Source organism: Hibiscus syriacus, unplaced genomic scaffold, assembly GCF_006381635.1.
Source record: "Hibiscus syriacus cultivar Baekdansim isolate YM2019G1 unplaced genomic scaffold, ASM638163v2 tig00111542_pilon, whole genome shotgun sequence".
Classification (NCBI taxonomy): domain Eukaryota; kingdom Viridiplantae; phylum Streptophyta; class Magnoliopsida; order Malvales; family Malvaceae; genus Hibiscus; species Hibiscus syriacus.
In genome coordinates this window covers 307059-368006 of record NW_024063115.1, presented here as the reverse complement: position 1 = coordinate 368006, position 60948 = coordinate 307059, and the positions used below count along the sequence as shown (strand labels likewise).

At 32.8% G+C, this 60948-nt stretch overlaps 6 protein-coding genes and 2 pseudogenes across 7 annotated transcripts in view; 6 read left to right on the top strand and 2 right to left on the bottom strand.

Moving 5' to 3' along the window:
- Window positions 1–2928: 2928 nt before the first annotated feature.
- LOC120164707 (palmitoyl-acyl carrier protein thioesterase, chloroplastic-like) lies at window positions 2929–5852 on the bottom strand. Its single transcript, XM_039174374.1, has 7 exons — window positions 5811–5852; window positions 4462–5036; window positions 4231–4364; window positions 3909–4022; window positions 3544–3715; window positions 3386–3454; window positions 2929–3232 (listed from the first exon to the last, which is right to left on the bottom strand). Exons 2-7 carry the CDS (start codon window positions 4960–4962, stop codon window positions 2963–2965), a joined length of 1260 nt encoding a protein of 419 aa, XP_039030305.1. The 5' UTR covers window positions 4963–5036; window positions 5811–5852; the 3' UTR covers window positions 2929–2962.
- An 11685-nt stretch (window positions 5853–17537) lies between these two features.
- On the top strand, window positions 17538–23469 carry LOC120164719 (annotated as a pseudogene).
- A 1875-nt stretch (window positions 23470–25344) lies between these two features.
- On the top strand, window positions 25345–29888 carry LOC120164696 (annotated as a pseudogene).
- An 8899-nt stretch (window positions 29889–38787) lies between these two features.
- Window positions 38788–41468, top strand: LOC120164703 (protein phosphatase 1 regulatory inhibitor subunit PPP1R7 homolog). Of its 2 annotated transcripts, none has more exons than XR_005519757.1 (7): window positions 38788–39194; window positions 39659–39889; window positions 40045–40191; window positions 40281–40423; window positions 40496–40610; window positions 40996–41135; window positions 41202–41468. XR_005519757.1 is itself a non-coding variant. In XM_039174364.1 (7 exons), the coding sequence occupies exons 1-6, from the start codon at window positions 38898–38900 to the stop codon at window positions 41074–41076; spliced, it is 1014 nt and encodes a 337-aa protein (XP_039030295.1). In that variant the 5' UTR covers window positions 38788–38897; the 3' UTR covers window positions 41077–41116; window positions 41202–41468. The 2 variants fall into 2 exon arrangements, 1 of the variants encoding a protein (XP_039030295.1); XM_039174364.1 differs by having other exon boundaries at window positions 40996–41116.
- A 1387-nt stretch (window positions 41469–42855) lies between these two features.
- On the top strand, window positions 42856–50280 carry LOC120164672 (dolichyl-diphosphooligosaccharide--protein glycosyltransferase subunit STT3A). Its single transcript, XM_039174335.1, has 23 exons — window positions 42856–43093; window positions 43403–43465; window positions 43581–43636; window positions 43743–43814; window positions 43934–44039; window positions 44128–44178; window positions 44421–44516; window positions 44708–44767; window positions 44851–44964; window positions 45399–45485; window positions 45885–45988; window positions 46203–46298; window positions 46663–46783; window positions 46878–46958; window positions 47051–47182; window positions 47278–47523; window positions 48034–48177; window positions 48458–48644; window positions 48723–48820; window positions 49027–49106; window positions 49209–49296; window positions 49646–49735; window positions 49865–50280. The coding sequence occupies exons 1-23, from the start codon at window positions 42953–42955 to the stop codon at window positions 49925–49927; spliced, it is 2376 nt and encodes a 791-aa protein (XP_039030266.1). The 5' UTR covers window positions 42856–42952; the 3' UTR covers window positions 49928–50280.
- A 3003-nt stretch (window positions 50281–53283) lies between these two features.
- LOC120164681 lies at window positions 53284–54018 on the bottom strand. Its single transcript, XM_039174345.1, has 3 exons — window positions 53905–54018; window positions 53670–53782; window positions 53284–53526 (listed from the first exon to the last, which is right to left on the bottom strand). Exons 1-3 carry the CDS (start codon window positions 53992–53994, stop codon window positions 53373–53375), a joined length of 357 nt encoding a protein of 118 aa, XP_039030276.1. The 5' UTR covers window positions 53995–54018; the 3' UTR covers window positions 53284–53372.
- A 1856-nt stretch (window positions 54019–55874) lies between these two features.
- On the top strand, window positions 55875–59505 carry LOC120164771 (ATP-dependent 6-phosphofructokinase 3-like). Its single transcript, XM_039174436.1, has 14 exons — window positions 55875–55994; window positions 56195–56241; window positions 56355–56394; window positions 56484–56546; window positions 56665–56802; window positions 57004–57051; window positions 57242–57400; window positions 57521–57574; window positions 57666–57734; window positions 57840–57969; window positions 58087–58346; window positions 58954–59002; window positions 59075–59229; window positions 59374–59505. The coding sequence occupies exons 1-14, from the start codon at window positions 55890–55892 to the stop codon at window positions 59503–59505; spliced, it is 1449 nt and encodes a 482-aa protein (XP_039030367.1). The 5' UTR covers window positions 55875–55889.
- A 1245-nt stretch (window positions 59506–60750) lies between these two features.
- The window catches only part of LOC120164679 (AP-4 complex subunit sigma-like), a 1257-nt gene continuing 1059 nt past the window's right edge, over window positions 60751–60948 (top strand). Inside the window, exon 1 of the mRNA XM_039174343.1 lies at window positions 60751–60948. This exon is cut by the window's right edge and continues 8 nt beyond it. Coding sequence (XP_039030274.1) covers window positions 60816–60948 — 133 coding nt within the window. The 5' untranslated portion in view covers window positions 60751–60815.

Here is a 60948-nt window from a genome sequence, read left to right as displayed (position 1 = left end):
ACTGATCAAGATGTCGCTAATTTGTAACCATGTTGATCTTCCCTGCTATGGACTCTCAAATTAAATTTAGATACGTGATTTTGTGTTTGTAGATAGTTTTCATGACATTCGACCCTAATTTGCGATTCATGGTAAAATCCTTATACGATCTAAAGTGATTAATTTTAATATTATAGAAAATATCTAAAATATATTTAATTTACGATGATAATTACAAACCGTAATTTTAAATATGTTTATTTTTTAATAATACTAATCACTTATATTAAAAAATACAAATACAATTATATGCATATACAATGATTCATTTGCTCATGATTTTCAGAATCGAACCGGTTAATGAATCGGTCATGCTATCGGTTCACTGGTTCAACTGGTCGAACCGATCTGACCGGTCGGAAGAATCGGACGACGTCATAATTATTTAAAAAATTAAATAAAAATACCAAAATATTTAATAAAATAATTTTTATATCACAAGTCATAACATATAAGTTAAAAACCATAAAATTAAATGAAACAAAATGATTTAAATTAACTACAACATAATATTTAAGGTAAAACATATTAAATAATAAATATAATTATATAATTATAATTAAAAAATAAATTTGGGGTTAAAAAATCATAACAAAATGATATTGTTTGGTTTAATTTTTTTTAAAAAACAATCACACATAGCTAAAAAACATAGAAGAGCATCCCAAAAGTCTAAAGAGTAAAAATATGAGAACAAAACAATCTCACATTGCTAAGAAACATAGAAGCGCATCACAACTAACTTCTATAAATAATAGAGGTAATTTGGCATTCAAAATCATGGAGCCTTTTGGTGAGCATTGAGTGAACTATTCTTTCACTTCAATCAAGCTCGAATTTTAGGCTTCAATCGAGCTTCTAATTTTTTTTTGAGTTCAAGCATTTTTAAGTTCAAGTTTCAATATTATATTTCGAGTTTGAGTTGAACTTGATAATTTTTACCTTGTGAGTTTGAGTTGAGTGGAACTTACTTTTAAAGTTTTCAAGTTCCAGTCGAGCTCAGCAATACTCGAGTTCGACTTGGCTCGTTTAACAAACGACGTTGTTTGGTTTAATTTTTTTTTTTTAAACAAAAATCCCGGTTTTTAGCCAGTCCAGTTCGAATAGTTCAACGTTTCTGGTCGGTTCACTAATAACGGTTTAACCGATTTAGATTAAACCGGACTAAACAATGATTTCCGATTGAATCATTAAACCGACCGATTCGATTCGATTTTTAAATAGAGCATTTGCTCCATAATTCACAATTATACGGTAAAATGCTTTACCCGCGGAGTGTAAAACCTAAAAGAAGGTAGAGAAAAGTCAAATGGAAGATAAAAGTGGACCAAAATGTCATAAACTTTAAAGTCAATGCCAGAAATGAATCTCCGACACGTGGCGCCAATTGCTGGCTACGTGTCCCTTTTGTATTCGTAGAATATATATTTTAGGTAAATTACGTATTTAATAATTAAATTATAAGTTTTAATTTATTTTAGTATCTAAATTTTTAATTTTTAAAATCATTAAAATTTAGTTTTTTTGTTTTATTTTAATACACGCCGTTAAAAATTTTAGTTTTTATTTCATTATAGTATCTTCGTTCAAAATTTAACGTTACGTTTCGGGAAAAATTAAAAGTTTATTCACTAAAACTTATCAAAACTAATAGTTTAGATACTAAATGCGTTAAATTTTTAATAGATGGTACTAAAATGAAATGAAAATTAAATATTATGTATGATTTTAAAAAAATTATAAGTTTAGATGCTAAAAGAAATCAGAACTTATAGTTTAAGTACTAAGTACGTAGTTTACTTTTTTTTCTCTTTCTTTTTCATCGACGAAATCCTCAAGTACGGTTGCAGGCGGTAGAGGTTTCAGCCGGTAAGGTTCTCTCGGTCGAGACTCAAGGCTGATTTTTCTAATATTTAAACAAAAAAATAAAGTAAATCTAGCTAGTTTCATTGAACTTTATATTACTAAATTTTCACTTAAAAAAATCCGATTTTAGGCATTCAATTTTTTAGCCGTCGCCAGTAGATAACCAATAATCGCTCGTCACTAGTTGATATTCATAATAAGGTCAATATCAAAATGTTCGCATTGAGCTCATATTTTTTACGATCTTATTGATTTTTTAAGAAATTCATTCAAAATCAACGAAAAATGATCTAAAGGTTAAACATGCTAATACTAGAATCTCCTATTATAATTATATGATAAAGCTAATTATGAGGTATGTTTTTTGTCTTTTCAAAATAATACTTGTCCCCATTTATATTTTGGAATAAACAATTTGAACCCTCAAATTTGAGAAAGATCCCAAACTTCCAAAAATAGTGGACTTTTTGTTTAGTTCCTTTAATTTTGGATAGGTTTCATGGATTATCAATCATATAATAAGAAATTAATGAAATGTGATCATTTTGATATTAATCTTATCGCAAATGAAAATCGGTGATAGGCTACGGTTTTACCATCAGCATGAAAAAAAATAACATCACATGTATTTTATTAACATATTTTAGGAGTATATATATAATAAATCAATAAAGAATAACTAAATCTCCTCCTAGGCATGTTGGTCTTTCCTATTTTCCTTGTACATTTCTTGATTCAATTAAGAGCTAACTACAAAGAAGCTTATACATATATACATACATATGTATGTATGTATGTATGTATGTATGTATATATTTACTATACATATATATATAGAATAAATCAATAAAGAATAACTAAATCTCCTCCTCAGGCATGTTGGTCTTTCCTACTTTCCTTGTACACTTCTTGATTCAATTAAGAGCTAACTACAAAGAAGCTTATACATACATACATACATACATACATACATATGTATGTATGTATATTCTACATAGCAATGTGAATCAAAGTAATGAGACCACTGCACATCCTGCATTGGTACAGACTTGGATTCCTAGGCACTTTCGGTTGGAATTCGACCCTCATTGCCGGAACTTTCCGATTTCTTAGGCCTCCACTGAGTCCTTCCTCTTACGACCTCGGGCCCATCTTCAAGACGGAGCAAGTGCTGGCACTCGATTTCGCCGAGACTCACCGAGTTCCCGTCACCATGGTCGGAGACGGCGGTTAGTGACTGCAGCACGCTGTCCCTCCCACACTCCCTCCTGTACTCCAGTGTCATGGAAGATAGCTCGTGAGATTCCAACATTGGCAATGGGCCACTCTGCAACAAGTATTAGTTAAAATGCATGCAAAATTGGCGAAAGTCGCGAAAAATACTGATTCCGAAATGGATTCGAGCAATATCGTGGTTCCGAGGAACCACCAGCCAATGTACCTAAAGGAATGTACAGAAATGATAAGGGAGTGAATCTACCTCAAGGATCCAGCCAATGTATTTCACATTATTGACATGCTGGTTCACATCCAAGTCACTCCGTCTGGGCTGCAAATTAGAAGGAAACTTTCAATAAGAATGCAGCAATTGAATAGAAATAGACGCTGAAGAAAAACGATCGAGAATCGGAGACTTACTGTTAAACCTTTACGAACAAGTTCCGCACTGCTGTCGTCGAGTTTCATCAATTTCCGGCTATCCTCGGCGACAACAGGATCAGAATTCATAAAATAAGGTTCTATCTCCCTTCGGACCTCTTCTGGTATTTTAGATAACCTTCTAGTCAGTTTGTTCATCATAACCCAAATACTGCACATCACCAAAATCAAAAACAGAGGGAACCCAGATGAGTCACTCATGAAAATACCATTCAATAATGTAGAAGATCATGGCAAAGAAAAGATTATATCATATGATAATATACTATGAACATGAGATCCTTTCGCATGCATCATTTGTTTGAAGGTAAGAACAAAAACCAGCCAAACAAATTAAGCCTCACCTTGAAGCTCTGGCTAAAATTTCACCAGTTTTAATATCTCGAATAACCCAATCCCTTCTTGTGCAATTCTTTCCTGATGCACTGACCCAAGTATCTACTTGAACAACATCACCCCTGCAAGAGAAACAAAATAAGTCAATGTAAGAGTTCAACTTGACCATGAAATTTAAGTTTTTTCTTTATATTTTATATCAATAATTGATTTCTTACTCCCTAAAATTTTGTAATCTCGCACCCCTAAATTTCTAATATAACTTGTTGAAAACTTGTACCTCCTACTATACAATTTTGCGTTCATGCAAAAAAAAAAAGTACATCTTACCAAGTAGGATAGCGATCAACCACAATCTGCATCCGAGTGACTACCCATATTAGATTCTTCTTGCACATCTCTGGGGTTGAACCAAAACCATCTCCTAGCATTCCAACACTTCTAACATGATTAAGTGCTGTTTCCTGCAAAAAGAATTAGTCTCAGCCAAATCTCAACATGAAAATCAGTAAATATAAGTTTAGTTCCTTGACGTCCTAGCCGAATAACAATAACCCGAACCTGCAAATGATTCATTACTGTCTCTATGGATGCTGTACGATCAGCACCTATCTCGTAAGACCTAATCGAGAAGCTCTGTCTGAAAACAAGACCATCCCGAACAATCCTTCCTATACCAAATGGATCAACGAGCGTATCCGGTCGCTTAAGCTTCCAATCGAGCATCATCCACTGCTTCTCGGCAGCCAAGAAAACGGTCGTGATAGCAGTAAGAAGCACTCTCCAATCTGTTAACTGATTGATAAACGTCCTCGGAGGAGGAGAATTGACCCCATCCTCATTCTTGAAAACTTCCACTGTAGGTGTGACGACCTTGGTTCTATTTATTTTCGGAGGGGCTTGAGCATTTGCCTTGACTTGCAAGCTTCGAGAAGACGACGATTTTGATGTGATACCTCCGATGTTAATGGATCCATTTCCATGCTTCTTCTTTTTCGAGTCGGAGTATTCCGGCGATGAAGTGACCGGAAAGAATGCGGATGTAACAGCAGTGACAACCATGCTATAAAGTAAAAAAGAATTCCCTCTTTTGCAAAATGCAAGCCTTCTAGAAAAGCATCTGTTGCATTCTTCAACTGTATCACGTATTAAAATATAATAAAGAATCAGATCATTTTAAAAGAAGCGTTAAAAAACCAGATAATTACAAGTCCAAGACAACCTCAAATTATGGCTATAATGAAGCTTACAGATTCCATAGTTCAACCCACATCCCAATTTATCAATTGAGTTTTATCCAAAATCTAACATAAGAACTTCTATTTTAAAAATCAAATAAGCTATTCTTGATTTCTACAGAGAAACTATTACGTTGAATCTTCTAAAACGACACGGTAATTTAGCAGAGCATCACTGTAAATATGCCGCAAAGGAAGTAGAAGAATCGCTAAAGAAAAGAGAAACAGCAGATCTGAGAAGTAAAAAGTTTCAAATAACTAAGTTCTGAGATAGTTTAACAAAAAGGATGGAGAAAATGATAGCAAACAAACAACAAACACATACTCCGCTTCCCTGTCTGTTATAATACGAAAGTAACAAAACAGATCATTCTTTTCGATAATCGTTTACGTTTGATAATATTACAAGAAACAGCAACCGGAAAATTGACATTCTAAAAGTAAAAAAAAAAACGTAACGATTTTGAGGGGAAAAGAATATTAACTCTCCTATGGCCCCCTACCAACACTCAAAAGTCAAAACCTCTTTTCAAGCAACATCCAGAATTTTCCTTTCGTTTCTTGCCAACCAAACAGAGCAACAACATTTCAACCAGCAAACGCAGATCAAAGCAAACCAAAAGAACAACAATAACAAAAAGATAACTGAAATCTGAACGTTCATAATCATACCTCGAACAAAATTAAACTGAATCAATAGAGGAGAAAATTTTCTCGAGAAAAAAATTGCAAAGACGAGAATATTATATAATTTAGAATCTTCAAGTCTTTACCTTTAGTTATAGCGTATGCAATCTAGCTGTTTGGTACGTGGTGGGGAGATGGCGCCCAACGACTCTATTTATAGCGTACCACCCTGTCTCTCCCGCCTTTCACCTTTTTGTATTGTTGAGAATTTTCCTATTTTGTAACTTTATCTTCTCTTATTTGCGCTGGTGCCCTTACCCCTGATTATGTTCGAACTTTTAAATTAATCTCAAAAGTTTAAAATATTATAATTAAATCAATAAAGAATTAATATCATATTTTTAATAACGCTACTAGGGTTTGCCCTTTTTTTTTAGTGCTCGTTATTCTCTTTTCTTCTTCATCTTTATGATTGATGGTGGCACTAGTTTTGATTTTGATCACCGATCGTCTATATTCATTGTTTTTCCTTTTTTTTTATTATACAGTATCTTTGTTTTTTCTTGTCTTTTATTTTCAATAACTCTGCCTTTATGACACGTATTCTTTTGCTTGTATGACACATTTTTCTCTGTCTTTATGACATGTTTTCGGTCGTTTGAACATTGTTTTCGTTTATCATTTTTTCAAGGTTAGATTCGACATCGTCACGACTGATCAAGATGCCACATTTTCACTGTTGATCCTCCCTACTTTGGGCCATGGAATTAGATTTAGATGCACGATTTGCGTTTGTAGATAAAATTTTCATGTCGTTCGATTATGATTTGTGAGTTATCGGTGGTCTTTCAATAGCTTCATTTCCTTTTGTGGTTCGTTTACCAATGCATTTAAATATGTTCATATCTACCTTTTGTTCGAGTTTATTTGATTATATTTTTTAACGTTTTCCTTATGCGGTTCTTGTGTGATCTTAAGTGACTAATTCTTTTATGATTAGGAAAATATCCTTATTACATGTTCAATTTACGGTTATAATTGTAACCCTTAGTTAATATTCGAATATTTTTTATTTCTAATAAAATTAAACGTTACTGTAAAAAAGATAATATTGTAAATAACATTTCATCGTCCTAATCATCGGATTAAAAGTTAAATGTCAGTTTGGATATAGCATTGAATGTGTATTAAAAATATGTTGATTCTCTATGCAGAATGTTCATTGTATCTTAATTTTTAGTTTTTGACTCTTTCAAATTAAAAATAATAATAGGATGATCAAATTTTAATAATGTTTGCACTAATCACATGGGCAACATGGATCACACATGCTATAACAAACAGAAATAATCATTGTGTTTTTTAATAGTGTATATCTAATAAGTTAGATCCATGTTATTTTAAATATAGTACTTGGTTAATAAAAATACCTAACCAATGCAAAGTTGATACTTTCAGGACTAAATTAAAATATTTTAAAAGTTAATGATTAATTTAATATTTAGCTTGTAGTCTAGAGGCATCTTACTGGAATTAATTCTTTTTTTTCATGACTTGAATGGAATTTTAACCCATTGGCCATTAGGACGAAGTTGGGTATAACCAAAAATGGAAGTTCGTTTCTCTTTCAAGTTATTTAGATGGATTTGGCTTTGTATGTCTAATTTGACTATAAATATAATTTTTTAATTAGAAAATAATATATATAATTTGGGGGAAGGGAAGTTTGACTATGAGGTCAAATTCTTCTATCTTATTCTTCTCTATTTTTTGTCATTATTTTTTCCGATTTTTCAAGCTTTTATTCTGATTATTCTAGATAAATCGATGTTACACATTTGATCTTGGTGGATAAACTGCCCAACAAGAATTTTGATGAAGTGGTATAAGATGATAATACGAGTTTATCAATCTCATGATGGTCTAAAAATACGCTGAAAAAGATATTTTTTTGAAGATGGCTGAAAATAGATAAAAATAATAATAATTTTGATGAAAAAGGTGACCAAGTGGAACAAATTAATTTTTTTACTTCGTTGTGAACACCAAACTATCACATCACCTAATTAGGGTGGTAAGTGAGACGAGATAGATCGTGAACTACTTTAGATCGATTCGATTAAGGCTCGATAAATACTCGGATCGAATGGATTCGACTCGAGCTCGAGCTCGACTCGAGTTCTTAACGAGCTGAAACGAGCTACTCGATATTCGACTCGAAAAGCTCGTGAGCAGCTCGAAAATATAATATATTAAGATTTTATTTTTTTAGAGAATAAATTATTAATAATATTAATACTTATGTATTGATTTTTTTTAAATACAGTAAGATTTTTATATATTTAAGGTTCATGTTCGAGTTTGAGTTTGAAGCTTCAATCGAGTTAAGTTTAAGATTTTTTTTTTCATTTCGAGCCTTTTAGAGCTGCTCACGAGCTTTAGTTTAGGATTTCGAGTTCGAGTCGAGCTTGAAAATTTTAAGCTCGCGAGTTTTCGAGTCGAGTCGAGCTCTATTTCAGAGTTTTCGAGTCGAGTCGAGCTCAGCAATACTCGAGCTCGACTCGGCTCGTTTACACCCTTACACCTAATTGCTAGTGGTTTAACAATCTAATATCTTAATTGAAATGTAAACTAAAATTTAATGGTTAAAATTGAAATATTTTAAAATTCCACATTAAAGTTTATACATATAATAAAGTTAGTGATTAATGGTGTAGTTTAATTTATTTATTTATTTGATTAATCTGAGGTAATTATAAGACGGTATCTATTTAAACACAATTTAACTATTTTATATTGAATGCTCATATTCTAATATTCCTGATAATTGAATCTTAAAAAATAATAATAATTTATTTATTACTGAAATCACTTAATTAGTGATAATATGGGCTTTTCATTTGACCACCTCATTGGGTCGTCGATACCATGGCTGGCTGCCAACATGGGACAAAATCAATATTTGGACCAAAAGATAGTTACACGTGTTTCATAGTCCAACCAGATTGATTATTAATTAGAATATCTTCGCTGGTACAATTTAAATCATTTTTTTAAAATTTAATAAGAATCGAATATAAAATTTTAAATTATATTTAATTTATTTAAATAGTACTATAACATAAAATATAATATAAAGAAATATATATTATATGATTAGAAAACTATTAAATTAGATCAATTCGTATGATAATAGATATTTATAATTAGCATTATGTTTTATCTTTTTAAGAAATGATCATCCAGCTCAGTTGGTAGAGCACAAGGTTCGTAATCTTGAGGTCGTGAGATTAAGTCCCACGGAGGGCATTTTATAATTTGGAGGTCTCCCACGAAAGCTGTTTTCAACCTGACTTGGAGGCAACTTATTATCTTACCTCTCCCTTATCTCATTACATATGGGCATTTCTTAATCTTTGGCCATAGATAGAAATTTTTTTTCATCTTTATAATCGGCTACAACGTTAACCTGGGTATTTTTCATTGACCGCCGGTATTTGTTGTTTTTCCTTTATTTTATTATAGCATATCATTATTATTTTTTATTTCTTACTCCAAATAAGTTTACCTTTATGTCACGTTTTTCTAAGTCTTTATGGTACATTTTCGGTTGTTTAACCGTTATTTTTATTCATCTTTTTTTAGGATTATATTTGACACTGCCACGACTGATCAAGATGTCACTTTATTTGTTATCATGCTGATCTACTTTGGATTCTCGGATTCTATTTGGATATGCGAATGACGTTTGTGAATAGTATTTTCACGTCGCTTAATTCTGTTTTGCAATTTATCGGTTATCTTTTAATAGTTTCATTCCCTTTTGTGGTTCGTTTGTCTATGTGGTCAGATGTGTTCGTATCTATATTTTATTTGAGTTTATTTTGTTAAGGTTTTTAACCTTTTTTTCTTTATATGATCCTTGTGATCTTAAATGACAAGTTTTCTCATGGTTAAGAAAATATTTTTTATTTTGTGTTTAATTTACTATTACGATTATAAACATTTATCGTAATTTGAATTTGTTTAATTTTTAATAAAATTAATGAATTTTATAAAAAAATATAATTAAATTTAAATACAAATTTAAAAAATTAATTTAATTTAAAAAATTAAATAAAATCTGAATTTTAAAATAAAAGTAATCAACTCATCTATCAATTTCTTTTGACGTATTCAATTTGATCAATATTTCATCCTTATATCAAAGTTACTAAGCGATCGCGAAAAGCATTAATAAAAAAAAACAGCATATAAAACCATTTGCTTCGGGAGCTTGAATACGGACAATTTTCCACTACAAGAGAAACAGAACCAGACAAAACTTTTTTATTTACATGGGTAAATTATACATTTAGTATCTAAATTGTTAATTTTAATTCGTTTTAATAATTAAACTTATAAGTTTTTAAAATCTACTTAATGTTTAGGTTTTTTTCGTTATTGTACCCACCATTACAAATTTAATCAAATTTTTGCTTAAAACTTTGCACACGTGAAATTTTTATGGGTAAATTACATCATTCATCCCTTAAGTATATTCTCACTTCTATTTTGGTCATTAAAATTTTAAAAAAATTCAATTTAAAAACTCAACTATCAAATTGTTCATGTTGTAATCACTCTAATTAATTTTATTAATAATATTTTGTAGCATGATATTTTTATTATTTATCGATGCATAATTAAAATAAAAAAATTAATCTTGAACGTTATAGTGATTAAATTAAGAGTAATTTGAATGTTAAAAAATTGAATTAAAAACCTTAAACTTTAATGACCAAAATATGAGTAAAAAGATAGTTAAGGGATGAATGATATAATTTAACTCATAGAAAGTATCAAGTTGTTAGTTAAGTTTTTAAATGCGGATATGATTAAGATTAAACAAAATCTAAACGTTTGTTGTAGTTTTAATAAATTAAAATTTTAGTATTAAAATAAATTAAAATTAATATTTTAAGTATTAAATAGTTTACCCTTTTTTATTTTTTCTCTTAGATCAGAAGTAGTGTCGCATTTCGGTTGAACAGTTTTAGACCATTTATGTATATGTTCATCCGCTTGTCTCTCGTCCTGTTCCGTCGACATTATTTCCCGTATTAAGATCAATATGTGAACGTAAGTCCTTAAATTACATGTAAAATTCAAGAATACACACTTTCGATTTGTCAAAGGCGAATTCATCCCTTAGCAAAACTTTTATTGTTAAAAAAGTAAGGGTAAAATACATAAATAACCCTTAATTATAAGATGTTATTTTGATAAGATCATTAATTATTAAAAATTATAAAATAATCACATAATTTTTTATATATTTCAAAATGACCATTTTTCGTTAAAAGAATTAACGATCATCTAAGTTATAGGTTAACATGTCAATTAAAGTATAATAAAAATTATATTTTAATAATGTCTACGAATGTTACTGTTACTTTCATACACCGATTCGATAACATATTATTTTAAGAATTAATTTGACTACATAATATAAATTGAGAGTTAATCAATAAATATAACCCAACTGTTATGAAATCAGATTTTATCATGTCATAATCAAAAAATTAACATTCAAATCACATAACCTCTAATTTAAAAAAAATTAGAACATATGAATAATTGAATAATCATTTTGTAAATTTTAATAGTCAAGAGTATGAATTAATGTCTTATAATCAATTAATCATTTAATAACTTTTAATACATGAAAACTTAAAAAAATGTCTATAATCAGAACCATTTGTGTACTTTTATCAAAAAAAACAAATTTAGAGAAGCGAAAGAAAATTATTCACAATTTGGTCCTTTTGGTTTTGACGTACAAACGAATCCCCCTCGAAAGACTTGTTTCGATCCCATCCCAATCCCACGACCTTCCCGTGATATGGAGACGAAGGAAACGTAGCCGCTGGCAGCTCTTGAATTCCACAACCTTTCTCAAATATTCTTCAGCTCTCGTCTTCTCAATCTCGAAACTCAGATTTTGTCTCCCGATGATACCCTAAACTAAAACACGGTTCTGTTCTTTCTCTTGAATCGATCACGACGATTCACGCCAACACAACAGCATGAGATATCGTCCGAGGATGTAAAACCGGGTTTCTGCTGCTTCGCCGTCGACGAACAACGGGTTTTAAAACCGGTTTTCGAGGATTTTGAGGCCGGCCGATTTCGAGCTTGAAGTGTAGCCATGGCGGAAACTGGAGCTGTGTGGAGAAAACTTGGGACGATAATAATTGCGATTTGAATGAAATGCTAGAGGCTGCTTAAAGGCAATTCATTTATACCATACCAAACCTTTTATTATCGGGTTTATTATTAATTTTTAATAAAATCGATAAAAAAATATCAAAAATATTATTATTTTTATCAGTTTTGATATTATTTGACGTTTTATCAATTTTGGTAACATATATATAATAAATAAAATTAGTTGATCATATTCTCATATGTAATGAGGTAAGGGAAATATAAGGTAATAGACTGTCTCTAACGTCAAGTTGAGAACAACTTCCGTGAAATACCTACATTATGAATTGTCCTTAGTAGAACTCGATCTCACGACCACAATGTTAAGAGACTTTCGCTCTACCAACTAAGCTAGACGGACAATTCCATATATAGTGATTTTTTTTTCAATTTTATTAAACCAATAATAATAATATAAATAATTTTTTATCAATTTTATTAAAAATTAATAATATCTTTTCTTAGATATATATTAAAAGTGTGACACGGTATAACTTCCCTAAGCGAGCCTTTCATTTTTTGTCGATAAAGATGGACATTCATCAAAGCCAACCTTTCATTTTTTAATGACAATGTTGCCCCTATTACTTCTTCGGTTTTTTTTGCCCTCCTTCTGCAATAAGAAATCGACAAAACATCCATTTATAGAAAATTTAACATTTTGATATATTTATGGTTCGAATTTTGATTTTATCTTCCCATCTTTAGTAGGATTGCTTATGTGGAATCGGACCAAATCGAATTTATATCACTGAACTTTTACAAGTTACGAAAGAAGCATTAAATTTACCAAACTATCATAAAGTGGCCATTGCAATATTACAGTCTGATCATTATTTTTTTATCAAATTATTATAAAATAATCATTAAATTTAAAAAATCGTTTCGAAATACCTATCAAATTTGTCGAAATTTATGATCATAAAAAAGTACGGTGACTATTTGTGATCATAAATTTAATTCACCAATCAGATTTTGACATGTGTCATCATTTAATTGATAAATGAAATTTAAATTAGCTTTAATTTAAACTATAACCGTATTGATATATTATGTAAATTATGAAGACCAAATGTCTAATTATACAAATTTATGCGATTGTCTTGTTAACATTTATTTACCCCTCAAATTTAAGCGAATTGATTTTGTATTATTTAAATAGTTCAATGACTATTTAAGTATTTTACCCTGGAAATATGTCATAGCTAATTATTTTTTTTCCATATATAATCAAAGAAGGAGTGTTGCAGTGGGTAATGCGTTTGTTAACAATAAAGTTGACTTTACAAAATTTATGATAATGAATTATTCTCAATTATATAATCCCTTCAACACATATATAATAATAACAATAATTATATATGCTTGTGAAAGTAAAGCAATAAATGAATTATTAATGAAAATTAAATAATCATTGCCATTACTTCATATTATTTTTTAACTTCCAGAAATAAGAATACGGCAGCTTGTAATTTTTATGTTTTTATTTTTTTTAGAATTATAGCTTAAGAAATTTAAGAATATTAGATGTATACAGCAAGAGTTGATTTTCAAATGATATTGTATTGATAAATTAACAATGTTTGTGACCTAAATATAAATTATAAAAGTTAAGTAGTCGAAATGAGGAAAAATTAAATGAAGGTGACAAAGTATGAGTTTATCCCAACTTTATTATCGTGGTCAAAGGGAAAATAGCAAGCGTGTCGACAGAAGGAAGAAGAGGCAGAGTGCCCCACCCCCATGTCTAAAACTCTCGTGACGCCTGTGCCTCCGACACGTGGTGGAAGTTGTCGTCATATTGAACACGTTTTTGGCGGCCCCCATTCCCAACCTGCCCTGAATTTTGATTCGGTCAGGGCCCACCGTTTGAATTCCTTTTATAGATAAAACAACGCAACAAGAAAAAGAAAACCCTATTTTGATATAAAACGTCATAAGAGGAGGTAGTGTAGTAGGTTGTTTCAACGTCAGGTTGAGAGTAACTTTTGTAAAAGACTTCCGGCAGTCAGAAAATTAAAAATAAATATAAAACACAATGCATGTATAAATAAATAAACACATAGTTGAACAGTCTTTTTATGCAGTCTTCAGATGCGTGTCTGTAATGAGAAGTAATCCCTGCAAATAAATCACTGCGTAAAAATCTCTCCATATAGACATAAACGTAAGACCTGGATAAATTTAAAAAGATGAAACATTAATAGAAAGATACACAGAAGTCAGCGATAGCAAGTTACGAAAAAGAATAAAGTCAAATGGGTTAAAACCTAAACTATGACAACACTACTCCGTTACCCTAGTTCTAAGCCTTCATAAATTTCAATGTCAAAAACATATAAAAAGTATAAGTCATGAAAATTACTACAAATACATTAAAAAGAAGACAGAGATGCTACACCCTATGACTTTGACCCACACTACTCGGCTACCCTAGTTTTAAGTTTTCATACTTTCCTATCAGATGTCATGTCCTCGGTAAGAGCTAAATCATTCAAATCAGATCTCAAGTAATCTACCCATTGTATTTGCATGGACGGCAGCCCGTTGTACTGCTACATCCCCTTCATTGTTATTTACTATTTTTTATCCGAACATAGCGATATCAGTGGTAAAAGAATTATTGTTATTATTTGAGATTTTAGGTTCGAGTACTAGAAATTTTATGAGCATTTAATATCAAATGGTTAAAAGTTATATTTAAACAAATATTGTATTATAATCGAAAAAAAACTAATATTTTTTTTAATTATCTTACCTGAATATAAGGTAGTATTTATTTATGTTTATTGCGATAGATTTAGAGGTTTAATTATTATTATTTTTTTGAAATTATGAAGGATTTAGTATTCTTTTATTTTTCTAAAAAAATATTATAATGATGCTCATCATATTTAGAAAGAATTTTTTATAAAAAATGTCACGCAATCGGAAATCTAAATCAGAAAGAGATTATTAATTTTAGGTAAAAGGCATCATAGATCTCTATATTTTTTAAAAAAAATTATCAAAATGATATTCGTATTTTTTCTCAATAATTAACGATAAAAAACATTAATTAAATATCACATTAAATTTATTTTTTAAATTAAAGGACCACATTAAAAAATAATTCGATAACTACATGTATTAAAGTATCGACTCAAAACCTTTTGACCTTAATTTTATTTATGTGCTCCAGCCCTATCCATATGCAGTAAAGAGCTGTCATCTTATCGAAACATACGGCAAGACTTGTCAGTTTTTTCACATGGCAGTGTTTATTTTCAGCTGACGAGCGCTGATGTTTTGGTTTGAATTTTATGTCCCAACCAGACAAGAAGGGATATCACGTAGGAAAGATCAAAACATGGTCCGATTCTGACCCCCTTTACCCTCCAAAGGGTGGGGATTTTCCTAATTTAACCTGCCATTTTTTTTTCTATATTTTTCTATGACAATATTATCGAAAGCCCCCAGTGTGGTCCAAGTAAATAAATTATGCACTATACCTTCATGCCATAAAATGAGGCGTTTTTGCTTGTAAATGTTCTTTTATTTGTTTCTACTTGATATCCATATCTGCGTTCACAAGATACATCTCCGTAAAATTACTCCCATGGGGCGTTGGAAAAACCAACCAACTCACATAGGATTTCGTCCAAATTATTTTTTGAGATGGTGTGATCGCTACAGTGCTGAGAAAGAAACTGGCAACAACGTATAATTTTTTCCCATTCTTTCTCAATTTTTCATTCAGTTGAAATGTTAAGATTACCGTATGAATAAAACAGAAGATATATTGTGATCGTCGCGTCTTCTCGAAGTGGCATTGTGTTTCCTACGTCTTCCAATAAACACTATAACATTCACACTAAATCAGAAGATAAATCTGATGAGACAAAATTACACTAACAATTATGTTAATTCTTAAAAAAACCCTAAATTTTATGGATTCCAAAACATATTCGTCTTTTACTATGATATCTTGTAGAGCACTTACAAACTTCCTTAAATATACTCATATCAAGATTATATGTTTTTTTTTTCTTTTTGAAGCATAACGGGAAATCCTTTTCCTCTTTGCATAATAGTAGCTGAGATATAAGTAATTCAATTTGAATTAAAATAAGGGTAAAATATACAAACGGTCCCCTAACTATAAGGTATTATTTTATTAAATATTTCGACTATTAAAAGTTACGAAATGATCTTCAAACTATAGAGTTTTGCTTTGTTGAGTCCATCGACTATTAAAAGTTATAAAATGATCATCTGACTATTCATTATATTCCAAACTCGTAATTTTCTATTAAAAAATTAACTATTTTCCGAGCTGAACGTTAACCCGTTGACTGTGATATTATAAAAGTTGATCTCAAAATCTCAAACGACGTAAAATAACATGTCATTTTTTATCCACTATTCCATTTTTAAAATTGAATTTGAAATGAATGAGATAAATTTTGTGAAAGAAATAATCAATCAAATTTAGGGTTAATTATAAATTAAACGCCCAAACTATAACGTTTTTCACGAATAAGTACCTAAACTATATTTTATATGATTCATGTGTCTAACATTACAAACGTTACCACTTTAGGTGTTTGGGCCGTCAACAACATTAATTTACTTCGTTAAGTGATGTGTCACAATTTGTGATTTAAAAAATTATATTTAAAAATTAAAATTATATTTTAAAAAATATATAAATTTTGAAACAAGCCCAAAACCCACATCGACCGACACACTTAGACGTAAACGAAGGCCCAACCAACCTCACATCCCCACCTCCACGACCAAAACCCCTATAAAATCATGACCGATCGACGACGAATCAACATATTATACCCACATGAACCCTAAGATAAAATTCACGATCTCATGCAATTTTGACGACCAATCAACAACAACTATAATGGTATGTGACTAGGAGGATGACAAAAACTACATCAACAACGGTCGCGATCAGTGAGAGTGGCGACGAGGAGTTAGGGTTAAAATTGGTAGAATTCGGTACTTTTTACAATTTAATAGAAATTACGAATTTTTATAAATATAATAATATTTTTCATATTTTTTAAAGATAAATTTCAAAATTACTAAATCATAACAAGTGTCACTTAAAAAAAATTAACATCATTAACAGCCCGAGCACTAAAAACGTTTATAACATTAAACACAAAAATCATTTAAAAATTAATTTAGGCACTATTCATAAAAATATAATTTAGACACTTATTATACTTAACCCTCAAATTTAAAGTAAGATATATTCTATTAGATTAAAATAATTATATTGAAATTAACTTAAAGCTTAATACATAAAAGCTTATTTTTTAAATCAACATCTAAATGTTAATATTAATAATTTATTTTTAAAAATATAAAATTTTAATATATTATATTTTCAAGTTGTTCACGAACTTCTCGAATTAAATATCAAATAACTTATTTCGACTTGTTAAAAGCTCAAACTCGAGTTTGAATTCATTCAATTTGAATATTTATTAAATTTTAACCGAATTAATCTCGAATGCTCTACCTACCAACTGACCCTATTCCCTTTATTCTTTCCCTATTTTTCTTTACATTACTGTGGAAGTATCACCGAAATTTTATGCTGATTTCACTCGGCAAATCTAGCACATCATACTAAGCAAGGTGAATTTAATTTGAACTTTTTTTGGATCGAATACTTAGCTGTTTAGCTTCAATCATCTTTTGATTTCTTTAAAATGATCGTTCGTCACTCGGTTTCTACTGCGATGTGATCATTTACTTTTGAATTGATAAACGTGTTTCCTTTTAATTTCGTAGATTTAGTTTACTTCGCTCTTTAGATCTTCTGTTTTTCATTTTTTCCTATGCTTGGTTAACTAGAAAATAGAGGGGAAAATATAAGAAATGAAGTGAGTGTGATCTGTACGGGTAGAAGTTAGCTTAATTTTGAACTTCTTTGCATCAATTTAGTGTCCGGTGTCATTGAGATAATAGTGATCGTGTTCCCTCTATTTAGGTAACTGCTGCTAAACAGTTATCGTTTAGATTTAATCTTTTTATGACGGTATATTATACAATTCGCTTGGAGATCCCATTTAACCTTGGCTTTAGATGGAAATCAGCATGGATTACAAGTTGTTGAACTTTAATCTGTATGCTAAGTCATTAACTGCTGCTAAATGATTATCATTTGATTAATCTTTGTATGACGGTAGATTTAAAAATTCTCAAGGAGATCTCATCTCTCATCTAACTTTGTTTTTAGCTGGAAATTAGAATGGATTACAAGCTGTTGAACTTGAATCTGTTTAACTTTTATAATAAATTCTAATGCAAGAAAAGAAACCAAGCTATTATGTTAAATGTGTGTCTTTCAATGAATGAGGAAAGGGGCTTTTGATTTTAAATGCTAATGTACGTGCAACGTGAAATATGAGAGTGCCCTTTAAAACGAGGTCGAGTGAATTGGAAGCCGGATCTGGCTGCTAATTTGGCATGTGGGATCGTGAAGGCCGAGCGTTCTCAATGTACAAGAGGACGCCATCTAGAGACCACTCTGCTGTAATGGATGTAGAAGAGAATTCAGGTAAATTTATCTGTAGACTAGCTGAGGGTTTCTGCACACGCACAGCCATGGTTGTGGAGTTGATAGATCCCGAACCAACAAACTTGAATTAATTTGTTAAATCATTGCAATATTCAAGCATTTAAGAAGAATTCAGTGCTTAACTCTTGTGGTCTTTTAGCTCTCTCACAGAACAACATGGATGTACAAACTACAGATCCTTCATGGTGGCTTTCTTTCCCACATGTAGTAGTGGCAACTTTAGCTTCATTCCTATTTGGCTACCACCTTGGGTTTGTGTGCTATTACTTCCATCTTCCATCTTCCATCTTCACTTTTCTTTTTTCTTTTTTATTTATTTTGATAATTATGTTTATGTTTGCATGTTGGCCATTCTTTACAGGTAGTTAATGAACCTCTTGAAAGCATCTCTTTAGATTTAGGTTTCAATGGGAATACTCTGGCTGAAGGTGACATTTAATTCCCATTCTTTTTTCCCTTTCTTCCTTTGCATCTAGAGTCTAGAATTTTAACATGATAGACTTTATTAAATAATGTTAAATATAGGTCTGGTGGTGAGCACATCTTTAGGCGGTGCCCTTATTGGATCTTTGTGCAGTGGTTGGATTGCTGATGGTGTTGGGCGTCGAGGGCATTTCAGTTGTGTGCTTTGCCTATGATTATGGGTGCTGTGATAAGGTGATATGCAATGCTAATCAAATGCTTTCAAGGATTACTTTTGTGTTATGCTCTTAATTCTCATAATATAACTTGTGACTTGAATATATGCCTGTCCACTTTTATATTTGTTCATCTGGCATGAATTAAACTGTTACATTTTTATATCCTAGAAAGAATATTAGATATATATTTTATAATCTTGAGAAAACTATGTCTGGCGTCAACTCTACTATCTTGGATGAAATATGAATTGCTAGGACCTTGATTGATTGATGTTACAAATATGTTTCTTCTATTTGACCTACAATGCCTTTTTATTCCAAAAATTTAGTTGTGTTGGGTCCATGTATTGAACTAGTTAATATGTGTTATAGGAATACTTGCATCAGTGTTTTTAGATACTTGGTTTACTTATCTGTTCCCTTCACCATTCTTTTCTCTTTGATTCACTTTGTAAAGTCTGAATTTATAAGGTTTTGATCTAACAAATAATTTGATTTTAGTGCAACAACAAAAACATTGGCGGGTATGCTCATTGGAAGGTTCTTAGTTGGGACTGGAATAGGACTTGGTCCATCCATTCTGGCTCTTTATGTGACAGAGGTATTCATACTGTTTATTTTTATGTTGCATTAATCATTGACTTATATAGCACTCTCTCTTTTGTGTATGAAGTATGAACATAAACTTTTCTTACATCATGTACTAAATATGTGTAGGTTTCCCCTGCTTCTTTAAGGGGAACTTATGGAAGTTTCATCCAGATTGCAACATGTCTGGGACTTATGGGGGCTCTTTTTATTGGGATCCCCATCAAAGCAATCGCTGGCTGGTATGGATCATTCTTTAGGAATCATACTTCCTGTAAATCATATGCTGCTTTCGGACTTATTGCATAATTGTCTCAGGTGGCGCATTTGCTTTTGGGTCTCCACAGTTCCTGCTGGATTTCTTGCATTTTCCATGATATTTTGTGCTGAGAGTCCACATTGGTTATATAAGGTTCACTCTGTGACTTGTATTATCTGTAATTTCAAAATTATTTCCCATGTCAATCTTAGTAGTATTATATGATCTTTCTATTAAAGCCTTGGATACTTGTTCTTATAATTTTCCCCTTTGCAATGATCTCAGCATCTGATTTCGTGTCATAGATATCTCTCTTCATGCGTACATGGACCCCTATATATGGATGCAATTCATTGTTTAAATTCTCTTTCAATTTGTATCCCTTCCTCTAGTATTATTTTATTCTTACAACTTTTGTCACGTGAAAAATGCACACTCTTCTGCTACTTTTACAAGATGTGCTACCACCTGTACATATGACTGAATACGATAAAAGCAGATTCTCCTTTTTATTAAAGCTTATGGCTAAAATGATTTTATTCCCTTATGGTGTCATGAAGCGAGGCAGAAGTGCTGAAGCTGAAGCTGAGTTTGAGAGGCTTTTAGGTGGATCGCATGTCAAATATGCCATGGAAGAATTAACCAAATTGGACAGGGGGGAAGCAGCGGACACTGTAAAACTCTCAGAATTGCTCTATGGCCGCCATTCTAGAGGTAAACCATTTCTTTTTATGGTTGTAAAAAGGCTTCCTGAGTTCTTTTCAGTGTCTACAGCTGCTATCGCTACTGCAGCTGCTACGTTCACTTCCAGTTCTGCTTTGCTCCTTTCCTTTTGGACTTGTTATTCACGTTCTCCTTTTGCAGTTGTTTATATTGGGTCAATCCTGTTTGCTTTACAACAGCTATCTGGGATAAATGCTGTATTTTATTTCTCTTCATCTGTATTTAAAAGTGCGGGAGTACCATCAGACTTTGCAAATGCGTTAATCGGAGTTGCAAATTTATCAGGTATACCTTTCATTCTTTCTTATCACCATTGTATTTTGGCATTTTGCTTCGTCGCATGATGCTGATTTTTCCTTCGTGCAGGATCTGTCATCGCGATGCTGTTAATGGATAAACTTGGAAGGAAAATGCTCCTTTTGTGGAGCTTCTTTGGCATGGTAAATTGCAGTTTCGCTGATATTTTCTTGAAAGCCCTTTCATTCGTAAATCGTAACTAGTATCATAGGATAGCCATGTAACTTGTCTCTAGTGAAGATAAGAAAGACATGCTATTTGCCCATGCGAATTAGAATTTATATCCTTTATTACACACGTGTTTTGTGTTTTGTGCCAACTGCCAAGAGCCCTGTTAGCTTAAATTATTCAATGCAGCTCTTGTTTGAAATAAAATGAAGGTGACTTCTTTAGTGAAAGAAGCTACTGTATCATTCATAACAAGGAATTTAGAAGTATGGATTTAGATTACATTATTGTTCTTTACCCAAACTCGGGTTGAGTGTAGGATAGGATACATGTCTGACATGGGTATATTAAAAAAATTGTAATTTTTTAATTATATTTGGAAGATTAAATCTCCACGCTTTAGGAAAATGTTAGTGAAAGAAGCTACTGTATCATTCATAACAAGGAATTTAGAAGTATGATTTTAGATTACATTATTGTTCTTTTACCCAAACTCGGTTTGAGTGTAGGATAGGATACATGTCTGACATGGGTATATTAAAAAAATTGTAATTTTTAATTATATTTGGAAGATTAAATCTCCACGCTTTAGGAAAATGACATGTTAAGCGTGGATCTGCTCAAAGCAAATGCTAATTCTCTTTCTGTGAATGAAATTGATTTTACATTTAATTTACTCAGGCTATATCAATGCTCCTTCAAGTCGCTGCTGCAAATACTTACGCGCCGGCTCTGCATCTTTATACCTATCAGTTGGTGGGATGCTAATGTAAGTATTACTATAATTACTTGCTTTTAAATCTCTGGACACCAAGGTTCTATATGGTGGCTTCAGGCATTGGCAAACAGTATTCAAAATTTGTGGAAGTTGTAGTTGGAAAGCTATCTTGGTTGCAAGTTCAATATGCTTGGGTCCTCAGACCCCAGCAGCTGACTGACCTTGACCAATGGAATAAGCAACAACTGAGAAGTGAAATTGATGTTCCACAAATGGTGAAAAGATTATGAAATATATATAATTTAGTCTGATCACACCCATAAACCATTGACCATAAATTTTAGCAATTGGTCGTGTTCTTCATTGCGGAAAGAAGGAAATATAAATTGCCGGGGACGTAAAATGTCACCTTGATAGGCATTTGATATTGACCAAATTTGAACACTGCAGGTTGTCTTTACATTTGCACTAGGAGCTGGTCCTGTTCCCAGTCTCTTATTACCAGAAATTTTCCCTAGTCGAATTAGGTCAAAGCTGTGGCATTTTGTATGTCAGTATACTGGGTAATTTTTTTTCTCCCTTCACTGTCATTTTCACCATTGCTTGTTTTCTTTCTCTTCTTCCGAACTCGAATTTGTACCCTTCCAAATTTGTAACGGCTTTTGCAATCAAATGCAAGCGGAATATCACCGCGATCTTCTGATGGCTTTTCTGCATTGCTTCTGCATTTCTCTTCAGGTATTCACTTCTTCGTTGCTTGCTCTTCCTGGGTTTGCTCGAGAAACTTGGGCCACAACTCTTATACTCGATATTCGCCAGTGTTGCATGATGGCTGTTGTCTTGTTAAAAAGAACGTAATCGAGACCAAAGGGAAAACTCTTCAAGAAATCGAGATTGCTTCTACCACAGGAATAAACAGGTATATTAATTTTCTTCCAAAACAGTCACACTAGAAGTAAAAATATAGTTGCATATTCATGCGAACAGAAGCACAAGCACATCATCATGCCCACACACAGGGATGGACCGAGGGGTGTTGGGAGTGAGGTCGCACCCTTGAAATTTCAAATTCCCATACATTCTTTATATTTTCCATTGATCATCTAATTTTGTATCCTAAATTTCTTTATAACTTCTTGACATAAATCATGTGTCCGTCCTTACCCACGCGGTCATACTAGGAGGAACTTCCAAGTCTGTAACATGGATGTGTGCGCGAGTACACGAGTTTCGTGTATGCAATTTAAACAAGTTCTCAATTCTTGCAGCCAACTAATGTATTGACGGGATGTTCGACGTGAAGCCTCGTCAAACGATGTACAAGTGTGCCTTTCTATATGCCGATTCGGGCTTTAGTATGGTTTCAACTTAGGAACCAAAACAATCCCATCACTTTTATGTACGCTTGTAGTAATGCCAGTAATTTGAGAATCCCAGGATTTTGCAAGGAATGATGTAAGCTTAGGAATGAATCAAATTCCAATGATACCAGTTAGAAGCACTTTGAATTAATGGAGATAGCTGAGAACTAATTTTGAGCTAGGGAAGAATAAAGTTAGGGTTTAGGATGTAAAATTTTAGGCTATTTAAGATAATATTATAATCATTCTTTACATGTTTGAGGATAGTTGTAATAATATTTTTAATTAATTGTTTATTTATCAATTAAACAAATATATTAGGTTGTGTTAGATCAAATTAAATATAAATATTTATCTTGAAAATCAAAATGAATAAAAGAAATCAATTCGAATCAATAAGTCGAGACATGATATTTGATTGGATTTTAAGTAGGTAAAAAGATATTAGAGGTCTTTGTAAATTGATGTGACTCGTATAATTTCTTTCGATGTGGCCTTTCGACTCAAAATAAGTTTAATGTAGTCTTTTGATCATCTTTTTCATATTTGACCGTTATAGTATTGATATGATAATTTTTAGCGTTGGTGCAATAATTTACATTGTTGACATGACTAGCCCAAGGTAGTAGATTAAAATGATAGATGGACTATCCTGTTAGCACCATAGATAATCACGTCAGCATCATAAACTACACGTCAGCATCATAAATTAGTACATTAATATTGTAACAATCAACAAACAAACAAAACATTAATAAAAGAATCACATTAAAATAATTTTTTAAGTTAGATGATTACCTCTAGTACGTTTTACCTAAATAAAAAAATAAAAAAAAAATCTTTCACAGATCTACGGTTCTAGCAACAACAAATATCGAAGATACAAGGTTGTGAATTTGCTAAATATCGTTTTTAACGTTATTTTCTCTATTAAAATTATTAGACTAAATCCCTGATTGATTATAAAGACATAAAATCAATATACATTATGAGAAATCATTTAGTCTATGTTTGAATGACTTAACATCTTAAATCTATTTAAATAAATTTAACATTTTCAATAATAATTTAAGAAACTTCAAATATTGAATCTTATTTGAACATATTCGAAAATATTATTTCATTATTTATATAAATTTTAATTTTAATCGTTCATTAATAATAATATATTTAAATACTTTTTTCATACAAATCACTAATTTTATTAAAGATATAAATATCCAGATTACATAAAAAATTATAATCACAATTGTAAACTAAACATATAATAAAGATATTTTCATTAACATAGAAAGTTAATCATTTTAAGATCACAAGAATCATATAAGGAAAATACTAAAAAATCAAATTAATAAATTAGAAAAAAAATATACAAATAGATCTGATTGTACCGGTAAATAAATCTCAAAAGAGAAAGAAACTATTGAAATGACATCGATAAATCGGAAATTAGATTGAGCAACGTAAAAATACTATTAACAAACGCATATCGCGTATTCAAATCCATTACGAGAGTCTAAAGCAAGGAAGATTATTATGATAACAAATAAAACGTCGTTAATCAGTCGCGACGATATCAAATTCAATCTTAAAAAATAAACGAAAATAATGACAAAACTAATCAAAACATGCCATATATATTTAAATAATTAAAAATTTTATATTTGGTTAATGTGAAATTAATTTTTTATATTACCAATAATAGCGAATGCATTAATATGTAAAAAGAATTAACATTTATGAAAAATAAACACAACTGAGAAAATGACGAAGAAGTCCAGAAAAGATTCCAAAATGTCAAAAAATACGCACGTGCAAATCAGGCGAAACCGACAGCTGTCGCTCCTTTGAACTCTCAGAACTGAAGGGTCATTATCGTAATTTTGATCCAAACTCATGCCCATTTCCCCAAAGCCTCACTTTTAAATATCTTTTCTTCATATCTTACCAGATTTATTTCTCGCAAATTTTTTATTTATATTTTTTATAAATAAAATATCGTTATCTCTGCTTTTCTCAAGAAAGCTGCTTCATTTCATTGTTGAGGTTGACTTGAAATTGCTGGTTTTAATCGTCGCTGCAATGGGGAAAGTGGCGGTTGGTGCGGCGGTGGTGTGCGCGGCAGCCGTATGTGCCGCTGCGGCGTTAGTGGTTCGTCACAGGATGAAGAGTTCGGGGAAGTGGACCCTGGCTCAATCTATACTGAAAGATTTCGAGGAGAAGTGCGGGACCCCGATTTCGAAGCTGAAACAGGTGGCGGATGCCATGACCGTCGAGATGCACGCCGGGCTCGCATCGGAAGGCGGCAGCAAGCTTAAGATGATCATCAGCTACGTTGATAATCTCCCCACCGGGTAAATCGACTAACTTTTTCCCCCTTTTGAAATTTAGCTTCCAGTACTTATGGAACGCTCTGTTTCCTTTAAATGTTTCAATTGATTGCATAAAGATGGCCCCTTGATTGATTACAATAGCATTTTTAGTAAAAAATGTAGAAATTTGATTCATGTTTAAAAGTTAACTAAATTAAGTAAACAAGCGTCGGAGATTACTGGTTTTGCCGTTTTAATTAAGATGGATCGATTCGATCTTGCTATATTCAAATAAAAATTCGTCCCAATTTTATTTAATACGAAATTTGTTTAGTACTTTAGCCTCGACTATGCCGTTAGATCTTGAACAGATATCCGTTCCGAAATTTTCCTTTATAAAATTTTATAGAATGAGAAAGTTGTGATTAAATCTATAAAATATTTTTAAATTACAATACATGTTATAAATTCTTATAAAATTTAGAAATTATAATTAAGAAATAGTTATGAAGCTTTCTTTTGTTGTTATCTTGGCTTCATCTCTTACCTAATTGTTCAGGCTTATGAACATTATGCTTGATTTATTCTTCCATTGAAGTTGATGGTTTATCATTTAAGTTTGTGGAGAAAAATTTCCATATCGATTCTAATCGACCCTATCCATCCTTTGCTTTCATTTCATAAATAATTTATGTTTCAATATGCTTACTGTCTCTAGCTTAGCTAACTTTTTCTTTGACTTTTCAAGTATGTTCCCATCTTTGTTACTCGGATATTGACGTGAACCACAGATAGATATTTTCCTAGGAGCGGAATTTTCTTTAAAAAACGTTTTTTCATGCATTTGGACGGTCGGCCAATTTCCCGTGTCCACATTTGAGAATGTCTGATGCATGTACTTCAAGAAAATGAATAGTCGGAACAATATAAAGTTCCGGTCATTGTTTATAGGTGCTTTCTTTAATGCTTTTGTTAAAGCTCTTGTAATAAAAATTCTCTTGCCAATGGTTCCTTCTATGTGGACTCTGTCTTATGATATCATCAATTGTGAAAGAATTGGTTTGAGGAGGATGATCCGTAGATTACGCTTTACAATGAACTTTTACTTTTCGTTATCATATCGTATAAGATCTTATCAACATTAAAGTGAAAAGAAGTGGTAATTTTATGAATGGATAACATCAAAACTTAAATCCCAACTGTCGTAAAATTTTGCAGGGCTGCCAAGATTCTACTTTCTAGATTCTTTCATTGGTAGAAAGCTCAACTGACATTTTTCATCTTTTGTGTTAACTATTCAGCGATGAGAAAGGGCTGTATTATGCTCTCGATCTTGGTGGCACGAATTTCCGTGTGCTACGTGTACACTTGGGTGGTAAAGAACACAGTGTCATTAAGCATGAATTCAAGGAAGTTTCGATTCCTCCACCTTTGATGACGGGATCTTCCGATGTGAGAACATTCTCCATCCATATTAGCAGTATCTAATCTGGCCTATATTTCTTCTTTTTTCTGAAACTCTCTATGATCTGATTGCAGGCATTGTTCGATTATATTGCTTCAGCTCTTGCAAAATTTGTTGCTACAGAGAGTGAGGGTTTACATTTTTCACCTGATAGACAAAGGGAGCTGGGGTTTACTTTCTCATTTCCTGTTCGGCAGACATCGATATCATCTGGGACTCTTATAAAATGGACAAAGGGCTTCTCGATAGATGATACGGTTAATTCTAGTAAACTTGACTCCAATTCTGCACATTTAATTTATTAGTTTGATATGAGGTGTTAATTTTCTATCTTTTTACCCACATTTTAAGAAATTTGAACCTCATCTTTGCCGTTTTGTCTTTTTTTTAATTCCCAAGTCGAAGGCATGCTAAATTGTTGATCTTAGTTTTCCACTTTTTCTCAACATCTTAATATTTTGTGCTACTAAACCATGTTTTATTCTGTAATTTGAACTGACAGATAAATTTATAGACATTTAGCTTTTTAATTAACAAGTTGATTGGGGACAAGTTTATAGACGGGCTGGAAGGCATACAAGTGATATTCAGAATTTTATATTGCAATGATTTTACTATATTATAACTCATGGAGTGTGTATTGTATTGTCTTAATGTTTCTCCTGGCCTGTACGTGTAGGTCGGTCAAGATGTTGTTGGAGAATTGACCAAAGCCATGGAAAGGATTGGCCTTGACATGCGTGTGACAGCTTTGGTGAGTCTAATTTGTTTTTTACTGTTGAGTGTGCTTTTCTCATTTCTCATAGATGGATGTGACTGGGTCTTCTACTCGGATAATGGTTTAAGTTCGTATTCCGAATTATGTTGAGGATATTTAGGTCAATGATACAATTGGCACGTTGGCTCGTGGGAGATACAACAACCCAGATGTTGTTGCTGCTGTGATATTGGGTACAGGCACAAACGCAGCTTACGTAGAGCGTGCACATGCAATTCCCAAATGGCACGGTCTTCTACCTAAATCAGGGGACATGGTAAGCGGTGTTAAGTGTTGTTCTATACTTTTGTTAGAATCTACGCACACACTAATCTTAATCAGGAGGTAACTATTACCTTATGTTGAGTTTTGAAACCTTTTCCTCGTTTCTGCAGGTTATCAACATGGAGTGGGGTAACTTTCGATCTTCGCACCTTCCTATAACAGAATATGACCAAGCATTAGATGCTGTGAGCTTAAACCCTGGAGAACAGGTCACTTTCTTCAGCCAAAGTTTTTATTTCTGACTTGTTAATTTTTTATATGCTAGAGGTAACTTTATTCACTACTGTTCACAGATTTTTGAAAAATTATTTCTGGTATGTATTTGGGAGAAGTTGTACGTAGAGTTCTGTGCAAGATGGCTGAAGAAGCTGCATTTTTTGGTGATACTGTTCCAGCAAAACTAAAAATTCCATTTATACTAAGGTATATCGTCGTTAAGTTCACCGGTTAGAATTAACTAGGGGTGCAGTTGAGTTCTGTAATTTTTCCGTTTGTAGTATTCTGCAATGGAGCTTAGATTCATGTAGCTAACTATCTCATCCATCCTCAAATATGAGCTTTTTCTCGCAAACACATCATTGGCCGACCGGTAGGCCTCGTACTTGGGATAATAATAACATGTAGAGCCTTAACCCGGCCTAATCTTAATCTGATCTAAATCCGATTTGGTTTATTGATATGTTTGGTTACTGATTTTTAGTCAGCTTATATGTATTGGACCACGGTTCTTGCTTATGTGTTCAATTTGAATCCATAAGATAATCGTTTTTGCAATATTTAGTTTAGCAATCTTCAACTTTTTGGATATGATGAGAACTCGGACAGTGGTTAATCTTTATTCTGCAGAACTCCTCACATGTCTGCAATGCATCATGACACATCTCCGGATCTGAAAATTGTCGCGATGAAACTGAAGGATATCTTAGAGGTAAATCATTTTGGTTGTTTCGTTTCGTTTTTTTCCGTGCGTTTTTGTTATCAATTTTTTTTTTTTTAATTTCAGATATCAAACTCCTCCCTGAAAATGAGAAAAGTAATTGTTGAGCTTTGCGACATCGTTGCTTCTCGCGGTGCTCGCTTATCCGCTGCCGGAATCGTTGGCATACTCAAGAAAATCGGGAGAGACACTGTGAAAGACGGCGAAAAGCAAAAGTCGGTGGTATCTCTGGATGGTGGATTGTATGAACACTACACTAAATTCCGGACCTGCATGGAGGACTCCCTCGTGGAGTTGCTAGGAGAAGAAGTCTCTAACAACATCGTCATCGAGCACTCCAACGATGGCTCCGGCATCGGGGCAGCCCTCCTGGCAGCGTCTCACTCACAATACATCGAGGCCGATGAATCTTAAAGATGGCCGAACTTAAGGTTTATCAAAGAATCAAACTATTTGATTTTGTATACGTTCAGCTTTTGCGAACTACAAGCTCTTTGCATCTTCCATCCCAAGGGTTCGTGCCGCCAAACCCTTAAGTTATAGTCATTCGGAGTGTGTATAATCGGGTAATGGATCAAATTCAATAAGTGCCTGCATGTGGCCGGAAGGTTCATCGCTCAGCTCGATCCATTCATGGTGTTGGTCCGGATCAACACGACGACACCGATGCATAAATACTGGTCTCCGGATACGCAAACTCCTCTTTCGAGTTTTTGATCTTTGCGCTTTGAGAATAAGAAGTAATCTTAAAGATTATGTGACCATTGCTTTGCTTGAATTGTTAGATGAAATGGCGATGAACGTTTAGAGTTCGCTGACCTTTTGGCTTCATTTTATCGTATTTTATTAAACCATCAATACGACAATAGATCTCAGCATCTCAGACGACTCAAAATCAGCGCGTTACTTAAAGTGCTCAAGTTGGATTTAGAAATCGAAGTTCGTATTCACAAATTGACCATAATTTTAAAAAGATTGTGCAACTATAGTTTATCCAAATGTTCAAAAGAAAACCATAGTTTAATTATAGTTTATCCAAAGATTGCGCGTCAGCCACATTGTGCGAAATAAACAATTTAACGGTTTAGTGGTATAATTGAAATAAAAATTAAAGTTTAATGTTATAATTGATAAAATTAAAAGCTTAATGATATAAATGATATAATGCCTAAAGCTCGGTGGTATCTGATGTAGTTTGCCCTTTTTTTCACTGCTTGCTGGCGTTTCCTCTTGGATTTTAAATCCACTAACGATGACAGAAACATTATCAGAACTGTTTCTTCCTATGGCTATTTCAGTGGGACTGTCGGCTACTGCTTGAGCTGGAGACACTACATCATCAGCCATCAATGACCTCCTCCTCTGCCGCCTTAACAGGCGGCGAGCCACCTCCCCAGCCTCTTCATTTGTCATCACATCCCACAACCCATCACTGGCTAGTATCAAAACACTCATTCCCATCGGTCCTGGTCGTGATGGCAACCTCCTGCACAGGAATTATCCATGGCCTTAAATACCGATCACCTGAAACAACCAAAAACATTAACAACCATATGGACACAGGGATGGACCGAGGGGTTGACAAAGTGATCGTCTTTTAAAAATTTTAAATGCTTGTATAATTTTATAAATTCGATATAGGAAAACCTATAGCTCTCGACATTGCAAGAACTCCAAAGACCCTTGCACCGTTCCAGTTTATGACCCTCCCTCCCTCCCTTTAAATTCTCATGAGCTCGTCCTGCCTATCAGGCTGTGGTAACACAAATGAAAAATAGAAGTCTTAAATTTATAAACTATCAGTGCATCAAATATAATTATTGGGTAAATTACATGTTTAGTACATAAACTATAAGTTTTAGTTTATTTTAGTATCAAAACTTTCAATTTTTTAAAATCATACATAAAGTTTTGTTTTTTTTTAACTTTAGTACCTGTCGTTAAAAACTTTAGTTTTTTGTTTCATTTAGTACCCGTTCAAAATTTAATGTTAAGTTTTGAAATAAAAATTGAAAGTTTAGGTAATAAAAAGGACCAAAATTGATAGTTAAGTACTAAATGCATTAAGTTTTAACGGTGGGTACTAAAATGAAATGAAAACTAAACATTAGGTATGATTTTGAAAAAACTGAAAGTTTAGATATTAAAATAGACCTAAATTAATAGTGTAGGTACTAAATGCGTAGTGTACCCTAAATTATTTTTGAAAACCAGATCAGAATAGATGAATTTCCATTGATACCTTGTGATCAACAGTTGATGGAATTGTTTAAGTTCCACGGCAAAGCACTGCCCTCGAATCACCACAATTGGATGTAATAATCTGGCAACCGGATAAAACCACGACAGCAGCAGTAGATCCCACCGTGTCTGGTGCAACTGCAGTCGAGACTTCATTGTCGGCTCTCTCAAAACTACCGGAAAATGCCACTTCCCATCTTCTTTGCCACCCAGTCTCAGCCACTTCACGGTCCCATTCCTCGGCTATTAGTGAGGAAAGAAAATAATTCTTTGTTACGGGAAATATAATTTGAATTCCATATTCATGTTGTAAAATGAGCATAAACTGATATTCAAAGAAATAACTTATGCGAATCACGCGACTTTAATGATTAATATTCGTTGTTAACCCTTGAAGTATCGGGTTCTAACACCGCAAAATGTCAGAAATATGAACATTTATTATTAAATGGTGATTATTTAAACATATACGGTCTCATATTTACTCAATGTTAAAAAAAATGAAATAACTAAGTGTAATATCTCTTCCCAGCTCTTATCGGCTTATGCAAAGTTTAGAATTAATGTCATATTCATTTTTACTAGTTGACTGATTAAGTAGTAATTTTAAATTATTTTTTTGATATAAAAATATAAAAATAAATAAATAAACACGCACATTGTTAATAATATTTTATCATGTAAGAAAGGAATAATTATCACCATTAATAAAAGTATCATTTATAGATATTTTTTTTAACTTATCGACAACACATATACATCCTACTTATACGTTTTAACGTAAAATCTATAAGATTATTAACTTATTTTATACTAACTAACCAAATATAAACTTTTTTTCTTTTAATAAGGGAAAGAAAGACTTGTTCAAGTTCACCGAACTTTATATGTATGAGCTTATCACTATATATTTTCCTTAAAATCAAAGAGGTTATGGTACTATTGACGGGATGTTTCTGAGAACCATAAATGGAATTTTTAGTAAAAATATAATATGTCGTAACTTTTAGAATCTTTTAAAATTAAAGATCTGAGGGTTAAATTATTTTAATATATTAAAATTATGACTAAATTGATAGAATACATAAGTATAGTGACCAATATGTAATTTATCAATATTTTAACTGTCACATCAGTTCATCCGTTAAATATTAACGGCAATTGGCTTAATTCATACATTTAATAGTTGAGTGACCTGATTGACAAATTTCAAAATATTTCAAAAATTTCAAAATTTCAAAATTGATAGAAAACAAAATGATAGTTTATATATTAAACTTGCAGTTTCCCAATACCAAAATTCGATATGTTTTCATGGGTAATGTATTTGAAAAAAATTGTTACACCTAAAGGAATTCGTCACCTCGAGATGACAAGTTTTATTTAAAATAACTAAATTCATATTAATTTTTTTTAAAAATATATTTTTTGTGAATCTCGTCATCTTGAGATGATGAGTTTATCATGCACTATAAAAAATGTCGCATATCTCAAATAATTTATTGTCACTTATTTTTTCCTAATATTTTGGGGCCAACGGTAATGGGCCAAAAACCCGGTACAATTCACCTAATAAGCTAAACGGGTAAAAAAAAAACCATTAGACTAATGGATTTTATTTTAGGATCTATGTCAAATGTTGCAGTGTAAGATAAACTCGTAATCCACATGACGAGTTCGTCTAAATAATATTTCTTTATTTAAACTCATTTATTTAAACTCATCACGTCGACGCAATGAGTTCTGATAAAATATATTTTTATTAAATTTTATCAAGTTAAGGTAACAAATTTTAATAAAAAATATATTTTATTAAAATTCATCACGTCAATATAAAGTATTTTAAGTCACTGTAATAAATGACGTATACCCTAAATTAGTTTTTAAAAATGATTTAGTAGACTAATTTTTTAACCCGCCTGCCTATTAGGCCAATTTTACTATATATGCTAAACTCCCGTTTAGATCCAAAAGGCCTCCAATGTATTTTTTAAACTAGACGTAGCTTATAGCCTAATCTGTGGTTCTATAATTTTTTAAGGATAAATACACATATATTAAAATAATTTTTTTAATATAATAAAGTTTTAAAATGGGTATTATTGGATATATATATGTTAATGAAGACAATTTTAAACTCTAAAAAGAAATTTAAATTTTAGAAAATTTCAGAGTGAACGTATACACATTCTAAAATCAACTTGGATCCGCGGATGCCCCTCCTACCATTTTATTTAACATCAATCACGGGCTGTTAATCCAACAAATCTTTGATTGCCCCTGCTTGTCTTAATCTTATTATCCACCACCATTTCTCGAAAACAAAACATCAAAGCCCCAAACCTTGCTAATAATCTTCGTTTTCTTTTTTTGCCGTTCTCATGGGCATCGGATCAGCTAAATACGAGGTTGTCGTTTCGAGCAGCGATGTTTCTGTTCCTTTCGCTCACCAATTTGACCTCGACGACGCCATGACAATGCCGGACATTCTAGCCCAGGCACCAAACTGTCGTCCGTTTGGTCTCCGACATGCCGGTGGTCCATCGTGCGACCGGTAGCTGCTCGGTCTGCATGGAGAGTTTGTGGCCGTTCGAGGAGGCTGTTCAAGGCAAGTTTCGTGCGGCCACGTTTATCACCATGAGTGTATTACCGATTGGCTCTTGAACGGCAACAGCAATTCTTGCCCTCTCTGCCGCCATGAAATCTCCGGCTAATCATACCATGATACGTTTGAAGCATGTTCACCCAAGATTTTGTTTTGTTGTGTATTGCATTTTGCTTTTACAACTCACTCTAATACGAGTATGTCGTTGCTATATCTACACGTGTAAATAAATATATTGTATGATCAATTTCTATATCGTATTATAATTTTAAAAATAAAACAGATACATCTAATTTTGAATTGCATAAAATCCTAATCGTTTTCTTCTTCCTCCTTTCTTTCTTTTTTTAACCTATGTCAATTTTATTAATTAATCCAATTTTTTTTTAATTTTGTTGAACTGATGGCGACACCGGTTTTAATATTGATGGCCGCCCGTTAATTATCTTTTTTTTCTTTTTTAGTTTTTAATAAGAATAATTATATTTTTGTGACATGTTCTATGCCTTTATGACATATTTATCTCTGTCTTTATGACATATTTATCTATGCCTTTATTGCATGATTTTCTCTACCTTTTGGAAGCTTACGGTTTTTTTTCATTGTTTTTATTTATTTATTTCTTAGGGTTGGATTTGACATCGTCACCACTTATCAAGATGACATTTATTTGTTATCATGATGATATAATCTGCTTTGGACCCTCATATTGATTTGGATATGTATTTTTGCGTTCTTAGATAGTTTTCTCAAGTTGTTTGACTTTGATTTGTGATTTGTCGGTGGTATTTCAGTAGCTTCATCTCTTTTTTAGTTCGTTTACCGACGCAGACATATTTGTTTGTATCTTTATTTTATTCGAGTTTTTTTATTAGGGTTTTTAACTTTTTCCTTCTTTGATCTTTATGTGATATAGGGGGTTAGTTTTTGTCTCAACGATAATAGAAAAATGTCATAATTATATTTTAGGTTTAAGATTATGCTTGTAAATCTTCATTATAATTTTTAATATTTTCTATTTTAATAAAACTAGTTAATTTCTATAAAAAATTGAATTGAATTTCTATAAAAAATTGAATTGCGATTATGAAAAAAAAAAGTAAATTGAATTGTGAATATTGTCTTCAAAACGAATTATATCATTTATATATATTTTTATAAACATGCTAGTATAAATTTTGGCATGATTATATACTCATTTAATATTGCATTTCATATAATATTGTAATTATTTTTAGTATCTTATTTGTATACTGCCGGTGCGGCAAAAATGTTTGAATAATGCTTGAAGCATTTTATTTCCTCAAGTAGTGCACGCGCCAAATTATTTTCTCAAATAGGCCATTTGTTATAGTACACAATGAATATGTCGAGTAATCCCTACGACTTGTTGAAGACACCAAGATTTCTACCATCTTCAAGCGCCTTGAAGTTGAAGACTCGGAGATTACCATGTATCTTCAACACATTTTCCCTCCCCTTGCAAAGCTGCATCATCGTCATCTGCCGTGAAACCTGCATCACTATAGAACTCATCCTATTTGAGGAAAATAATTTGGCGGGTGCACTACTGGGAAAATAAATCCTTCAAACATTTTTGCCGCCGGGTGCCATGTAATTTAGTTAAAAGAAATTATTTTAATTTCAATGTTTTAAATCTCAATAGGGTGGAACTAGGAATTTATTATAGCGTGGCTAAAATATTTTTTTACTTTTCATAAATATAGTTTTTTATTTGAGAGATTTAATAAAAAAATATTTTTTAAAAATATATATATTTTTATATTAATTAATAATTAAAAATATAATTAACGGGCCAAGTCTCCCTTTGCCCCACCTTGATTCCGCCCATGATTATCTCAATCAAATAAAAGAAGCAATACAACACATTAACAATACACGTTAGATATAGTATATTTTGAATATTTAAATTAAAAAAAAATTAAAAGTTGTAAGGGATTTAACTTAAAAAAAATAGTGAATAATAAATATTGAAGTTCTCAAGCATTTATGTCACGGTGATTAATAAATATTTTTTGATCTATTTAACATCCAATATAAATTCAAGTTTTTTAATCTATGTGGGGGGCGCAATAATAATTCCTACATTGAAAAATAGTGAATGATAACTATAATAGATCGAATTTGCACAAACCAAATTACTTCGGTAGTTAAATAAATCGTTGTTGTTCTTAGAGGTTATAAGTTTGAGTACTAACGATTGCACAAACTAATTTATGTTTATTGTAAAAAGATTGAGAGTACTTAGAACGAATATTATTTTATAACCACATTAGTTTAATAAAAAAAACTAAATTATGCATTTAGTATCTAAATTATTAGTTATGGTCCGTTTTAGTACCTATATTTTCATGTTTTTTTTTTCAAAATCATACATAATATTTAGTTTTTGTTCCATTTTAGTACACTACTACTTAAAACTTAACGCGTTAGTACCTAAACTATTAGTTTTGATCCGTTTTAGTACCAAAACTTTCAAAAAAAATTCTTCAAAACTGAACGTAAAATTTTTAATAACGGTACTAAAATGAAACAAAAACTATACTTTAATTATAATTTTTAAAAAAAATAAAAATTTACAAACTAAAACGAACTAAAATTAATAATTTATGTACTAAACACAATTTACTCTAGAGAAAACCAAATTTAAATCGGAAGTCGAATCTAGACTCAAAATTCAGCATAATTGATGGCACCTATAAAAGGGTTAGTTGCCGATGGCCTGCTGAAGTTTCAGCGTTTTGGGTTACTTTTTAGACGTGCTAGTGTAAATACAAATCGGTTTTGCTGCCTTGCTTTTGGAGGCTGCATTTGCACCCGATATTAGTTTCGAGGTGATCGGTTTTCTGTTGTTTACCGTACATATGTTGCTTGTCTTCTTAAAATGCCATCCTTGCATTGTTCATCTGTTTGTTTTACGCTTAATCTGATCTTTGTAATTGTAACACACGACATGCTTAAAATGTTTTTTTTCCAGAGCTTTTATAGGTAATCTCGGGGACATGCTGGAACGCTGGAGCAACTGTATATTCAACTAAATTGCATCTTTCTATGGCAACTATGGCCCAAACTACCTTCTGTCACTATCTTTTTATATATGCTTGAGGTCTTCGTATTTGAATGCTTGAGGTCCACTTTGCACCGAGTTTTGGGGAATGGTCGGGAGAGATATTCCGTAATTCCTCTTCCATTTTTGAACCCGATCTTTGTCATCCAAGTTGTAAGACCCTTAGATGCCTTTTCGACGATTCATAATAGAAATCATTATTCCAGGTTGCTTCAACATATTCATCCTGTAATAACTGTTCTCTACGTATCATGTCCGACTTCTGTGCTTGTTATATATATATATCTTGATGTACTTGTTCTTTGTCCATATGGCCAATTGCCACGCCCCTATGGCTATCTAAATGCAAGCAGGGTAAATAGGGCTGTCAAGAACGTCGAAAATTTGCTTTTGTACCAACACTTGTTTGATTTGATCTGATATTTTTCGACTCAACTAGAATGAACTTCACAATAATTGATGTCATCTTATATTGCTCTTGAAATACTCATGTCCATTGTATTATTCGAACATTGATGCAATAACCTCCAAATACAAATCTATGTCGGGGTCGTGCTTCATAGCATAATCTTTTGAAGAAAACTAAGGTTTATGCCTGTTGTTTCTGATTGCAGATTGCACACTTTGTTGAACCGAGTCACGACTGCCTTGCCGAATGTTTACCTACTTGCAAATCTGAAAACAATCCTCCGAAGTAAGTGCCGTTGTCAAAGTGTTCTAATATAGATAATAAGGATTGAAGTACCCTCATCTGATACCTTGTTCAAGAACCCCCGTCCTAGAAACATGTCCTTTGTAATGTTGTTTATCTAATACCGACTCTAATCGAGCTGCTGCATGTATTTTTAACCAGGTTCCCACCGATTCAATGTGCGACGTACCTGAGCCAACGATACAAGGACGCTCACACCTAGTTAAGTGTATACGATAAACATCAGACTTGTAGTCGTCCCCGGATTATGTTTAGGCATTATTAGGCTCACTATCAAATTGATTATGCTAATTCCAAATCTATTTTACTCAAATGATAGATGTATTGTGGTAACACAGTTATAATTCCTAATACAACTATTGGGATACATGTATACAAGCTTTTTAGTATTTTTGTTTCTTAGAAATTTAAAATATGAAATTTAATTCAATTGATTCAAACCTAAATTAAGATAGAATAATGAAATATTAATTCTAATTATAGTATATTCTAGGGTAAAGTATATAAATCGTCATTCGATTATAGAGTGTTGTTTTATTGAGTTATACGACTATTAAGAGTTACAAATGGTTATCTGAGTATAGGATGTTACTTTGTTAAGTAATTTGAATATTAAAAGTTATAAAATAGTCACTCAACTATTCATTATGTTTCAAATTCATCATTTTCTATTAAAAATGTGACTACAGTCTGAGCTAATTTTAATTTTTTGTCTGAGATATAATAAAATAATCAAATAAACATTTTTTTAACTTTTAATAGTAAGGGAAATCAATAAAGTAACATCCTCTAATTGATGGATCATTTTATAACTTTTAATAGTCGAGAGACTCAACAAAATAACACATTGGTCGACTATTTGTATAGTTTACCCTATAATTCTATATGTATAACTGTTATTTTGTACTTGTAACTTTGGGTTGGGCCAGTTCCAAACTGCTTGAACTTTCGTTAACGGCACCGTTTTGACAAGAACAAAATTAATAAACTACGTGTCGCTTCTATAGCAAACTATTTTCCTTTGAAAATCATCAGGGCGGAGAATAAATAAACAAGCACAACAAAACCGCCGCACGACTGTCGACGGAAGCTCATCCCATCTCCGCTCGCCGCCGCCCTCCCACCCTGCTCCTGAAAATGCAAAATCAAACTGAACTACCACCGCAAGCTAACCCGGATGAAGATGATCAAACGATGGAGATTGATTCATCATCCACCACTCTCGATCTCACCAGCTTCCAGCTCCACAATCTTGAATCGGTGGAATTACCGTCAAATCTGACCGAGTTGGACCTTACTGCGAACCGCTTGTCGAAATTGGACCCTCGGATTGCGAATCTCATTAATCTTAGAAAGCTCTCTTTTCGGCAGAACCTCATCGACGATGCTGCTATCGAGCCGATCTCTCACTGGGACTCGTTATCTGGTGTTGAGGTAACCCTCCTTCGTTCACACCTTTAAAGCTTCGTTTGTTTTGGCTGTATTACTCCTTTAATTTTCTCTATTGTTGAAACTTCTATGAGAGATGAAATTTATGTACTTCTGATCACTGTTTACTAGATTTATATCTAAGAATACTTTTGAATAATTGAAAATTAGGATTTTTTAATTATAAGGCAAACAATTTATTTTTTATGGCATGTTTTAATTAGTTATTTATATTTATTTATTGTTAATCACATTCACATGTTTGCAGATTTTTTTACTATTTGGTTTAACTTTTTCTAGCTTTCTTTGAGAAATAAATTAGTACTTAAAATAAAGCGACAATTTACAATCAGTGAGTCTTATCATGTTATGGAATTCTTAACTTTATTCCCCCCCTTCACTTTTCGTTGTTGATTATTTGTAGAACAGGGAAGAAGCTTGGGGTTATTTGTTTGTTTGTTTTTATGCAGGAGTTGGTACTTAGAGATAATAAATTGATGAAAATACCAGATGCCAGCTTATTCAAGAAGCTATTGGTTTTTGATGTTTCTTTCAATGAAATCACTTCACTGCATGGAATGTTGAAGGTCTCCAGCACACTCAAGGAGCTCTATGTCTCCAAAAATGAAGTTACTAAGATGGAGGAGATTGACCACTTGCATGAATTGCAAATTCTTGAACTTGGTTCGAACAGATTAAGGGTCAGTGCAGAAATCTGTCTACACCTCTATGTCAGCATAAGATTTTTGTGAATTCCGTTTAGTGTTGAATTAATCTGTCTACACTTTTGATTGAAATGAGATGTCTTATTAGTAGATTTTCAAGCATGATCTAAATTGTGGAGCTCCTTCTTTAGGTAATGGAAAATCTGCAAAATTTCATAAACTTACAAGAGCTTTGGCTTGGAAGGAATCGAATTAAAGTGATAAATCTTTGTGGGCTCAAGTGCATTAAGAAGATTAGCTTGCAAAGTAATCGTCTAACTTCTATGACAGGATTGGAGGTATTGCACTTTTAAATAAACTGTTCAAATAAAATTCTTTTGTTTTCCTCAAACATTTTAATGATGTTTTGATTTTGATTTTTTTCAAGGAATGCGTTGCTCTAGAAGAGATATATTTGAGCCACAATGGTATTGCAAAAATGGAAGATCTATCAACATTGGTTAACCTACGAGTTTTAGATGTTTCATCAAATAAGCTAACGTCAGTAAATGGCATACAAAACTTGACAAGGTATTTTAATTTCCTGTTTCCCTCTTTAGGGTTCTTATGTTATCTTTGGTTGATGAATAAATTTACCTGCAGGTTGGAGGACTTATGGCTCAATGACAACCAAATAGAATCACTTGAAAACATAGCTGAGGCTGTTTCTGGTTCAAGAGAAAAGCTCACTACAATCTACCTTGAAAACAATCCATGCGTACGTCTGCATCTTAGACCATGATTGGTTCTTGATCATTTTTTTTATGGGGCTGCTTTCTTTGGTTACTTTTTCCCGAATTCATTCATGTTACCTTCTCTCAATTATTATTTTTCTTAATGAATTCTGAATGAAGACATTAATACTGATGGAGTCTGTATTTTTATGCACCCTCTTTTCTCACATAAACTAAATTTGTTGCCTACCTAACCTGGACGACTTCAATGAAGCCTTATGTAGCAATCAGTTTAGCTATAACATATCAGTGTTTATCTTGCAACACCCTCTACTTGCACAATTGAAATTCTGCTAACTTAATATTATATTCATTCTTCTCTCTAGCCTGTCTTTATATGATCTAGCTTTATTATTTATTTTATTGCAGGCAAAATCTCCAAACTACCAGGCTATCCTGAGACAAGTGTTCCCTAATATTGAGCAAATCGATTCAAACTTATTTACTTAGAAGTTTTGACAGTTCTGATCGGAAATGTTGTAATTTAAAGGTCTGCATTTTTCAATCATGCGAGCAATCTGTTAAATGTAAATCTTTTGCTGGTTGCAGCTTACTGAGTTTACATTTTGTTACAGGAAACAGGGTTCTGAACGCCTTCCTTTATTATGGAAGGGTTATGAAGCTGGGCTTGCTAAATCATGGGACATTGATTAAAATGTAATATTAATCTTCTCTTGGGCGTTCATCATTTCTTGCATGGTAACTTCTCTCAGACCGTTTTTCGTTTTAAGAGTAATATTTAAAACTATCTGTATTGGGAATAACGATGTTCGACTTTTGGGTTGTCATTCAGTTATGAAACTTCTGAATGATGCGTACATGCTTGAAGCATTGTCATGGACTTCATTTTAGCCTCATATTAGTGAGCAGATCGTATATTTATAATGCTACATATGGATATATCATTTTTGTTTTGATATCGGTACTATTGATACCGGTTATTTCGAATTTATCGGCATTATCTAGTATTCTGCATGCCTTCGATCATGTGATACTTTACCCACGTTTTTTAGCAACAGGTAGAAACCATGAAGAGTCTGTTCTTCACTAATATCTTGCAATGGCCTTCCATCACCACTTTCTGCACCTTAAACTATTACGTTAAATCGTTCGTATATGAGCTTTAATAAGAAAATATATAAACACATTAGATTCGAATTTATAAAGTTTTAAAATTTATATTTTAGATTAGGTTTAAACAATAGAAACTGTATTCTTATAATATATGGGTTTTATTTGAATCCAACATCAATGCCTCATGAGTATATGCATTGACGTTGGGCCATGCCTAAAATTATTTTAATAGTAGTAGGTCAGCTACTTTGGTCCACCTTTGCTATCTACATGCCAAGGGGAATTATTATTAAGACGGCACTCGAGTTGGTTTTTATTTAATATAAAATTGTGTTAGTGTTCGTCTATTCTTAATAATTTGAGGTAATTATAAAATAATATTTTTTTATATTTTTTTCAACTTATGATACTGTGGATAATATTTTTTTTATCACAGAGATCATTTAACGAGCTTTTAATGGCTGTTCTTTAAAATGTAGTTTACTGAAACCTATTTGCTATTTATAAAAACAAATTGGCTAATCCAACAATATATATAGTTTATTCATTAAAAGATTAATTTGCCATGGAAATGTTGGTAAAAACAGTTTTAAAAATTGAAATTAAAATTTACTACAAATGTGAATATATCCTTCTTTTTAATATTGTATGAATTAATCAAATTATATTTTTAAGATTTCAAAAAATTAAATTATTTATTCTACTGGTATTCGATCATTTGATCGATTAATTCGGATCTAGTAGTGTAGAGGCAAAGACGACCCCCTCAATTCAATTTGCTCAATTCACAAACATCATAATTTGAATTATTGACTTTACTTTAAAGATTTAATGACTCATTCCACTATATCAACTGGTTGTTGGCAATTATAAATTATTATAGTTTTATAATATTTTTATACATAATTATATAAAAAAATTACATAATCTATAATATTTTATGTAATCATACAAATTTTTACGAAATAGTAATATTTTTTAATAAAAAATTATATAATCAATTTTGTAATGTTTTGTGTAATATTTAATGGCATAGTAACCTTACTATAGTTCATATAAGGTCAATATCGTCATTGTAATCCCTGTAATATTCCCAGGAAAAGGGTAGTTTCGTAGTTCCCGCACTTCTCATCCCCTACTACAAAGTCTTCTCCTTGCTCATTCTGTTCGAGATCACACAAACAACGGCCGAACCCCCCTCGTATCTATCTATCTCTCTTTCACTTCGCATTGGACTGTTGATTGGTCGTCAATGGCGGCTCCAGAGACCTCAACTGCCGCCGTCCCGACGTTACACACCAACAACACCGTTCGAAACGCTTTCGGCGGCGTTCTCTCTTTCTTCATCCTCCTCCTAATCGGAGTTCTCGCTTTCTCGATCCGTCTTTTCTCTGTACGATCTTTCGTTTCTCGCGCTTTCGTGAATCTTCTGATCGATCTGTGATATAATTTCCTAGAATTCAATTTTCTCTCTTTTTTTGCCGCTGATATTAAAAGAAAAAAAAATGAAGTTACATTGAGCAAAGAATAGGCTTTATGTTTGAAAATGTCATTTTGGAATGGAAGATAGTACAATATAAATTTTCTTCGTTTGGATTATTAGAAAGTTTGAGGAATGTGAAGGAAAATGATCTTTTGATTCTATTTGTTGCATATGAGCTGCTTGGTGATTTGGAATTCTTGTGTCATTCAATGTTTTCAGGTTATAAAATATGAGAGTGTTATTCATGAGTTCGATCCTTACTTTAATTACAGAGTCACTCAGGTCAGTTGACTCAGTCTCCCATCTTGTTTACAATATAGTTATTTTTAATCTCCTTTGTCAAATTTTGGATCTTTAGTTACATATCAAAATGATATGGTTGTCTTGTTGGTTCCAGTTTCTTACAAAGAAGGGAATATATGACTTTTGGAATTGGTTTGATGATCGAACCTGGTAATCGCAAATTGGTAGTTAATTTATGTTGTTTATGGCTTTAGGCTTTTACTATGTTATTGCTCAGTATTTCTGAATGAACCGTTTGTTTTTTGGTATAATCAAGGTACCCTCTTGGACGTGTGATCGGCGGAACTGTTTACCCTGGGTTGACCTTGACAGCTGGCACCATATGGTGGTATGTTTCCTGAAAGTTAATAGGCTGAAAAAAAAACTATTCTATTAAATTTTGTTATTTTTTTGTATAAGTTTTCCATTACTTGAGTTTTATTTGTTTTTCTTTTCTTGTTGCATCAGGTTGTTAAATTCTTTAAACATTCCACTGTCTGTGGAAACTGTTTGTGTTTTTACTGCACCTATATTCTCGGCTTTTGCTTCATGGGCAACATACCTCTTGACTAAGGTCTCTATGATGCTCTAAATTTGTGTTTAGTTTGTTGTTATTATTGTCCTTGAATTGATTTTTGGTAATCTGTGGCCTTTTTTTATAGGAAGTTAAGGGTGCTGGTGCTGGACTGACTGCTGCTGTTCTTTTAGCCATGGTAAATCATGAAAGAGATATATGTAGCATTATTAGAATCTTTCGGTTATTATAATTATTTTAAACTTCAATTTTGGACAACAGTTATTGAACATTATTTCACACTAGACATTCATAACTCACCATTGTTTTTACTGGCCTGCATCTGTGTCTCTGTTGATGCTATTTGGTGATGCCATATTTCTATTTCAACTTACGGTTTTAATGCGTCTTATGGCTGACTTCTTATTTCAATTTATGCAGGTTCCATCATACATCTCCCGGTCTGTTGCTGGTAGCTATGACAATGAAGCTGTAGCAATATTTGCTTTGATCTTCACTTTCTATCTTTATATAAAGGTTAGACTTTGATTAATGTAATTCATTTTATAGTTTTGCATTCTAACGCTTGAGGTATACTCTGGATTAATTAACTGGTGGTGAATAGTATCTCATCACTAACAGATAATCTGCTATTTATTTTGCTTGGAGTTTCCTTCCATTAATTAATTTCAAGTTTGACTATTCTCTTTATTATTGGTTATATGCAGACACTAAATACTGGATCACTGTTCTATGCCACCTTAAATTCAATTGCATACTTTTATATGGTAGGCTTCTTGTACCAACTTTTATCCCTGTTCTTGTTTTCTCTCATTATTTATGTTTTTCAAATAATTATTTTGTTTTCCAGGTCTGTTCCTGGGGAGGATACACATTCATTATTAACCTCATTCCGATGCATGTGCTTCTATGCATTGTGACTGGCCGTTATTCTTCTCGATTGTACATCGCATATGCTCCTCTCGTAAGTATATGCATTACTCAAGAAGTTTGAATACTAGTCAATAAGCAACATGAATAGGCATTCAGTAGGCCATTGAAAACATTTCCTGTAGACATCAGATCTATTTGAAATGTGCAGAATATAATAATATTTCGAACTCCTAAATGTTTGAACGTTTTTATCCATTATATAGATTCTTGAACTTGTTAGGGCTTGCATTTTGTATTACATTCGGTTTTACCTTCGCTTTTGTCTTTGTGGTTAGAAACTCATTTTACAAATAATGCGTTTTTATTTTCTCAAACTCCTAAAGGTGTTAGAGTCCTCTTTCTTTCTTAATGATAGTGGCATGTTTAAATAGTGTATCTTTGTTTTCCCTTGAATGAAGGACAAAATCTTTGTGGAAATATCTACTTGGACTTGATTACAGTTGTAATTGCAACTGTTCGCTGCAGGTTGTTTTGGGAACATTGCTAGCTGCTTTGGTGCCAGTAGTTGGGTTTAATGCTGTGATGACATCTGAACATTTTGCATCGTTTTTGGTAAGCTTTTTCCTTTATCATTTCCCTAACTTGTTACCTGCTTTTGTTATTATCTTGTTTTCCCTGTTGCAATTAATTTGTTTCGCAATCTCAGGTTTTTATACCCTTGTCAATTTTAGGCATGGGAAACTATCAAGTGTCATTTATTCTTGCTAGCATTTCATGTCATTAACCTCCCTCTTGAGGAGCTGTTGCTGTATGCTAGTGTGTTTAAACTGATTCATGGAAGTGTTTGTGGGCTCTAGAACAAGAGATAATATAAGAATGGAAGTATTTGAAATCTTGATAGCATAAGCAGTATTCAGATTGTTGAAATACCTCACATCCTCCTTTTGCAATTCTTGTTTTATATGATTCTATGCCTTGCTCCTTGATCTGATTTTGTTTTTCCTACTGCAGGTTTTCATTATTATCCATGTAGTGGCTTTTGTGTACTATATTAAGGGGATTCTTTCCCCCAAAATGTTTAAAGTTGCTGTGACACTTGTTGTATCCGTTGGCCTGTAAGCTTCCTTTCTCCTATTTCCATAACTTTTTCAGGGAAGCATGAATTGATAGAACTATAATGAATATTTTGTGATTTAAACTTTCTTATTAATCAATTCAGCATACAATGAAAAATAAACTATATTCCACGTGGATTTGCTTGGTAAGTTTACAGATAAGAATATAACTAAGATGCAGGATTAAATGACTTCACATATTTTCTGTTCTCAGGGCAGTGTGTTGTGCTGTGATAGCTGTTCTTATAGCATTAGTAGCTTCCAGTCCAACAAAGGGATGGAGTGGACGAAGCTTAAGTCTGCTTGACCCGTAAGTACCTAATTCATTTTAGTATGTTACACGTGACTGTTTTCTGCATGAAACTGGAGAAGAAGCCAAGTGCCAGGAATTGTAGTCAATGATTTTGTAGTTTGATGCTCCTTGCAACTGAAAATATCTTGAAATCTTAGTTTGCTCATGGATCTTGTGTTGATGGGGCTTTTTGTGCTGTGAAAATTCTTATAACCCAATACATAGATCAGGAGCCAGAAAACTATTTAATCTGTTCTTGCACAAAGTGGTTTGTCAGAAAACATCATTTTCTGATTTTATACATTGTATCCTTTGTTCAGGGTCATAGTTGTTCGAGATTAACAGTTTAACTTCTTTCAGTTTTCTCACTGCATTTTGACAGAACTTATGCAAGCAAATATATACCGATCATTGCTAGTGTCAGTGAACATCAACCACCCACTTGGCCATCTTATTTCATGGATATTAATGTTTTGGCATTCTTGGTTCCAGCTGGTATCATTGTAAGCCTATAGCTTTTACAAATATTTTGGATTTTTCCTGTAATTTAGATGATCATGAAGCATAATCAATAACTTTTCTTTCCCTTTTTGGAAGGCCTGCTTTTTGCCTTTAACGGATGCGAGCTCATTTGTTGTTCTCTATATTGCAACCTCCGTATATTTCTCTGGAGTAATGGTAAGAGGAATGAACAGTCAATTTCAATCATTATTATCTGAGTATTGGTTCCTTTGTTCTAATAGTGTAGAATCTCGTGTCTAATCATACAGGTACGCTTAATGCTTGTGCTTGCTCCAGCCGCATGCATCACATCTGGAATTGCTCTCTCTGAAGCTTTTGATGCCTTAACTGGATCAATCAAGTTTCAGCTACCTGGAGTATCAACTGATGCTGAAGTTGATGTAAGCAGGTTCTATTTTTCCATACTAGGCCAACCATTTGATGAAATCATTTAGCTACATGGCTAATTTCTTTTCTTCTGCCTCCAATTTTTAAGGCAGGGGAAACTAGTTCAGATACTACTGAAGCACAGAATGATGAAGTAAAGGCTGAGAAACCTGAGGAGACATCAAAGGATCGACGCTCAAAGAAGAGCAAAAAGAAGGAAAGGGAGCATGTGGAGAGGCCTTCTGCTAAAGCCAAAGTCAAAACCAAAGCTGAGAAGAAGAGGCTTCTTGCTTTACCTTTGGAGGCATCTGCGGTTTCACTTCTCTTACTTATCGTGCTGGGTGCCTTCTATGTGGTACTCTGATTTCCCCCCCTCTTGTATCCTCTATTTGCTTATGTTTGCCTCTGCTCTAGCTATAGAAGTTTTGTATCACTAAATAGACTGTTATGCCTATGATATGATGTTGATCTGTAACTTTTTATGAGCTGGTTTTAGATCCTTGCACTAGGTATATAAGCTCACCTTGGAAGGAACGGATAATTTGTTGCAACTAATAGAAACACAGTTTATGCTTTTCACTTATCTCGCTAGGTTTTAAATGCTACTACATTCATTAAGTTCAGATCTAGCAGTTGCATTAATAGGTTGCCAAATGCCAATCTGCTGATGGATAATGCAAAATTAAAGGTTGCTCTGTTTGAAATATATAAATATATTATTTATGCATCTCTATGGGATTAAAACTTTGTTACCAATTCTTTCATTTTTTATTATATGAAATTTAATTGCATGTTGGTTTCTTGCTCATTTCTTTCTTGTTTTAATTTTAAAAAGCCCAACACACTGTTGCACTTTTCTTTGCAGGTTCATTGTGTTTGGGCTGCGGCAGAAGCTTATTCAGCCCCCTCGATAGTTTTAACGTCTCGTTCACGTGATGGTCTACATGTTTTTGATGATTTTAGAGAGGCTTATTCATGGTTGCGCCATAATACAGATGTTGATGATAAAGTAAGTTCTCTATATGGTAGCTTTCGTGGATTTCAAACATATTTCATTTACCAGTCTGTTGCACCAGAAGTTTTAAGATTTTGTTTTTGTAGAATAAATATTAATTATTTCAAGCTGTGTGGGTAATGTTGATATTTTGAGCATGTAATGGGTTGACTGAGATTCCCTATAGGTGATTTTTTGCTGATTTATGTGTTCCATTATTTCTTGAACGGATTTGTTTTCAATGCAGCAACTCACTCTGATTTAAACTTATCCAGTTTAGTGAAATCCATGGCAGGTTGCATCATGGTGGGACTATGGTTACCAAACCACCGCTATGGCTAATCGCACTGTTATTGTTGACAATAATACCTGGAATAATACTCATATTGCGACTGTTGGTACTGCAATGTCTTCTCCTGAAAAGGCTGCTTGGGAGATTTTCCACTCCTTGGACGTCAAATATGTTCTCGTCGTCTTCGGAGGTATGGTTTTGTTTTTGTATACATGAATATACAATGCCTTAATATATTATCTTTCTGACAATTTACTTCATTCATTAGGTCTCGTTGGCTACCCCAGTGATGATATTAATAAGTTCCTCTGGATGGTTCGAATTGGAGGTGGTGTCTTTCCTCATATCAAGGAACCTGATTATCTGGTAAATTCTCTGTGCTGACATTGCTTAAAACATTCACCCTTGTTCCATCTATTCGGTCTTTTCTTCCTTTTTCTAGGTTTTGATGGTTGTCTTTAATTGAAAGTTAAACGATAAAGATCCTATTTTGTCCAGAAAAATATCCTTATTAAGTATGACGATACCTAAAATTCCTTCCTAACTTGGTTATTTTACTTCGTTGTCTACAGAGAGACGGTCAATATCGAATTGATTCCCAGGCCACTCCAACCATGCTAAATTGTCTCATGTATAAACTCTCGTATTACAGGTCTGGTCCTGTTAACTTTCGACTTAGAATATATGTATTTGGTTTTTTGGCCCGTTTTGTTTGGAGCAGAAGAACTTCATCCCTTAATTTACATATCTGCAGGTTTGTTGAAACTGATGGCAAAGCCTATGATAAAGTTAGGCGGACAGAGATCGGAAAGAAATATTTTAAACTCACTCATTTTGAGGAGGTTAGATTATCCTAATTTATGCTTGCTATTTAAATAGCAACTGCAGATCATGGAACATTTCCAATAATATATTTTTAAAATAATTCCATATGGCCGTGAAATGTGAAAACTTTATCTTCGTCAAATTCTTTCATACTGGACAATGAGCATTCCCAGGATGTTGATATATATAGCTTTCTACTAATTCCCCCCCCCCCCCGGCAAAGTACTCCTTTCTGATAAATATTCGGACGAAAATAATATCTTATAATTTTGAGTCTAGGTAACATAGCATGATGAATGAGTTTGATTAATCCCGCTCTGTTTTAGTGTTTTCCTTTTAAGATTTCTCTTATTTTGTTCATTTTAGGTATTCACAACCCATCATTGGATGGTTCGGATATATAAACTGAAGGCTCCAAAGAACAGGATTCGAGGAAAGACAAAGAAATCAAAATCGGTATGTATAATCTATAGATTATCCCAACGATCAATGATTCCACACTCACATATGCGAACTATAGATTCTTTTGCATGCCGAATAATATAGTCTGATGTTTACCTACACTTTACTTTTACGTTTCGGCAGAAAACTAGCTCATCAAGCAGTTCAAAAACAAGTGGAACAAAAAAGAAGAATCCGTGGCACTAGGAAACACAATATTTATAACAATGGTGGGAAATTATCTGTAAGTCGAATAGAATTGTTCGTTCTCCGAAGAAGTCATTGAGATTTTGCTTGGTAGCAAGAATGAAAAGAGCCAAGGGCCAACATTTCTTACTCTTTTCATCTTTCCTGCAAAGACTGAGTTTGATTATTCCGGCTATCTTAGGTGATTTTTCTTAAAGAAACACAAACAGTGCAAGTCAAAACGATTTTGCATGCTTCACTTGACCTGTTTTGTAGTCTGTAGTGTACTTCATCATTATGCATAACGCATCAGTTTTCAGGGAACGAAAACACAGGCAAAATTTGCATTTTGCTGGTTCAGATAATGGCAGTGGTAGGGTTGTTTATGGTTGGAATCGGTCAAGTTCGGGTATATTATGAATATCATATATCTTTTTTGAATAGTATGAATACTCCCTCCGTCCCATAATTTGTCTTATGTTGATTATACACATATATTTGATCAAGGAAAATGACAAAATTATCTTAAAAGTTGAGTGATAGACTCGATTGATTTGTTTGAATTATAAATTTTAGTGTTTGTTGACTATTCTAAAGAGGACATTTTCAATGGGACATTTTCAAAAATCAAAAGACACACATTTATTAGTACAGTTAGTATTATATGATCGTCTAAATCCGGCTTATTTAGAAAATTTGGATTCCAAATTGTCAGAAATCACTTTAGGCTAACCTACGTAAAATATAGTATTTAATGGGGTAAATGATGATATCATCAGTTTATTAAAAAAATATTTTTATAAAATGACGTGGGATAATGTTGACAGAAGAATGATAGTAATATACTTTTTAATATTATTAAAATATTTCCGTTTGTTTAAAAGCATGGATATTGATTCTTTTAATCAATTTTAAAAAGTGATTGATCCCCAAAATTTCAACGTGTAAGACCGCTAGCACTTGGATCGCTAACTAGCAATCGCCTCATGGTTGGAATAAGAAACCTAATGTAATATAAGAAAAAGTTAATCATGTTGGTTCGACTCTTCTTTCTATTTCAAGTGTTTCTGTGTGATATATTTAGGCAGAACTTCCTCCAAATACATAGCAGACTAAGAAAAAAAAAGAATATTATTATATCTATAGAGATGATATTCATATCCAATACACACTTAAACTTGAGCAACATAAATGTTACAAAATTCTTTACCAAGGTCTAAAAAAGAAAGAGAGATGACAAAACAAGGACGGACACATGAATTCATATTTAAGGGGACAGTTGAGGCGGCAACTAACCTTCGATCGAACTTAGGACGCCTTCCATCGCTTCCTTTAAAGAGGGGTTATTAGATTTAGCCTTAGAGACCTTGTTGTGTATCACATACGGGGCCGCTCTGTTTCTAAGTGTGGCGGGTATCCTAGTGTCATCTAATCCTTGAGGGTGGAGGAAGAATTGGAACGCTTTTCAGAAGAGAAGCTCAGTACCGTGTGAGAATTAGAGTTTAACGAGGAACCCAATATTCTCCCTTCAACACCTAATGAATTATCAAACATATGATTGTTATTAGAAATAAATTGAGAGCCATTAAGATTGACCATCAAGGTGTTCGATGGGCTAGCCAAAGAACCCAGAGAAGGAGAAACATTGACAGCAGTGACTTGGGAAGGCCTGCTGTTGCATGTGTCGCGTTGCATGGCTGAAGAATTAATACCATCAAACATAGAATCATTTAGGCTTAACTATTTTTTATTAAATAAGATTTTAAACTATTATATATAATTATTTTAAGTTTTATTACTAATTACTTATTTTTTATTTTTTTCGTTTGCATTTTCATCTTTTCAATTTTGTTCAGAAAAAAATAAAACCATTAACTATCTAACTAATCATTAAATTTACCGAATTATTATAAAAAATATATATTTATTAAAATCTTGTGCTTATTATAATATTATATTAAATTTTATAACAATTTGATAAACATAATAATTATTTGTAAAGTTTTTAAAAGTTTAATAAATTTCAATGTACTAGGCCCAGATAAAAAACTAATGGGGGAAGACAAGCAAGATAGGGGACACAATTGAAAGAGCAGCAAGCAGCAGGCAGCAGGCAGCAGCGCAGCAGCACAGCAGCATGGTAACCCAACACAACCTGCCCTTTTTTATTCTCTCTGGCTTTCAATCATTTGCACGAACTAATTAACTTTTAAAAAAATTGTTTACATTCGATATCAAATAATTCCGAGTTATCTTAGAATATATTACGTTTTACTTCTCCATATTAATAAAAAGTAACTTTTAACATTTTTTTCCTTCAGACCCACTAAAAAATTTAAAGTTTTGTTTTAGCTTGATTTTATGGTTCATAGTTTTATATATATTATATATATAGAGAGAGAGGGATATGATCCAAATACACCACATCAAACTTTTTAATTTTACATAGATTTAGAGTTTTTATATAATTGAAAGATTAAGGTAGGAGATGAAAAGATGTTCACCGAGAAAATCACGTTAATGTCATATGTCAATTTTTATTTATCGAAGTCTCAGTTGTGTAAAACTAGTAAAAGTTGTATAAGTAGATTTTAACCCATATATATATATATATATGGCTATTCCTACACGTTTTATCACCTTGGTGAGAGCTATTCCTAGAGATAAAAACCACCCTGTGTTCTTCCCTGAAGCATTTGGTATCGATGGCTTCAAATCCTTTGATGTGGGTGCCGAAATCCGAGGGCCAAAACATTTCGAGGGCCAGAAAATTCATGAGGTCGCAATGCTGATGGCGAACTGGTATAATCAACTGGATCCAATGTGAGTGAGAAACTAGTGCAGTCAAATGATAGATGTGACATGTCTTTGGGATTCATAACAAACCCTGCTTTCTCAATCAGATTCTGACTTTCTCTGGCAATTTCCGGTCTCGATTTCCTTCCTTCCTACGATAATATCATGTTTGACATGTAAAATCGGGATATATTACGTAACAATGAATTGTACCCAAAAAATACATAACAATGAATGAAGCACGTTAGAACAGCTAGCATTCTAAACCCTTGAAGCATCAATCAACACCTGGTACGCAGGTTATATGTGTTTGACTGAAGATAGTGGTTAATAGAATTTCCAGCCCTCTCAAACACCTCCAACAGCAGCAGTGCAGACTTCTTTTCCTTCTCAAGTAACTTCGGGCTGTAGTTTCTACCCCTTAGTCTAACCTCTGAATCAACCAATGCCTGGAGGTCGTCATTATGCATTGGCGAATGGCATTTGAACTCAAGTCATTGCTTCCAAGGGGTGTGGTTACAGTTAACTTTTTCGAAGCCACCATTAGAAGTGAAGCCTGTTCGATGAGCTTTCCCTCCCTTACCAAATTACACCCAATGGCCTCAATCTCCTCAGTTTTGCATGCAACCGACCTGATGCTCTCCAAGTACTCTTTCTAGCAGATATGGAATTAAAAAAGCAAAACATAATTGCTTAAAATAAAATTCTTAAAATGAGCAGAATTGGGAAAACAAATAACAAAAACAAACCAGCTGCGGTAGGCATAATATACTAGCTTGAAGCTCCATTTTTCGGGAGTCCAACCATTCAAACAAGGGTGACGGCTGTATGAAGAATACAAGTAAATCAACAGGAAGGAAAATAACAATTCAAGAGCATAGTAACACGAGAGAGATCCAAGCAGAAATCGGAAACTGAAATTCATAATGTTAACAAATATAATGGGACAGGACAAATTAACTTTTACCACGGTTTTTCAAGAGATACTTTGAGTGACAAAGAACCCTTAGCATCATCCTCATTATTTAGTATTGGGATGGCCTGCAGAGTCGGCGGCTGGTTGGACAACCGAGGAATCCGTTTTATGTTTTATAAGATGACTAAGCACATAATCAGCTAGGTCTGATCATGTAATAAGACTAGACACCGTATACAAGCTTTAAACAACACGTTAATCAAACATAATACCATTTTTTTCTTACCATGGCATCGGCATCATGTTTGTAAATCCTTGTAGTCCCACTCTCCAACTTCATGGCTTCATATAATTTCCATTCTACAGTGAAAAGCATAGTGTTGTAAATATTACATATTATTTCCTTCACGATCTAAGTGAAAAATGATCCATCATCACTTGGATCATATCACAACCAGCCAAAACAAGGAACCGAATGCAACTTGTGCAGCCAATGTTTGGGCGGTCCAGTGTAATCAAAAGAGAATGTTTAGTCAAGAAAAAGACTAACTCAAACCCTAAGTGCACACCGCCACAAAACAAAAGCAGGGAAAAAAAGGTAGCTGTGAAACCACTCCCATTAAATTAAGGTCTTGAAAACGACAGACCTAGACATAATCTTTTGTAACTTACAAGCTACGATACCTCTTAAGAAGGGAAATAGGAGCATTGCAAAGAGCACACCTTAGTTACATATCCAAGATATGGCTTGATAAACTAAAAAGAAGAAGAAGCCTAGAATGTTGTTATTCTAAATATATTACTGAATATGTGATTGAAGACAAGATTTATATACATATAGTTGTCATCATCTAACTCGTATTCATAGTAATACATATTTGATATGTACTGCACATATTACCTTTTTAATAAAAACATAATGCAATAAAATAATCCTAACGTTTAACAGTATTGTCAAACTTACCCATTTTTGACCAAAACTTTCTCGGAGGATGAAAATCGTTAATCAACCGACGATCAACGTCTGATGCTGACCAAACACGTACACGTGGACAGAGATGCTGACGTAGCTTATCCAGCTCATGGTACATGATGATATGACATGTCTACGTGTGATGTCACATCAATAAATATTTTTTAAATCAATAATTTTTTTTTACTAAATTATTAACAACCAATCAAATATTGTCACATGACACAAGGGTTTTTTTTAATTAATTAAATTAGGAAATGAGGGATTAAACCTCCACCAAAAGATACACCCAAGGGGATTTGAACTTGGATATGGTGGATGAAAGGCTTAATGCCTAATCACAGGACCAACTCACTTAGATATTATTATTATACTAATAACAATATTGTCGAATGTTAGTGTTATTTTATTGCATCTTTAATAAATTTATATAATATGTTCATTTAGTTTTTAATTCATTATTTTCATTTCTTTCATTTTAATCTTAGATTTTTAAAAGAAAATATTCTATAAATATGTCAATTGTCAAACGTGCCCCTACAAAACATGTCTTCTTCAAAACATTTTCATACATTAAAAGGGTAAACTACGTATCTAGTACCTAAATTATTAGGTTTTATTCGTTTTAGTACTTAAACTTTAAAATTTTCAAAATCATACCTAACGTTTAATTTTTTTTATTTTAGTATCCATCGTTAAAAAATTAACGTGTTTAGTATCTAAACTTTAGGTGTAGTTTTGAAAAAAAATATTAAAAATTTAGATACTGAAACAGACCAAAACTGATAGTTTAGGTACTAAACACATAATTTACCCTAACTAAAAAAAATATGTGGCTTTGATGGTTTATTGGTTTAGATACTATTATAGTGAATTGTTGTCTTAGATATTATTTCCATAATATTCCCTAAAGTATGATGGCTTGTCCGGAGATTTCAAAATAAATGATTGTATGAGATTGTTTGATAATTGATATACAATGCTATCGAAAATGTTGCCAAGATTCCTCTGCTATATAAAAGCTATTTTTCCTTGAAAAATAGTTATCTCCTATAAATATGGATTTCTCTTGTTTCTCCATTTGTTCCAAGAACAAATCCTGATGTCCCGTTCAATGACTCCGTTCTCGCTCCTACTTCCACGTCGACTTTCTCTTCTCCACTGAAATTCATTATATTTGTGAGAACTAATCGCGTTTCTCCGGTGCATTTGTTTTTCTTTTGAGGAAAAAAAAGTTTATCAGAACGGTTAGTTTTTAAGGATACGATTGTCGTTTGAGGAGTTTCGGTAGTGCTACAATGTCTTCCTCTGATTCGCCTGAGATTTCAAAGCTTGAGATCATCGACGGTGATTATGTTCTTGAAGATGTTCCTCACTTATCAGATTACATTCCTGATCTTCCAGTAAGACATTCCTACTTATAAGTTATGCGCATTCGTAATTTCTCTTGATTTGAAGGCCTCGATCCCTGTTTCTCCGTCGCCAGCGACAGATTATAATTCTTAGATCGCTTTTTCATATCCATTTTCAATTGACTGATCGAAAATTAGTGTGGTTTCGGAATTTTTGAATATGATTTGATGTGTGTCGTTTCGTATGACAGACTTATCCCAACCCGTTACAAGACAATCCGGCTTACTCAGTTGTTAAGTAAGCTCATTTTTATAAAATTGTAGCCATTATTTTCCACGAATTTTACGTGATCTCTATTGTCAATTGTTGAAGTGCTTGCTAAACTAGTATCGATTTCTCTGTTTCACCAGGCAATACTTTGTTCATGTAGATGATAGCGTCCCTCAGAAGGTTAGCAGTCCTCAACTCCTCATATATTTTCAAATTTTAGTACTAAGTTTTTTTTGTTTATAATTAATGTTCTCATCTCTTCTCTATAGGTTGTTGTTCACAAGGATGGCCCAAGAGGAATTCATTTCCGACGAGCTGGAGCACGTCAAAAGGTATGTGTTTAAACTTACTATAAGCCTCTGAATTATGTTAAAATTATTTCATTGAGATTATGATACCCTCTGGATTGTGTTTTTGCAACAACGTGATGGACATTTGATTGTCGTGTAGGTATATTTTCAACCTGACGACGTTCATGCCTGTATCGTCACGTGTGGTGGCCTTTGCCCTGGACTCAACACTGTGGTTAGAGAGATAGTATGCGGCTTGCACCACATGTATGGTGTCAAGAAAGTTTTGGGGATCGATGTAAGTGATCTTTGGCCTCGACTTTGCTCTATATAGAACACAATTTTAAAATTTCTAATGAAGGAATCACATGTAAACAAGCTAAAAGAAAATTGAACACAAACAATAATCTATTCATTAAAGTTTGATTCATTTATAATCCTACTTTCATGATAGTACGGAAAGGCGTATTAGTAATTAACAAGTTCAATGCATTTGCAGGGAGGATTCAAGGGGTTTTATGCAAAAAATACAGAGTTAGATCTCAAGGTTGTTCATGTTCATAAATAAATTCATTTAGTTTAATTAAATGAATAGAAATATGATTATCTAAAAATAAATTCAGTTTATGATACAACTTTAAAATCCATAACGAGCAAAAACCAATTGCATATCAAAGCATAATAAAAGTTTATTGGTTCAAACTCGAAACCACTTAATGAGTTCGTTGCCCTTGCAGGGAGGATACAAGGGATTTTATGCTAAAAACACGGTGTATCTAAATCCCAAGGTTGTCAATGACATTCACAAACGGGGTGGAACAATCCTTGGTACATCACGAGGTGGGCATGATACAACAAAGATAGTTGACAGCATTCAGGATCGTGGAATTAATCAGGTTATTAAAAAAAATATTGTGATATTTATGATCCTTGGCCTTAATTAAGGTGAAGGGCAAGCAATTATATTGTCAAGAGAGGCCACCCTTGCTGACATTTGATCATCTGTGGTGACTCAGGTTTATATTATTGGAGGAGATGGAACTCAGAGAGGTGCAGCTCTTATATTTGAGGTGATTTCGTTCATCTTATTCAAATAACATTGATTGATTTGCAATTAGAATCGGTGCCTATTAATAAAAGAAAGTGTTTCCAACTTTACAGGAAATTAGAAGGCGTGGTCTCAAAGTTTCGGTAGCCGGAATCCCTAAAACCATTGACAATGACATTCCGGTAATCCTATTGCCTTGGACCTTGGATAGATTGTTTTAAGCACAAGCCTCATACGTATTGCAACCCGGTTCATTTGGTTACCACACAATCTTGATACTTCGGCAGGTAATCGACAAGTCGTTTGGCTTCGACACTGCAGTTGAGGAGGCTCAACGTGCCATTAACGCTGCTCATGTTGAAGCTGAAAGTTCCGACAACTGTATCGGTCTTGTGAAGGTGATGGGTCGTTACAGCGGTAAGTTTCTCTTTCAGATTCAAGTATGAGTGTTAGTTATGAGTATGTAGCTTACACGAGTATATTTTGTCCGAAAATGTAAACCTGTAGTGCAATCTAAACGCAACTTATGGGCAGGTTTTATTGCAATGCATGCGACTCTTGCAAACCGAGATGTAGACTGTTGCTTGATCCCAGAGTCACCATTTTATCTTGAAGGATCCGGAGGGCTTTTTGAATACATAGAGAAACGACTTAAAGAAAATGGTCACATAGTTATTGTGATTGCAGAAGGTGCAGGCCAGGAGCTACTTTCCGAGAGCATTCAATCCATGACAGATGCTTCGGGGAACAAGCTTCTCCAAGATGTTGGGCTATGGCTATCACAGAGGATCAAGGTATTATATGCGATAAGGACGGATCCTCCCTGAAAATTTTAAATTTCATATATTTTAGATATTTTCTCAATATTTTATATTAATTCATATATTTTAAATATTTTCTCAATATTTTATATTAATAATATATTTTCTCCCAAAATATAAAATATAGTAAATTAAAAATTTCATCATTGAACTTTATTTTCTCTCCTATTTTGCTCACCAAATTTTAAACGTCTTCAATTTCTTTACTGAACATAATACATTGGGTTTTTTGGTCACTGAACTTTACTTTATCTCCTATTTTAGTCACTTCGCCGTTAAATAGTTAATGTCTTTAAAAACGACGCCGTTTTAAAAAAAATATAATTTTCATCAAAATGACGTCATTTAAAAACAAAATTTTCATCAAAACAACATTGTTTTGCATCTATGTAACAACCACTTTATCGTTGTTAACTATTTAACAACCGAGTGACAAAAAAACTCAATGTATGAAGTTCAATCAGAAAATTGAAAAGATTTAAAATATAATAAGTGAAATAGAGGAGAAAGTAAAGTTGCCAATTTTGTAATTTTTCTTATAAAATATTACCATCTTTTGACTTTTTCATGTCATTTTCAGGAGTACTTTTCAAAACAAAGGAAGATGCCCATAAACCTCAAATACATAGGTTGGTAGAATAAATACATGTCATGAATGTTTTTGGTGTAATTTTTTTTTCATTTGAATTTTCTTCCGCCAGATCCTACGTATATGATTCGTGCTGTTCCGAGCAATGCATCTGATAATGTTTACTGTACACTTCTCGCTCAAAGTGCTGTCCATGGAACAATGGCGGGATACACTGGCTTCACATGCGGTCTTGTCCATGGAAGGCACACATACATACCATTCAACGTGAGTTCGTCCCAACTTTGCTGTTCCAGGCTCTTATTCATAAAACTCGTTTAAATATATGAAAAAAAATCATTAAAATTAATTTTATATCGTCACCAAGATTAGAGTCTATTTAATTTTCTTGTCGGGTTGTTTTATCTGCAGCGAATTACCGAGAAACAAAATAAGGTTGTGATTACGGATAGGATGTGGGCAAGGCTTCTTTCATCAACAAATCAACCAAGTTTTTTGAGTGCTAAGGATATCGTCGAAGACAAAACCGATGCAGGACAATAACTCCTTTGCTGGATTCGAGTTGAGCGTCGAACATTGATATATTTTCTGATAAAGGGTATCATAGCTACCGATATTTTTAGACTCTCGGAGCAATTTTTTTATTGCTCTTCTTTTCGGTCTTTCCTTTTCCCTACAGACATGGTTGATTGCTTTCTCGATTTCTGATTCCTTTGTTCGTTTATACAAGACGGTTTGTTGATTATCGTATATATGTGTCGGATGGGATTTCTGTTAAGGGGAGATCGCTTTTTTCGTTGGTCATTTTGATTATTCTTCACGTTTTTTTCCTCCATGACTAATGCTCAAAGCCGTTGGTGTTTTAGTTTATGTACATCGTTGTTTCACTTGTTAATAGTTTTATTTAATAGGTTATTTCTAAGTGATCATTGTTATATTTTATTTTCGATAGTCACAACTATATTTATTCAGTCTGTATTTGGTAAGGCGTTTGTTGATACGGTTTTCGATAAATAAAATATCTTGGTTATTTAAAAAAAATTAGTATATTAATAGGATAATTATAAATCATTTAATCAGAAGTAATTCAAATAATTAATACGAAAACATGATTTTTCTTATGAGGTTCCAATATGGAATCTCGAAAATTTGGACCGTTGTTAAGGTCTCATTTGCATAAATGGCACAATTTTTCTGAAAAAAAATAATTTATTCATTTTATAAAAATAATCATGCCAAAAGAATAATTAAATCAAATCAAATAATCGAGGAAGGTAAAAAATGTAAGAAAAATTCTTTGGAAATAGCAAAAAGTAAGTCATATCAACATGAGTACATGTTTTAGTCTCAAGAAGAATATAATACTTACAATACAAGGACAATAAATTTTATCATAGTTTAAGGATGATATATATAATAATTACGAATATTTATTAAGATGAGACAATTAACTTAAAAAGTTAATATGATAAATAAAAAATTAAAAAAATTAGACATCTACCGATCAAGGGGATATCGATAAATTCAATTCTAAAAAATAAAGTTTTTATGTTAATTTATTAATTATAAATAATTTGTATAATTATTTAAGTTCAAAGGTATTTAGAGAATATATTGACAAATTACTATTTGATCAAATGTATATATTGTAATTTAGGGTTACAGACCGCTTCGGGATAAATATATAAATAATAAAAATTATTACTCGGAAAACGCATAAAAGTAAAAGAATGTGCCCTGGTCTTCAATTTTACCATTAAGCTCAAGAAAAACAACAATTGGGTGTTCAATTTGGCCGTGAGAAAAATAAGATTCAGATCCAGGAAGAAACAAGGTAGAAAAGAAGGAAAGAGATGGGAATCAGATTCATATTAATGGTGAACAAGCAAGGGCAGACTCGTCTCGCCCAGTACTACGAATGGCTCACCGTCGAAGAACGGCGTGCCCTCGAAGGCGAGATCGTTCGCAAGTGCTTGGCCCGCAACG

Bases quoted from the DNA above. Each gene is read 5' to 3' on its own strand.
- LOC120164707 (XM_039174374.1), bottom strand. From the start codon at position 4,962: ATGGTTGTCACTGCTGTTACATCCGCATTCTTTCCGGTCACTTCATCG. The intron at 3,716-3,908 runs GTGAGGCTTAAT...GGTGATGTGCAG, and splicing joins ATTTTAGCCAGAGCTTCAAG to TATTTGGGTTATGATGAACA. The intron at 3,455-3,543 runs GTAAGTCTCCGA...TCTAATTTGCAG, and splicing joins TTGTTCGTAAAGGTTTAACA to CCCAGACGGAGTGACTTGGA.
- LOC120164703 (XM_039174364.1), top strand. From the start codon at position 38,898: ATGCAAAATCAAACTGAACTACCACCGCAAGCTAACCCGGATGAAGAT. The intron at 40,424-40,495 runs GTATTTTAATTT...ATTTACCTGCAG, and splicing joins GGCATACAAAACTTGACAAG to GTTGGAGGACTTATGGCTCA. The intron at 40,611-40,995 runs GTACGTCTGCAT...ATTTTATTGCAG, and splicing joins ACCTTGAAAACAATCCATGC to GCAAAATCTCCAAACTACCA.
- LOC120164672 (XM_039174335.1), top strand. From the start codon at position 42,953: ATGGCGGCTCCAGAGACCTCAACTGCCGCCGTCCCGACGTTACACACC. The intron at 43,466-43,580 runs GTCAGTTGACTC...TGTTGGTTCCAG, and splicing joins TTAATTACAGAGTCACTCAG to TTTCTTACAAAGAAGGGAAT. The intron at 44,040-44,127 runs GTCTCTATGATG...CTTTTTTTATAG, and splicing joins CAACATACCTCTTGACTAAG to GAAGTTAAGGGTGCTGGTGC.
- LOC120164681 (XM_039174345.1), bottom strand. From the start codon at position 53,994: ATGCTTTTCACTGTAGAATGGAAATTATATGAAGCCATGAAGTTGGAG. The intron at 53,783-53,904 runs GTAAGAAAAAAA...TAAAACATAAAA, and splicing joins AACATGATGCCGATGCCATG to CGGATTCCTCGGTTGTCCAA. The intron at 53,527-53,669 runs GTAAAAGTTAAT...TTCTTCATACAG, and splicing joins GTATCTCTTGAAAAACCGTG to CCGTCACCCTTGTTTGAATG.
- LOC120164771 (XM_039174436.1), top strand. From the start codon at position 55,890: ATGTCTTCCTCTGATTCGCCTGAGATTTCAAAGCTTGAGATCATCGAC. The intron at 56,242-56,354 runs GTAAGCTCATTT...CTGTTTCACCAG, and splicing joins CCGGCTTACTCAGTTGTTAA to GCAATACTTTGTTCATGTAG. The intron at 57,575-57,665 runs GTGATTTCGTTC...CCAACTTTACAG, and splicing joins GTGCAGCTCTTATATTTGAG to GAAATTAGAAGGCGTGGTCT.